The following is a 72089-nucleotide window of genomic DNA, read 5'->3' on the forward strand; positions in this document are numbered from 1 at the left end:
CCATTTCTCCGGATCCAACCAACTCAGGTCTCTTTAGGTCTTCCTCACGTTAAAAAAATAGTTACTCGTCTCCATTTGCAGAGGGATTTAGATACTGAAACGTATTTCAGTTAACACACACTGATGCCTTTTTAAAAACCAAATATTTTAAAACACCCACTGACATTATCTTTCATTTACAGTTGGGCCCTAAAACAGTTCCCCATATATATATTTCTAGAAATCTAAGTCTTTTCCTGGATAGCACAAGCTATTTATATCCCAATCTTTGCAATCTGAAGCACTAGGTGTTTTGAAACGGAAGTATGTTCGAGGGGAAAAATGGCCTAAGTTATGGACTCGCAGTATTACTTTAATTCTGATTAGGAAACACACTGCTGTCAAATTTTATTTCCTGTTGAGAAAAACACATTTGTTGCTGCCAGCAGTTTGAGAGGTTAGAATGCGGATTATATTCTGAAGTCCTATATATATTCCTTCTACTTTAGGTGATTATGTAGAGCTTGCAGTTGAACGTGATGCACCTCTAACTTTCCCAGGATTGGCACCATCTGAGTTTACAGTTAATCTTACTTTGTCGTTCCCTACCGCCATTAAAAGTCAATATGCATAAACGCTAATCGTTTCCCCACATTACTGTATTTCCTAGTTAGGGACAAAGTTTAATACCCAAGGTGGTTAGGAATGTTTCCGTTTTAGAGGAAGAAGAAAAGGGGTGGGTAGGTGTGGAGCGCAGTATATACTCACAGGCACACCCCCCCCCCATGCAAAACGCAACGATTTAGGAAGTGAAGTTTCTTAAAACTAGATTGGTGCGCTAAACACGTTTGCTTTGAGAAGTAACGGAGATTTTCTTATTGAAATTAATACAAAAACAACAACAAAGAAACTATCCTGGTGTTTCTATGGCAGAATGAAACAGGACAAGTGGAAGGGTCCACGTTAGCGCCAGGCTCGTTGGAAAGGCACGAATGCTGCGTTGGAACTCGCGGCGAACTCCAGGCAGGCATTCTCGTAGTGGCGGATGCATTTCATTAGTGATAGATGTTCTTATAAAGCAGATATTACGCATATATTTCAGAACGAAGGCGGCAGATGGGGAGAGGGGGGAAAATGTGACCCAACAGCAATTTGTAACCTGGAAATATATGTGCCAACAGTTTAGGGGTAAATGAAGGCCATAAATAACAGGCACCACACCCTACCGGAACATCTAGGCATTCCTATTACTGAAGCAAAAGAGAATGAATGAGGGGATTTAATGGATGCAAAACCAATAAGAAAATGGAAGTTCATTCTTCAAGCACAGTTTATCAAGCGGCCTGGTCTCTCCAATCTTGATACAATATAATGGGACATTGCATCTCAGGCTGAAATCGTATCTACGCTAAGTGTTAGCTCCGTTGAACGCAGTGGGGTTTACTTCCGAGTACACACATACATTTATAAATAAACGTGTTGCGGGTCTCATTGTAATCCAGTATACGATCATTGATTGTGAGGACAAGGCAGAGCAAGGTGGGATTGTTATTAGGCTTGAGCTGGACCCAGTCCACTGAACCTACAGTAGCAGGATTTAGCCCCATTTCCCACCTAAGGCTGAGATCCTAAAAAACAGTGACCGGGGAGTCATATCTCTTGCAAGCATTTGGAATTACTCCCAAGTCAATGTTTTTAGAGCCACGGTGTAAATCTGAGTAAGTCTAAGCAGCCTATTTAAATGGGCGGTGGATTTGTGCAAAACGAACCATTTCCCCTTGGCCTGAATTTCATGGTATGTCTGAGAAATCGCTGGAGATTATACACATCAGAATATGATTTCCTTAACAAATACGCGCGTGAAATGTTAAGTTGAAGCACTAATAAAACCTAGCCCTGAAATCGGAAGCTTCTTGAGCTATTTTAATCAAGCGAGAAACCCGGGGAAGTTCATGGAAGAACACCAGAATCCTAAATATTTCATATGGAAATTAAGCACGTTTGGAATAACAGAATTTGCTCCTTAACAAACAATTTTAGGATCGGGGTGTGTAAATCTGCTAATATCCCATATATGCGTTTTAGGAGGCTCAGAATTTAAACTATATTGCGACAAGTTATTCCGAGGAACTTAAATTTCGAAATTCAGGGTCCGCATCCGAAGGGTTCTGATTTGTTATCGTGACCTTTTGTAGAGAATTCACCATGCACCGCACAGCCTGCGTCCGATTTTATTCCCCTGCATTTCTCAGGGATGAGGTTGACAATGACCGCAGCCGAGAAGAGGAGAAAATATCACATGGGCTGCGTTTCCTTAAAAAAAAAAAGTCATTTTGCGAGATGAGGCAGAAAAGGATAACAAACCCTCTTTATTTGCCCATGGCTGAATTTCCAGGGTGTCGCAGACTCGCAGTCAAACTGAGAAAACGTGATGACCAGAGACCAGCTGGCTGACTGAGCTTCTTACGCATTTTACTTCCCATGGAGGCATTTTGCAATGGCTTCCCAACGGGCCCAGGAGCGGACAAGCCTTCTTGGGATTGTTAGTTGGGGCGCGGGAGGGAAGAACAATACTTAGTTGGATGCAAATACCCTTTTGGCACGCAATTGCTCATGCTGCAGCTACTACTACTACTACTGCCATTCCCAATATTACTGCAACATTTGTCTATATTTAGAATTAAGGCCGAAGGAGTCCTGGTTTGGGACTAGAAATGCACACGGATATCTTTAAAAATAATTTTAAAAATACTCAGCCTGCAATTAACAGGAATGCCGTGCTTTCAAAACAGGAGAACTCATTTTCAGTCTGCACTCGTCTTGGTTAATCAGAGGAGATTTCACACGAAGTAGATGTAAAAAGAGGTTTTGTCTCACTCCATCCCTCTTGCTGATATTTTTAAGAAAACTGGAGTTACCTCTGTGTGTAGGTGCCAACCTACAATGGGAATGTTTAGAGTATACGATGGCTCCTGCTTGGGTGCAGAATTGGAAGGATTTTTACTGTTGTGGTTGCTTCAGTTATATATATCGCTCTCTGTGTATATCACATTAAAGAGCATTGCATTTATTGGTTTAACGTGGCATGGGTAAACTTTAAAAGCAAAGTGCCAAAGTATGTAGCAGATGGATTCTCAACTCAGTTATCTCCAACGAGGTCGTGTAGCACTCCCACTGAACTCCTAAGGATTAAATCTGGGTTCCTTGTCTTGATTTGGAAGACGATATTGGTTATATAGTTGTTAAGAATGTACTCAGACGTGCACGACTGCACCTCTTGAGTATATCCACAGGCACAGCTTTATGCATATTTTGGCATTTTCGTTCCATACAATGCACATATATTCCCATACCTGAAATAAGTGTTTTGAATAATAGTTTGTGCATTTCCATACATGATATACAAGCTGCATTAACAAAAGATGCTCACATTGGTTTGCGTATTGCAGAACGCACGGGATCCACCTGTAATCCAAGTATACGTTAACATACTTTTATGTGCCACTAAATACCATACACTCACACGCCAAATTACACACGTGTAAACTAATAATATGTGCCATCATGCTCTCCAATTGCCTAGTCACATTTTTTGGTGAGGCTTTAACCACTTATTTGAAAACACTCAGAATTGTACCTAACGCCACAGCATATACAATAAATAGTAAAGAGTAAGATCAGTAGCGAAAGCAACTTAGAAACTAGGGTCCAGAATTTAAGAGAGGTAACTGGGTGATATTGTATTATCCAACCCACTCTGTGCCCTCGGTGTCCTCGGGCAGTGGTAGATCATCTGAACTCCTACACTGGGATTCTTTCCAAGAGGATATGGACAGTGGGGCAGCTAGCCCCGCGAAGGTCAGGCAGTTTGACCACAGACTTCAAGGGAAGCCAAAATCCCTATTTGCATTGTTCAAGGAAGATTAGTTCTGACGTGCAGCGGGCAAGCTGAGACTGAGGCGCACTTTCCAAGGTCACAGCTCTTAACATGCAATTAGTATGCAGGAAACAAGTAGCGAATTACTTTTCCAGCAGCGCCGCAAAGTTCGGAACTCTTACCCTTACCCTATCCTGGATAGTTTCAGGTGTGCAGAGCCCTCAAGGCGCCTAGAATCCATCGCTAAAGTCACCCAGAAGCCCCCTAAGTCCTCACTAACGCCATATAAACACTCTCTGTAAAAGCAAAAAAAATGCTCTGTATGTTTCTAAGCATTAGGACACAAATTCCGGTTGCTGTTTTGAAAATGCCCTTCCACAGAACCAAAACATCAGTTTATTTATACTTGCATTCCCCTTGTTCTCAGTTTAAAGATAGCCGGTCTTCGCTTGCATAAGATCTCTGTTGTCTGAGAGTTTTAGCTCCGTCCGTCTTCAAAGTAAAGCAGTGAACTTGGACCTCATTGGGAAGGAAAGGACCAACCAATCTGAGCATCTCAGTCTCAGTAGCTTGAGAACTGAAGTGGCAGGAGGCCTTAAGAAAAGATTTTTGGAGAGGCTCATTATTGGATTGCCAGGCATTTCTGCCAGATACAGTAAAATAGCCTTTCAATTCATTCGTTCGTTCATTCATTCATTCATTCATTCATTCATTCTATATTTCACCGAGCCCACAATAAAATTCTTTAAACAGTTCCTTTTTCTAGGAGATCATTTCGCGTTCTGAAATACTACCTGAAGGTATTAACAACTTATACTGTATTAAGAAGACCATTTTACTGGGTTGTTGGCAGTGCTCAGTTGTCCCATTAAAATTAAGGGCCATGAATAACTTAGGCACATTAATTTCAATGGATTTACTCTTAGTAAAACTTATTGGGTACCACCCACTGTCCCAGAGAGTCACTTTAAATAGCTAAAAAATAAAAAAATAATGAAAGAAAGAAAAGGTCATGTGACATCTTAAAGACTAATACATTTATTGTGACTTGAGCCTTGGAAGACCCCCTGAAGATGAGCAAAAGTGAAATATACATTGGTAGTAATCTCCTACAGGACATGTATGCGTATGTGTATATGTGCACACCTATGCGAACATACGCGCATGGATGTACATGCACACAGGAGCATAGCCAATAAAATTCAATAAAAATACATAGCAAACTAAGGTTCTGCCCCCCCCAAAGGACTCCCCCCTAACAAAAGGCCTGCCCCCCATCAAAAATACGCCCAAGCATGCACAAACATTTCCCCCTGCCTATCACAGAAAGAGAGTCCTTCCTCTGTAGCACCTTAAAGGCGAACGGATTTATGGCGGCATACATATGCACACTCGTGCACATCCATATATCTCGACTGGTGGCGGAGAGATAGACCTATGAGTCCCTGACGTTTCTGAAAAGATCGAAGACGTAGCCAATACCTCAGGGTCGCCTGTGACAAGTTACGATCAGTAGGCAAAGTATTAGCGTTTATTTATTATGTCTTTATATATGTAGGGAGCCGCCCAGAGTGGCTGGAGCAACCCAGTCAGATGGGCGGGGTACAAATAATAAATTATTATTATTATTTTTATTATTCGCCTTAAAAGTTGCCTGAGCGCTCTAATTAGGGTGGCGAACAGGCAGCAAAGAGCTCTTGGAGATATATATATAAACAAAATGCAAGGCGCTCTCAGGAGCCAACGCCCAGTCAAGGAAGAAGCGTCTTAATATGTACTGGTCTCCGAGACAAGCCCAAGAGACGGGGATGTGAAATGAGCCATAGACTACAGCCGCCCGCTGTGCTTTCTTGCATCCTGGCTAGTTCGGCTGACGCCCGCCTGGTGAAGCAGGCGCCAGGTGACAGGCCTCGCTGGGTTTCCATCCTTCGCAGCAGTGCCGACAAAGCCGAAGTCGAGACACGAGGTGGCGCTCTTCATCTACTAATCCAGAAGAAGGCTATTCATGAGCTGTCAAAAGTCAAGGTCACAAATTGTCTTTTCTCCACCCCCCCCCCATCAAGGTCAAGGTTTAAGGCCTTCCTAGTCCTGTCATTTCAACAAATACCAAAACCTCTCTCTCTCTCTCTCTCTGTCTCTCTCTCTCTCTCTCCTCTTGCTCCCCCCCCACCCCCCAAAAAACTCTTAACCGGTCCTGCCAATAAACCTTAAATACGACACTCTTGCATTTGTGGTCTCTAACAACTGTTTTTCATTCGGGAAGGGGTGATCCGGCTCAACGTTTATATCTCCTCCCCCCACCCCCCCGCTTCAGAATACCTGACTCTTTAACCTTACTGAAACATTTATAGTTTAGTTATCACGCATTCGCTTTCTGGACTAGGTAATTTACGGGGGAAATATGGACCATATCAGCAATTTAGGAGAAAACATTAGGCCTGAAGGATAAGTACATTCGTCCTGAAATTCACGTATATGTATCTATCAGAGGGAGCGAAATAAAGGAGGGTTTAAGCAGGCTTTATTACAGTGACTATTTTTTATTAACAGTATTAACACTAGTATCTATCTACAGCTCTTAGATTTTCATTTTCAGTAAAAATATAAAAAAAACAAAAAACAAACCAAGGGTGCACCAATACATTTTCACAGTGTGCTGATTAAAAAAAAAATATTTACAAGATAGCCTCTCCTTGTGAAGGGAGGGGGGATAATAATGTGCTGGTTGAAGTTGCAGACTGATTTGTTTCAAGGGGTGAAAGTGCTGTAAAATGAATTCCTATACTTACTAATGCAGCCTGATAACTGAAAACGAAGAAGGAAAAATGTCTACTTACTCATAGTTCAAACTATAGAATATAGAAATCAAGATATCTCTGGGAAGCAAAATATATTTTCATTATCAGGTCCTTTGAGATTGTTTCTCTTAGAAAGGGATTTCTGTTACATCACAATTATAACTCTCATGTCTCTGTTTCTCCCCAAGTTTGGAAAACAGTCATTTATGGGATTTACACCATTTGTTACTTGATTAATGTCGCTGATACTGAAAAGCTATAGAGTCCCTTTACAAATCTCTGGAGTATTCTATTATCACTGAGTTTAGGGATCAAGAAATGAGCGATTGGAAAGTAAATCATTTTTTTTTGTAAGGTTCCCCTTTTTACACCCGGTAGTTTAGACTGGTTTTAATTTCTTTTCAAGGTTCATCCTTCGCAGAGTTTCCTTCATTACTGCTGTCTTTGGTACTTAGTACCTTCCTCCAGAAAGAAAATAAAACAGAAAACACAAAAGGCATTGCTTTAACATACAGTAATTGTACAACCCAACCCACCCCCGTGTTTACCTGAGCAACCATTCAAACATGCTTTTGGGAAGTAAGGCAAGAAATTGGATCGCAAAGTGTGTGCGTGTGTGTGCGCGCGCGCGCCTGTGTTTTTTTAAAAAGCCATATTTCAAATTACAGTCCTAAATAGTGTCCTACAACAGTCACAGTAATACTTACACGCTTTTCTCGACAAAATGTTTATCTTTCTTAACTGAAATATTTCTGGATTGGGCATTTGGGCTCTCAGACTCAGTCACTGAAATGGCCTCTTCTGGATTTCGGGAGCACTGACAAGTCTTAAAGCATTTCTCAAGAACCCATACTTTCTCTCTCTCTTTCTCGCTCTCTCCAAAAGCCATAATTCCAAAGAGACAGAGAGTTCTGGTGAAAGAAGAGGTTCATTGTCTTTTCTTATTTTCTTTCTTACTTATTATTTACTTATTATTATTATTATTTACTTATTATTATTATCTGGACCAAAAAATATATAGAGAAAGTGAGTTGGTTTTTAGGCCTCTTGGCAGCTGCGCTTTCATTTAATCCGTTAACTCGTCGTCTTCAATTTGTTGATGACTTTTTTTTCTTTCACCCTTCTGTTTTGGAACCAGATTGTGACCTGCCTCTCTGAGAGGTTCGTAGTTGCTGATATCCTTCTGCGCTTGTCCTTGGTAATGAATTTATTTGTAGCATATTCCCTTTCCAGTTCCTTTAACTGAACTTTGGTGTAAGGCACTCTCTTCTTTCGCCCACGCCGGTAGGAGTTGGCATCCGAAGGGTGCGAAACCACGTCTAGAATAATAATAATAAAAAGAAAAGAAAAACATCAAAACAGGAAGGCGGGCATTAGCATTATTACGATCATCAACTGATATCAATTTATTACTCTTCACCATGCCTTTCCCCCTTCACGCAGTGACAAGCTAAAATGGACTGTAATCAACAGGCCTGCATTGGCTCCTAAGTCATCACCCAGAAATGCGGGCTTTGCTTTTCTGCTGCTAGCAAGCGCTTCGCTGCAAGCTCTTTCCCCTGTAACACCGAAAGACTGTAGGAAAATTATACGCAGTTATAATAACCGATGAAGCGTGCGAGCTGAAGCCTCGGTGGAAAATTCTTGTTAACCGGGAAGACTTCATGCCCCTTGGCAGACTTGTTCAAGCCGATTCGCTCCTCGGAAATAAATATATAAACAAACAAATCGTGCATATGTTCTAGAATCTAGATCCAGCAGAGCTGAGGTACCCGAAACTTAGTTCTGGTACCGCTGAAGAAGGGGAGGCGGAGCGGAGAATCGGAGACTGATGGTCGAAATAATTTGGAAGCAGAGCAGTCAGAACGGGTAACAATCTCCTGACTTGAAGCTAGACAGCTACCAGTACAGTACTGCAGCTTCTAGTACTTTTCTGGTGCAGTAGCAATGTATATATATACACACACACACATATATATATTGCTAAAGCCGCTGATCGTAGAGGAATAATCTGACTAAGGGAGTTCATGCTTCACCAGGAAGGCTTTATGTTAATCAGAAGGCTAGTAATTGAGCAAGTAAAAAACAACAACACTCTAAGTTTTATTATATAGCCCAAACCGAGGAACTAAACTGGGTGATAGTGGCGTAAGGAATGGCAGTAGTGATATTAAGGAAGAGGGGACTTAATCATCATAATCAAATTATTTATGAGAGGCTTGATCTGACGAGTATTGGGAGAGTGTGAATAAGAGGACAGACGCTACAATATTATAAGTATTATTATAATTGCTGCTAGTTGGGTTGGTGATGTTGCAAAAGAGGTAAATATTAATATACCAGTAAACCAGGCATCTTCCCTATTTTGGCTGGAGAGACGGAGAAAGAAGCAGGAACGCGCTTGGTGAAAGAGATGATAGCGAAGCAACAATCGGATCTTTCATGCATTACTCGCAAGTAAACCCTACTGTTTTCTATTGATTCAAGCACACGCACTCTCTCCCTATGAAAGTTAATAACAAATGGCTCATATATAGGTAACCACGTTGTAGAAGGTAAGACACTGGCATTAAAAACAACTCTCACTTCTACCACGATGATTGGTGGGACAGCCAAGTAAATCGCTAGTCTTCTCAGAGCAAGGGGTTGACCCTGCTGTGAGCGAAATAACCAAGAGGGCTGCAGTTGCACTACGAGAAGTACGGATAGGTGCAGAGCCATCCTGGGCGCGTCTGCTCGGACCGAAACCCTCCTGAGCTGAATGGGACTCACTCCCAGATCAGTGTGGATTAGGTTTGCAGCCTAACTGGGGCGAATTCTCTCTCTGTCTCTTAAGGGAAACGACCATATTGTTGCTAATAAGTGAGGGGTGATGGTGGAGGCTTAGGAGGAGAACGGGCGTTGTTAATTCTACCGGGGCAAGGCAGACAGTGAGGCACTAAGTAAGCATACTCCGGAGTAGAAAAGAAGGGTCATGCAGGTGCATTACCCGGGAGAGTGGATTTCCAGAGGTGGGGCGGCTGGTTCTGTTCCTTGGGGCAGTAGACTTGCCCATTCCAGCCATTGGTGATAGCCCAGGGCTGGTAGCCTTCCATGGGCAGCATCGAGTCGTGCCTGGGCTCCCCGGGGCCTCCGATGGTGGGCACCACGGGCATATCCAGGTAGCCCGGCACCGGCTGGTAGGGTCCGGCGGCGTAGCCCTGGTAGAAGGCGAATTCCTTGGCCCGGGAGGTGAAGTCCTCTCCGGCGGCGCCTACCGACGTGTCCATGTACTTGTCGGCGAAGGAGGCGGCGGGCTGCGCGCACGACTTGAGCGCGGCGTTGTGGTGGCTCATGCGGCACGGGAAGTAGCCGCTGCCGAAGTAGCCGTAGGGCAGCGCGGCCGGCCCCGACGAGCTCTGCACGGCGGCCGAGCAGGGGCTGCACTGCTTGACAGATGCCCCGGGCTCAGCCATGCCCGCGGCGGCGGCGGGCGCCTCGCTCGACGTGTAGGCGGCGGCGCTGCCCGGGGCGGCGAGCGAGGCTGGGTGAGCCATCAGGTTCCGGCACTGGTTGGCCGCGGCGAAGTTGGTGCCTGCGGCCGCCGCCGCCGCCGCGTGGAAACCGGCTTCCATGTTCTTGTTGATCTCCTCCAGGCTGTTGTCGTAGAGGAACATGACGGGCTCGATCCAGCGGGGATGGAGGAGCACGGAGGCTGTCATAGCCCGATCCGCATTGAGACTAGTGGCTCTTTTTTAAAAGCCCCAAAGACTGAAAAAAGAGATACTAAATCTCCCAGACTTGACCAGGGCTGACGCGCCAGTGTCGCGCCACGACGGCGCTCATTGGACCGCCCTCCCCCACGTGATATGCAAAGCAGCTGATAAACATCTGAGGAATAAAGGGCAGATAATTAAATAATGGCCTAATCGCGCCACGGCTTGGAATGCCAGCGGCGGACGGCACTCGCCCGCGCGCGCGGCCGCCCCTTCCACTCACGACTTTGCGTGGCGAGGGAGGCGCCAACGCGGGTGCAAAGGAAGAGCAGGTATTTCGCCTCCCTCCCCACCCCCCGCTCTGCAAAGTGTGGATTTCTTCCCTCCCCCCCTCCCCTTCCACTCCCTCTAGCACATTGCCTCTAGGAAATTATTTCAACAGGCTCTCACTCCACGGTCTTAATGTCAAAGCCTTCTGACTTTCTGTATTTTTCTTGCTCATCAACTGGTGGTTGGTGGTGTGTGTGTGTGTGGGTTTTTTTTTTTTTTTGGTTTTGGTTTTTCCTGGGGAACGTCCCGCCCTCCCCTCCCCCCTCCCCCCCTCCCCCCCTCCCTCCCTCCCTCCCTAGACTTAAACTCGTATTTTCTCGTGTTATAGGACTGCAAACTGCTTGTACCATTACGAGGTCAAAACACCTCTTTCTAAAACCACAACGCCTGTCAACGCCGGGTATTTCACATCTTCTCCTGACCTGTCCAGATACACGCACACAAACAAACAAACAAACAAACAAACAAACAAACAAACATATATGTGCGTTTTGAATGATATCACTCCTCCTTTGGACAAATACATTTGAAAAAGAGGAGCAATATCCAGAACGTAGGCAGCAGATTTGCCACGGCAGGGTGTGGAAGAGAAAGAGTTAAGCAGAACTCAGAAATGAATCAGCCTCCCTGTATTATTTGTTATTGCAACAATAAAAAGCGCAGCCTACAATTTTTTGCTTGAATCATCCCCGACCATAAAAATATTGCGTGGGATTATTTATTGTCTAAGAGTGACCATAGGGACTCCCCCCTTATCATCGTTAATAACAAACCCTTTGCACCGAAACGCTCTGCTTAAGCACATGCACCAACACGGAAAGCCACTATGTCAATAAAAGGGCACTTCCTTGGAGTATTTTCTATTAATTAATTAATTATTAATTTATTGTTATTATCATTGGCACATACTCTATTACGAGTATATGTTATGCAGACACGACTGCTTAAGGATTTATATGCATCCTGCAAAATGCAAGTAGAAGTTAATTCATGGTAATATAATCACGCGAGAGAGTGGGGATTCGAGAGTTACTGACCTCCGACCACAATGAAGGGAGCAAACTTGTCTTTGTAAACAAAAGCAAAAGCAAGGAAAAACAAAACAAAACAAAACAAAAAACCCACCACACCCAAACCTCTGTCTGCTTGTTTGATGCACGCTTGACAGGTATTTATGAACTATTGTGCGAGCGGTTGGGGCTTGCAACATTGTTTTCGCTGCAGTGCTACAAGGATGGAATTCTAAATCGTGCATTGTTTGGAGAGACTCCCAGTCCCTTGTATGTAGGAAGGAACAGATCTGTCAGTTCGCCTGCCTGTCCCCTAGTCTGCCCTGCCCTGGCCCTTTTCGCTGAGAATGGCATGCGACAGAGGGGACTCTTGTCACCGGACAATATTTCAGCGAATTCTCTTAATTGTAACCAATAAAGGGCTCCTTTCCTCTCCAACCCCAGCCTCCTTCTCCTCCTGGATGGTCTTTTCCGCATTCCTCCTCATGGCCAAAGGCAAATATTTATTCCTGGCATATTTTCATATCCCCACCCCCCACCCCGCTTTCCGGGCTTCAGCCGTTAGGAAAAATGTAGGCTTCGAAATCTTTCCATTATTTGGCAGGGAGGGGAGGGGAGGGGAGGGGAGGGGAGGGGAGGGGAGGGGGAGCTTCCCTTCGCCTTCCCTTTCCTTTTGGGGAATCTCATTCTTTCAAAACGCCTTGCAGCGGAGCCAAAACACAGCACACTCAGCCTTCCCCAGCTCATTCAATTCATTAACCTACCCCAGCAAAAGGCTAACAGGGCAGCGCTCTTTTAGGGAGGGAGGGGAGACACGACTAGAGGCCAAGGTCAAGTTGAAAGCGGCAACCTAGCCAATGCCAGGATGGTCATTTAGAGCCGGAGGAGACTTGTCTGATTTGCTGCAAAGAAGAAGAAGAGGGGGCAGCCAATTACTCCTTTCCAACCCCCCCCCCGTGTGTGTCCTTTTCGGCCTTTCTGTCTGTCACTTTCCAGACAAACCCTTCCCTCTTCTGGTTACGGAGAACTTTGCGTGCAACTGTGGCTCTTTGAGGGTGAAGCACGATGCTAAACAAAAAAACAAACAAGCAAATAAATCAAAAGATGTACCAGTAGAGGTGGGGATCCTATATGCTGTTCGTTTGTTTCCTTGCTTGGCTTTGACCAGTTCTGATGATAAAAAACAAACAAACACAGGGTATGAGAGAGAGAGAGATGAGGCTATATTCACATCATTGCTCTGGCTCCCAAGAAAGGCCGAGTTTTGCTGGACATTGATCAGAACAGAAGCTTCTTCAAACTCAGCCTGACCTGCTGCGCGGATAAAAGAATGAGCATTTCTCGGGGCGTTTCCATTTGTCTGGTTCAGAAATGGATTTCTGAGGAATAAAAACATGGGGCGGTTATCGCCGTCGGTCCAATGCACAGTTTTTTGCTTCTCCGGTCATTGGGATGAAGAGAGGCGTCCAAAGAGTTCGGCTGGAGGTCCACACTGAAAGCCAACAGATAGGTGCTAGAGAAAGAAGCATGCACAAAAAAGCGAGGTTGGATGTGGACGTTGCTTTTTGCATGGTCTAAAAACTACCTGGCGATGAGCCGAGCAAACAGGAAAACCGTAGGGCTTGACCATGAATATTAGATGAGTGCGTATAATACGGGCGAAATCTGTTCTCTTCTGGACGAGGGCAAAATAAAGTAAGATAAAAAATGTAAAACCTCTTTGCTTTCCTAAATGCAAGTAGAGCGACTGGTCTAGGTAGCCAAAATGAAGCTTTTGGTGGGTTGACGTGTGTTTGTAGGTTTTAAATTGATCTGTTCACTTCAAAGATCGTGTAATCGCTTCTGTGTATATGTAGCAAAAGGGACAAGAGTCCACGTAAAAACTCTTGCAGAATTCCACCATCCCGCTTTTGTTGATTTGTCTGTGACAACCCCAAGAAAGACCCGCTATAGCAGACGGACCCACACCTATGGCGTGTGGGTCCTCTCCGCTTTTGTGGTGTGTATAGGATTGCGGACACCAAGGATGATAGAAAGTTTGGGTGCTCTGTTCTCTGATGATGGGTCTTCCTTCCGCAGGAGACAGAAACCCAAACTGTACTCCCTTCCTAGTAGGCGGGATTCTTCCACTCCTGTGGAATGCTTAATCAAAATTATGAGATGCTCGCGACATCGCCCTCAACCTGCGGCCTAACGGATTATTCCTTATGCGCCTTATAACTGCTAATGACGACGGTCTTCTAAGATCGCCGCATGAAGTAGGAGTGACCCTTCCAGTTGTACTGAGAACTGCGGCCTTTTAAATCATGAATTTGGACTCCATTCTTTAACCGGACCAGAAATTCAGCTGAACACAATGGAAATTGGCCGCTGAATGACGCTTGAGAGGTATTGACCTCACAGAACGATATCTGGTGGAAGAAGAGAGGGGCACTTCTAATGTAAAACCAAACCCTTGGAACGCATTAGAAAAGAAAACAAGGAATGATGTGGTTGTATTTATTCAGGAGAACCCGAGATGGTTAAAAGTGTTGAGAGAAAAATGTCATCCCCCTTTGCAACCTCTGTTTATGTATTAATGGAAGGAGGTTTGCAACCGTGAGTGGATGACCATAAGAGGCGTCTCTCTTCTCCCTGTGGCTCTAGAGCGTTCCTCAATGGCAAATACATTTTTCGCAGACTTAGGTCGGGGTGAAGACAAAGTTCATAGAAAAACGAAAAAGCTGGCATTCTTGCCCCGCCCCGTCTCTCCCCTCCTCAATAGATGCTACCACTTAGGAAATACTTTAACGTTATATAAAAGCACTGCTAGGGAAATCCTTCCTTAACACCAAAACAAAACACCCAAAGAACCCATGGAATCAACTGTGTTCCATGGAATCAGAGGGGGCTCCCTTCCAAATGAGTCTGCAGTGGAACTCAGAGTTCGGCCCTGATTCACTTCAGACCCACTGAAATCAACAATACTTGAGTTAGCCAGCAACTAACTTGAATTATTGATTTCAATGGGACAGGCCGGAGTAAGAGTGCTACCCAGCTCCATTATTGTTTTGAAAATGGAGCTTTGCCATTTCAGGAGAAAGAGAATACACCCAACATTTCTCTGGATTATGAAATTTCTCTGATTGTAATCAGTAGCATAACTTAGGTCCATTTTAATTCATGTGGCCCTTGCTACCTAATATTCACATTACTACTACTATTAGTAGTATGAGTATGAGGAGGAGGAGTAAAAGCAGCAGCAGACATAGTAGTAGTAATAGAAGTATACTGAATGGTGTCCAGTATTTTTTATTAAACACAAATATTGCTTTTGGTCTAATCCATGGAAGGATGTTGATTTCTAATAACTCAGTTTCCAGGAGTGAAGAAAACCTTTAAAAGATGATGGTGGAAGTCTTTTAATCGGATTTGATTTTCATGAGCAAATGCAATTTACCTGCCATCACATTATTTTGGAGGAAAACTGTCAAGGCCTCTTCCTCCTCCTCCCATCATTTTCTCTGAAAACATTCCTGAGCCAGTTTTAAGGACACTTTGCATTCAAGGATATTCATGTGTTTCTAATGTAATTAAACAGCTTTACGAGCAGCATTTGCTGGACATCCTAACTCCTTCCCTCCCACTGAGTGCTCTTTTCCCCCCTTGGAGATAATTGGGAAATAAGAAAGATTTTCAAAAGCAAATGCTAAAGGGGGGAGAAACGTTCAGGAAGACTTGTGCAGAGATTACACACAGAGAAAGTGCATTCCTGTTTAAAATCAGGGTAGGTAGATTACAACACACAGAGAGAGAGGAGTGCAAAATTTTATTTCATCTAGTGTGTTTTTTCTCTCCCTCTCGGTGATTTAAAAACCGGCCATTTTCTGAAACCTCTATTTAGAACACAAGAGAGATTTAAAACGTCCAGGAAACATAAAACGAATCAAAGTCAGACTTGGGATGACTCAGTGCCTATTGTTTGAGTACAGTATATATTTACAGTATACACTTCTGTCAAACCTTTTATCGTTTTCCCACAATTTCTAATGGATCCTCTGAGGAATTTGAGAATTTAAGAACTGGCGGGGCGACGGTGTGTGTATGTGTGAGTGTGTGTGTGAACACAAATATAGGACTCCCCGCATTGAAGTAGGCGAGAGTTCTCTCATTCTCGCCTGTGTAGGTTAGTTTCTGTTTCTATCTGACCTGCTAAAGCGTTATGTTAAAAGTTATTAGGTGAAAAGATTTTATAACATCGTAGTATGGATAGCCTCGTGTTAAGCAGAAATGTGATATTTTAACTATTTATGGGATTAGGAGAGTCGCTAGGAAGTGATAAATTTATCCATCCACTTAATGTAGTCTTATCAGGCAAAGTGAGATAGTTTGTCCTATATCTTAAGGGGTATGGGGAGAAAAGAAAAGTGCGATGAAAATAATAGCCTGATTTTTTTAGAATGGGCCTGGAGTAGTTGTGTTTTATGTTTTGTTCCGGATCGGTTACAATTTACGTTGACCAGGAATGTATACCGATAGAACAATATTTCTAATTTATTTTAAATTTTTGCTAGGGGTTAGCCACTGTTTTTAAGAGAGAGAGAGAAATCAACTCTCTCCCTGGCAATCTTTTTAATTTCTGGCGGGAGTTCAGATAAATTGCTACCACATGATTACAAGCTCCATTGTTATAAAATAATAATTAAAAATATCCCCGAATCTCTTTGTGAGCGCTCATCGTTCTCCCTGAACCCCGGACCCACTGTATTACTTTTTTAGGTATAATCAAATGATTAGGTGAAGCGGGGGGGGGGGCGGGGCGGGGCGGGGCGGGGAGAGGTCGATTTACAGTGTATGAGAACTATTTTCCTAAAACTTTTTTAAACCCCCCCCATCAGTTTCATTTCATTGCTTTGCCTTTACAGAAAGTACCATCCGGATTGCTTAGTCTCAGGAGATTTAACCATCGAAAGCTTACTTGTATTTGGAAGCTGATTTCGAAACCTAAGTATTCATCTTGGGGGGGGGGGTAGGAAGTGCTCTTGACGCTGCAACTCAAATTCCGTTTACTCCGGAGTAAATTTCTTCTGATTCTTAGCACTTGTCTGGAGTAAGTGGGCTTTGTCCTTTTGTAAAAAGTAAGAATAAATCAAGGGGTTGTAGCATATTTCCCCCTGCGATTTTACTAACTTAGCGTGTGTGTGTTCTGACCTTCATTTCCTCCTTTACAGATGAATACACCTCTACTATTTTGACAATATTTCCAATGAAGATGATTTTTTAAAAGGAGTTGGGGGAGCGCTAGGTCCAGACGTCTAATGCTCCCCACGTTGAAGTAGGTGAAAGTTGTCTCCTCCTATAAAATGATGGATAAGAGCCACTTGTGGAAGGCGGATAACTCCTCTTCGGAGAAATGCGAGAATCTAGCTAAACTTACCAGTTTTACTGCAGGCTTCTGGAAAGTGGAGCAACAACCACAACTCCTCTGCCTAGTAGCTGAGGGTGGGGAGAATGCATTATTGGGTAATAATACCATCCCGTAATCTTGACCTCAAAAAAAAAAAAAAAAACTGTACTTAGACTTTTTATAAATATATATATATGCTGAACATAGGTGGGTTGTGTAGAATTCATTTCCCAGACCAAAACCACGATGCTGTTTAATTTATGGTTCTGGAACACCAGGCATTGTGGCCGTTGCTATAACAGAGTTGAATCGACCGGGATTGTCCTTGCAGTCCACGCGGCGGCACATAAACCCGCTATTAAGGCGAAACTTCTCATACACACCAGGTTTTCTCTCTTTGCAACCAACTGGGATCTGGCAGCACAAGAAGTTCAAGGCTTTCCTTAAGAGTGAGACGACCAAAAGCTCATAGTGTTGATGCAGGTAACAGTCGGGAAAATAGCCTCGATTTCATTCATATCCGAGGGCAGGGCTCGGCCCCTGGGATTTTTGTATTGCCTCAGCTTCCTGATCTCCGGATGTAGCTGGACTACAACAACTCTCCACCGGCCAGGGATTATGGGAGCTGTGTAGTCCAAATAATCTGGCGGGCACCAGGTTCATGAAGCATGCCCTAAATAACTTATCTTCTTCTCTGGGATGGTCCATACCCTCTAGTGTTGCCCAATGCAACAAGTTGTTAGAGTCAACTTCTGTTGTACTTTGCTCCCAGACAGTGAGATGTGTTGGTGTGTATGGCACTGGTAGGCAAAATGAACAACCTTTAGTGTAGATGGGGAAACCTGTGGTTCTTCAGCTGTAGTTGGGACTCCAGCTACCATCAGCTGCAGCTGGTATGGCCATTGTTCATGAGGATGGAAGATGCAGTCTAGCAACATCTGGAAGGCCACAGGTTCCACATCCCTGCTCTAGAACAATGCCACAGAATTTAATGGGGCTACTGGAGAGTAAAAATAAAAAACTGTCGCTGGAAGACTTGGACCTGGAAAATCCCTGTACTGTAAATCCTGTCTAAGTAAAAATTTCAGGAGGCCTTGAAGTCTTTTCTTCCTCCCCACCCTGCCTAAGCTTTACTGGGAGTATCAATGAATGAGACTTCTTCCATCCGGTTGTTATGATGGTGCATGAGATCACTGCTATAAAGCACTTTGCAGACTTTTGTAACCTTCCACATCCCCCAAAGTTGGATGGAAATTAGTGGAGGACAAGATCCAAACCATTTGATGGCTGTTTTGCTATAACTTAAAATTCCCCCTTTCTTTGCTCATTCCGTAGTATACTCATCTGAACCCAGAATTACTATTGATGCCATTAGCCATCCATTTATTTATACTCTGTACGCTAAGCACGTTTAGCTGGAAGCAAAACTCAAAGACTTCAGTAGAACTCGCTTCTAAGTATGTATAGTACATGTGCTGTCGATAGGAGCATTGCCGAGTTTATCAGTCCCTCTTGTTCTTAAAGGTTTAAGGTGAATTTAAAAAGCCCGTCGACTGAAACGTTTCCTGCCAAGCCTCATCCAAACAGAACCCATCGCACTAATCTGGGTGGAATTTACGCAGGAGAACTTCTCAACGGATTGCGCTCTGCATAAATTGAAGCTCCCAGATGGAAAGAGTTCTATATTATTAAGGAAGAAGTAGAGATATTGTCAAAGCTGTACTTAAAGCTGTGTAACGAACTGAATGTGTTAAGAGTTACCCTATAAAAAGAAAAATAACTGCTCTCGAGTAAGTGCATTGTGTTTTGCAAGTTGGGCACTCTGCTCCTAAATGCTCTCCTAGACACCCCAAGTAAACCCGACTGGCCACAAATAAATATCAGTGGGATTTATTTTCAGTTAAATGGTTTTGGGTCTGGGAAGGAAGACACCGTCAAATGGATCTGGAGTATTATGGATTTGACTGTAGGACTGTCGCTGTCCCTTTACTGCCGATATTTCTCACCTCAACGAAAATAAATGTGTTTTTCAAACTCCAGATAATCCCTACAAAGAGTTACTGCTTTAATAAACAGGAATTTAAAAATCTGTGACCTTCTGGTGTAACAGCTTGCTGCAGGCGACCATATTTCTATAAAAAAATAATGAGACGGGGTGTGTTCAGAAGTACTGTTACTTAATCCGCACGTTCAGTTCTTGCAATGACAGAGGGCGACTAACAGTTCACAGGAAATATTGTGGAATCTCCATCAAACATGACAAAAAACACACGAAGTAACCAAATCTTCCTTTGGAATGCTTTAAGCGACTATAAACACACTGAAAACGCGATGCAACACAAGATCAACACTGGCAAAGTTGCTAATTCTCATATGACTCAATCTCGTCTGTTGCTTTACCGCTCTCGTATACTGAAATAATTTTTATTTTGAAATAAACTGTAATCAGCATCGGGAAGGATCAGTTTAACAAGTATGGAACATTCTGGAGCTCTGAAAAGGCACAACACATACCTGTCTAAGTACAAGGAGAGTTTATATCTGAAATCCCTATTGGCTGAAAGTCGGGATGTAGTTTTGTCTGCAATCCTGAGTCCAGTTAGATTTCGATCCCTTTACCTTCGCTGCTATTCCAGCAGCCACACTATTACATAATTAATCTTAACTAACACATATTCTGAGTTAAGCAGCACACGATCACATCATATTTTTATATGCCAGACATTTGTATCTATCTAGAAGGTGACACCTTCACTTTTGATAAATGGATGGATTGCTATGGCGTTGTTACAGTTGTGCCCGAGGAACACCAATCTCCATTAATGTACTTATGTAAATAATTATGGCTGGTGCTGCAATGCTTATAAATCCTAAGGGTGCATTTTTTAAAGTGACTGGGGCAGGATGGATGGTTAGATGGTTGGGAGAGCAACCCCATCCCTGGATGAGGATGAGGATGATTAATCCAGCCTTTAACCTGAAAGTTCCCAGGGTAGTGCAGAAACAATTCATTAAAATCAAAGCAACTGAAATCCATAAAACCATATGGCGCCCCTACCTTCCCAGCAGTCATGGAGCCTTTCATATAAGAAAAAGCACTAATTATTTCCTCGCAATATATATATAACACCGCCCTGAGTTGGATCTTATCATAGAAAGGCGGAATATAAAGGTCCACAATAAATATATGCTGCTGTCATATTTGGTCTGCACCACCGTTTTGCCTAGAGAAGCCTGCACGGTTTTTTGGGATGAGTAGGACGATTGTTCCGGAGTAAGGAGACAAAATGAACGCTTTGCAAAGACAAGTGTAGAAACTGTAGTACAAACCTTAGCAGCTGGAAGGAGAAAACAGACCCATACTACTACTACTACTACTTTACTACTACCACTACCACCACCACCACCAAAATAGATTATTTTTGGGTGCCCTCGCTAATAACAGCCCATTCCGCAGCTCAGCTAAGTTCAGTTCTCTGGAGCCAGATCAGTTTAAGTGCCATCGAGGAGGTCAGATTAATGATAACAACATCGATCTGGAGTGCTGCTGGAACCAAGGGGTTAGTTCCTTATTGGGCATTTTCGGGTTTATAGTTTGGGTTTATTATATGCATTTTCCTTCTATTAACTCCAACGTCTAGGAGAGTGCAGTGTCAATCCAGCCCCCTCCCCGCACTGATTAGTTTTCTTGGGAACAGGCCCCCATTCCTTTCGGAGCTGGGAGGCTTGCAGAGCCTTTAATGAAGGGTCTCTGGACTGAGCCCGTTCAGCAGCAACTAGGCAGCCAGATGAAAGCAAAAACCCCGTAGGTGAAAGTGGGGGAGACTTTATGATTGAGATAGCGGGGGGAAGAGCCATTTCAACAACAGGCCTCTTGTTCGCGACCTTCTGTGCCCATGGCTCGGTTCAACATAATAGTCCAAAGGAGTTGACTTCGTGCCAGCATCTCAAGGACTTTCTCTCTCTCCCCTCACGGTTTTTATAACCATGCATAATTATTATTTTTCTTTAAAAAAATCTCAAATGGTTTAGCCTAGAGTTAAATACAGCCATTTATTTCATAGTCAGGTACCGCTTAAAAAACAAAAACAACACACACACACACACACACACACACACACACACACACACACACACACGTCTCCATGTATCCAGCTTAACAGTCTTCTGTCGTGCAGATTCCACTGTTGTTGCAGCGGTGGTTGAATATCCGTGGGGTAGCCCTATGGAGACTGCTAGTAATCCACTTCTCTAAAGCTTTGGGTGGGGGTGGGGGTTAGATATTTTTCTTGTTGGGGGCTGCAGGGGTTATGTCAGGTTATCTGCTATCGCCTGGTGGCTGTCTAAATTGGGGCGCTCGAAGACAAGGGTTCATTTGTCAAGCAGCAAAAAGATATTGGAAGGGCTAAGACTCGAGGCACCAGCTGATCTGGTATGGGCTGCTTATAGCTCAGCAAGCGATTTCCCCCAACTTTAACACGGACTTCGTAGATCAAATCTCACGGGGATTGGGTCTGCTGACCGCTGACGGAGCCTGGGTGTGCTTTTTTGGGGAAGCGTAGTGGAAGCAAGTCAACAAAGGGTCTCCGGGGCATGCGATGGCGTAGGGAAAAGCGATGACTCGAAGGAGGTGCAGGGGTGACATAAGCAAGCAAACAAAACGAACAGGTTTCCTGAGCAGTCATCTCAGACCAAGGGTGGTGGTGGGGGAGAGGATCTGACTTGATGACCAACCCATCTTGACAGCCTTCGACTTGCCCACTGTGAAGTTCTTGCCAAAACAACAGCAGAAGAAACACATGACCTACGCATAAGCTGGCGAAACCGGGACCTCGTATGTCAATATCGCAATGAGTGACGTGGATTGTAAGTCTGGGCGTTGAATGAAATGCAATCTGCTGCTGCTTCTGCGAGAGCAGGATGGGAGGGGCGGGAGGCGGTTTCGTGAAAGAGTAAGAGGGAAGGGTATGTGTGCGGATGTCCTGCTAGCCAATTATTATTATTGCTATTATTGCTTAAGTTAACCCTTCTTCTAACGCGAGTTTTCTACGGGTGGGATAATTTTGGTATGTTCGGAGTCAAGTGGGAGAATAAGGTAAACAGTTTGCTGATGGGGATGCAATGGGGAGGGGGAAGAACGAGAAGGATCAGACCCAAAAAGACCGTGCAAAGGACCAAGGGTGTAGTATTGGAGAAATCCATACAGTATTATGAAAACACTCAGGCACCCTTGGTTTGCTCTAGAATGTCAAATGTTTCCGAAACTTACACACCACGCTTTAGTAGAACGGGAATGATAATTGAGGTAAAATGGATTTCAACGACATGTACTTCCATTTGCTGTGTTTGACATCGGTGTGTTAGAACTCACATCCATTTTTACGATGCACGTTTGAACCAAAGTCCTCTCTTGCAGGGAACGCCTATACATGCCTACTCTAAAGTAAACACCCAGTGAATTTAATAGGACGTACTCCTGTGTAAGAGGGCACAGGATTGCAGCCCTCGCTGAATGGATAGAAATAGGTGGAATCCAGCCATCTTCTATGTGTTCAAAATCCACAAAGCGTTTCTTCCTTTGTTATGCTTTCATTATAATTCCACGTTGGCTTCAGAACTGTTGAGCTCACCTGCCCTCTTTGTAGCTGATGAGGAATCAAGCGTTTCAGCAGGCTAACAATCCAATGGAGCAGTCAAATCAAAATGAGCTGGCAGGAGAATTGTCATACGCAACTAAGTCAGATTTAATATTGCAATTGTTGTGCAAATGTTTCTATGCACAGAGAGGGAGGGAGGGAGGAGAGAGAGAGAGAGAGAGAGAGAGAGAGAGAGAGTTTTTAGGTCTTTTGAAAACTTCTTCAAATTATGGGCATCCACTTAAATGTGAAAACAACATGTATCCGGTCGTGTGAGAAAGTTAAAAGGATATGTGACAGCAGCAACAATTGGAACAAAGAGTCCTGAATCAATACCTGAGTTGGGCATGCATTGGGGGGGGGGGGTGCGTGTGTGCCTGTGCGTGTACAAAACCCCTGTTAGTTACACTTTTAGACATTTGGTTTCCCATGTGTAGATGTGTTTTTCTGCTGGATTTATTATGGATTTGTATTTGGAAATATGGCAATTGATCTAATCTGGTTCATAAACGAACCACTTCCTTTGAGATCCCCAGGGAACAGAAGGATGATTTATTTGCCATGGGGAAGTTCAAGAAGAAAAATAGTGTTGTGTGAATGATGAAATAGCAGTGCCTGAAGATCCTGCGGATTAAAAGGGGGGGGAGCCTTCAGAATTCGTTGCCATGATCTTTGCTTCTGGCTTTCTGCATTTTTAGAAAAACCAAGAAAAGTACCACATTTTAATAGGCAAACAGAGCTGAAATCTATTGGAACAGCACACATTTTAACTCTTTGAGGTGGCAAATGCAATCCCATACACACTTCCCCATTGAACCCAGTTGGACTTCTGAGGAGACATGTACAGTGAGAGGACTGGTACAGTTCATTAGTTGCAGAGGAATCCTTTGTACGTTGAGTCAGAAATAAATTCTATTGAACTAAATGTGACCCACTGATTAGTAAGTGTACTTAGGACTACAACCTGAAATTCCTATCCCATGTGGTCTTCTAGAAGCCAAAGGTGAATAAAGAATAAAACACAATAATAATATATATATGTATATCTATATAGCGTTTTGAGAGAAATAATAATAATAATAATATCGCTTTGGATTAAAAAATAAGGATTGAAAACAGTGATTGAAAAACTATGGAAGATATTCAACAGTTACTTTCCTACAGAAAATAATATAATTCTAGAGAGCCTTTGAATATGGATTAAGGCAAGAAAATAGAAAAAGATGAGGGCATAAAAACCATTTGAAGATATTCAACAGTTATAGGGGGGAAAACACTACTGGAGATATCTTGAAATGGAAGGAAACTTTCAGACAACTCCAGCTAAGATTTGTATCCCAGAAACAATGTTAACAGAGATAAAGTTGAGGAAGTGGGGGGATCCATGATTTGGCTATGCAAATAAATCAAGTAACCTAAAGAGAGAGAGAGTACATAACATACACATTATAGTAATGTGTCTTACAGTGAAATCTTATTCATGTCTCCTCAGAAGTATGAGCTTCACTGGGTTCAAGTGGACTTACCCTGGGATGTATAGAATTGCAGCCTTAATTGCCTTGCATTGTTGTCTAAGTTGCACGTATCTTAATATTTTCTAGGATATCAACCTACCAGATTAATTTACTTGCAGTGTGATGTTAGGGCATGTGGCATCTTCATGTAAGTACATTACAACAGGGGCCACCAACCCTTTTGGGTCAGTGGGAATATTGAAAATGTGTCATGGCTGCCATGAGGGCACAACGTAACGCAAAATGGCTGCCATATCTAAAAGGACATCAAAGGAAAAGAGGAGCACAAAATGGTACTGTCCCATCAAGAGAAAAAGGCCTCGACTACACTTGCTCTTTGAGCCTCTTCTCTGTTCAGAATGGAAGTGAGTGTTGCTGTTCTGCCCCCTGGAATCCAATGAAATCCATGCACGTTTAAGGGGGCATGTGCAATGTAGGAGAGGCTAAGCTAGTGGAACCAGGAACTGAACAAGAAGAGCAAACAATTTTCTGAGCTTTGTGGATTTTTACATAGACCTTTCGTGAGTGCCATAGGAAGTACTGTCAGGCCCCTTGGAACCTGCTGGTACTACCCTGGTGACCTCTGATATGGGCATATCTACAGCTGGACTGGTGCAACATGCTAGAGTGGGGTCTTCCCTAGGGTTATTAAAATAATACATACCCATAACCTTCAAACAGGACAGAATTTGATTACTAGGATTCTGGCTGGTTTACAAAGATGAAGGCATATTATAGTCATTCTGAAGGAGCTATACTGCTTCACTGTTGAGTGCAAATCAAGGTGCTGGTGCTTAACTTTAAAGCCCTAATAGGCTTGGTGCACAGATATGTGAAGGAGCAATTCCTCCTTGTGGGCATGTTAAGGAAGGTAGGGGAGGATATATTGTTTTGATATTATTTCTCCTTGCTCACGCTAGTGAGTAAACAGCAGAGCACGTTCCCTTTGCAACTTATTGGAAGCAAGTTGATGATTCATTAGAATCCTTTAATTAAGCAACCCAGTCTGGATTGTTCCTGGTAGGTTTCCCTTTATTTCCCCTCTTAAAATAATAACAACACAACACAGTCTTCTTTAAAAGGAAGAATAAAGTTTTACTCACATTCAGTTCACAGCAATAATCCGAAGGCAGGCTTTATCTTGGGGTTCTACTTGTGGGCGCCATCCTATGTGAAGGTTGAGCCATGTGCTGGTAAGAGGCAGTAGAGAGCTAGAGTCCAAGAGTCCAAGAGAGAGCTGGTTGCATGGCCAGCCCTTTTACCTGGTCACACACAGGGGGAGGAAGCTCCAGAGCAGGTATGACAAGAAGTCTTCTCTGTTTGGAGCCACATTGCCCTGTGTGTCCATTCTAGGCAACAGGAAAATGTTGTACTTGACTGCTCTATGAATAATACACCCCAGACTCCTTCATCAACTTGCCCATGCATTAAAATGGTCAAAAGTGGTCCTTAGGAGAAGATCATTCCACATAAGCAAAAGAGATGGCCTTCTCTGTGGTGGCACCTTAACTGCAGAAGGCCCTCCAGAGCAAGGTACATGACACCAGGGACATTGTAAGCAGGTGGCTCATTGTAAGCAAAGCTGGCCCTTTGTCCCTTTAAACAAACAAAGAAGGAAGGAAGGAAGGAAGGAAGGAAGGAAGGAAGGAAGGAAGGAAGGAAGGAAGGGGAAGGGCTGCAGATCCTAGATTCTTCTTCCTCCTCCTCCTCCTCCTCCTCCTCCTCCTCCTCCTCCTCCTCCTCCTCTTCTTCTTCTTCTTCTTCTTCTTCTTCTTCTTCGCCTGCTTCTCCTCCTCCTCCTCCCATCTCATCATAATCACTATTACTATTCTTTGGCTTTGCTTACAGGGTGACTGGGTGTACTTCAAAGCATAGTGCCAGTGAAACACCATCAACCCACCATCTCAGTTTGGCTAGATGCACTTCTTTTACTTTCAGCATGTACATGAACGTCTGTTCTTACTAATAAATTGTGAGTGTGGCAGAGGGTTCAATTCACATGCAGCGCACCGGGCCCACAAAATCCTCTTGGCACTCCATATCTCAGAGTAAGCCTTGACAGGCAGCCACAATTTGCATCTGTAAAACATGAGTTAGCATCTGTAGAATTTATGAACCTTTGTGTCATGGACCTGTTGAATGAATTTTTTCAGTACCTTGCAACACCCTTGCCCAGGCGCTGACATTGTACTCTTTCCGGGGCTGGGTCAAAGCTTATATACGGTACTTACCTAGGTATACATAATTAAAGTATTTTTAGCCAACTGATCTGTTTTACACCTCTCAAATTTTGGTATTGTTGGTTATGTTTCCTATTGATATGCGCAGTTTAAATTCATATGTATACAAAGGTTACCAGATTTTTTTTCAAAGAATCCAGGGACACTTTTAAATAAAGAGAGAGAGCAAAGGTTATTTTTTATTTTTATTTTAAAAATAAGAGGTAATATCTTTTCTTCTATGGTCTCCTCTGTTGCATGGCCTTGCATGGCCTTCCTCTGGGCCCTGGCCTGTTCTCTTGGAGTGGTAGCCACCGTGGAGTAGGCTCAGACTGGGCCTGGGCTCAGCCACCTGTCCTTGCACTCCTGGTGCTCTCCTACCTCTCCTTCTCAGCGGCAGTGGCAGCGGTGCGGCAAGGTCAGGGCTCCCCTTTTTCTCCTTCCTTTTTCTCTCTCTTCCTTCTCCTCCTCCTCTCCTCCTTCTCCCTGCACTGGCTCCGGGGTTTTCCTGGCCCCAGAGCTCCACTGGGCAGTCGGCCAGGTGGCCGGGTGCTCTTGCTCCCGGCTCGGTTTGTGTGTCAGTGGTTCCCCTAGTTGATGCGCCAGGAGTCCCTAGTCCCCCCTCAGCAGTGGCAGCAGCAGCGGCAGTCTCAGCAGCCTGGAACCAGCCTGGTAGCGCAGTTGGCTCTGGCTGGCTTCAGGAGCTGCACACTGCTGTGATGCCCGCCATTTTGCCTCAGTGGAAGTCCCCATATGATGTGTCTTCTGCCGTTGAACCAATCATGCAACATTCATTCCCTACTAATAAATCTACAACACTTAAAATATAAATCTGGGGACATTCCAAGGATGGATTTTGTCTGGGGACAAATTTGTAAATCTGGGGACTGTCCCTGGGAAACAGGGACGCCTGGTAACCATAATGTATACTGGCCCTAAAATCCATTTTTTTGGATGAAGGTGTCATTTATAGATAAATAGGTACCTTTGCGGTGGGAAGGCAAACAGCATTTCCGTGCGCTGCTCTGGTTTTGCCAGAAGCGGCTTAGTCATGCTGGCCACATAACCTGGAAAAACTGTCTGCGGACAAACGTCGGCTCCCTTGGCCAGTAAAGCGAGATGAGCACCGCAACCCCAGAGTCGTCTGCACTGGACTTAACTGTCAGGGGTCCCTTACCTTTACCTTTACCCATGTTATACAACCCCCCTCAGGAAAGGGCAGGCACCCGAGTATCAGGTGAGTATCAAAGATGGTTGCCGAGCATTTTGATGGGTTAAAATTCAGTTTCCCTGGTTTTATCCTGAATTGTGCTATCCTTCACTTGGTTCTAATGTACAAAATTGGTTTTGGTAAATTGAATAGGGTTTCTTCTATTGTAACTTTAACTATTTTGTTGGATTTTTTAATTTTTTCTAAGCTGCTTTGAGCTTATTGTATAAACAAAAGTGTGGTATACATTTTAAACATAAGCAACCTTCTTTAAACGTCACAGCAGGCACCATCATGGAAGCTAAGAGACCCTGTTTGCTTCCATTTCCATGAAGAGGTTATGTGTGAATCACTGGATGGTTTTATTTCTGTTTACCTTCTTGTGCGTTTGCCTTGTTTGTAGATCTGTCATTCATTTGAAGAAATGTGAGTTGACTATTCGATGAATCAATCTGTGAAACTTGCATAAAATTGCATAGAGAGAGCCACTATGGTGTAGCACCTGGAGTGCTGGATTAAGGCTTGGGAGACCAAAGTTCAGATTCTTGCTCAGCCATGAAATATAATGGTGTCTTTGTGCCAGTCACAATCTCTGAGCCTAACCAACCCAAGAGAGTTGTCATGATGAAATCAGGAGCAGGAACGTAGGAAACTGCCTTGAACAGATTCAGACAATTGGTCCATCTAGCTCAATATTATGGGATATTTATTGCAGTCAAACTAACAGTTCATGTTTTGCCAGTTAGACGCATGAAGGGGTTGAGGCTTACAGAGCTTTCCTGTAAACTTGCTAGAGAGAACTCTGTGAGATCACTTCCCTATTGTGTCCTGACAGGAAGAGAGTGCTCCTCCCTGCCTGGGCACACACTGTATTCCACCATGTCTGTAATGTGAGAGCATCTGTAACTGAGCTTTACCTCACACTCCATTTTTAAATAGACTTTTGAATGTCTCAGGAACTCAATTAGCATTTTAAGCCTGCCTGCACCTAGCTGCTGTATCACTTATATAGGGATATGTATAGATGCTATACATCTGAGTCTGAGTGGTAGCTCAGGCAGTAAAAAGGTAAAGGGACCACTGACCATTAGGTCCAGTCGCAGATGACTCTGGGGTTGTGGCGCTCATCTCGCTTTATTGACTGAGGGAGCTGGTGTACAGCTTCCGGGTCATGTGGCCAGCATGACTAAGCCACTTCTGGCGAACCAGAGCAGAGCACAGAAATGCCGTTTACCATCCCGCCGGAGTGGTACCTATTTATCTACTTGAACTTTGATGTGCTTTCGAACTGCTAGGTTGGCAGGAGCAGGGACCGAGCAACAGGAGCTCACCCCGTCGCGGGGATTCAAACCACCGACCTTCTGATCGGCAAGCCCTAGACTCTGTGGTTTAACCCACAGACAGTAGCAGTTCTCATATTTTTGGTGTGGTGATGAAATGAAGAGTAACAGAGGGAAAAGAAGATGTGCCCGGGCAGGCAAGCAGAATATATATGGTTACGTCCTCCCTCTCCCAGGGTACAGTGGGAGTGTCTCTCTCAGAGTCCTCTCTAGCAAACTTACAGGAAAACTCTGTGAGCTTCAGCTCCTATCATGTGCCTATCCAGCAAACATGCATTGCTGGTTTGAACACATTGTAAATATCCCCACATTTTATTCCTCAAGATGTAAACTGAGTGAGTAAATGTTATTTTCACCTTTTACAAGACTGTTTGGGTATGATTATTATTTTAAGGGCAAGAAAAGGGGGTAATGCTAGGGGATGGCACTCTGCTGCACTCACAAACGTGAGAAAGTAAGGATCATATCTAATAGGTAAAAGTAAGGTAAAGGACCCCTGGATGGTTAAGTCCATTCAAAGGCGTCTATGGGGTGTGGCACTCATCTCGCTTTCAGGCCAAGGGGGCCTGCGTTCGTCCACAGACAGCTTTCTGGGTCATGTGGCCAGCATGACTAAACCACTTATGGCACAACGGGACACCTTGATGGAAGCCAGAGCGCACAGAAACACCGTTTAGGAGAGAATTTAGCTAATAGATGCATCCTCTCCTAGCAACTAATCACATCCCAACATGTCAAAGTGGTGTGATGTGCCTTAAATGTATGGTGTGTATGTGACCTTAAGCTGATGAAACTAAGAAAGTGCAAGGGGAAACCAGGAGTGGATTTTAGTATTGCCTATACTGACTGCCAGGAGCTCTCCAGGATTTCATACTCTCCAACATTTCTCTGATGAAAATAGGGACGTTCCATTCCATAATGATAATTTTACTACAGTGGTACCTCAAGTTAAGAACTTAATTTGTTCTGGAGGTCCGTTCTTAACCTGAAACTGTTCTTACCCTGAGGTACCACTTTAGCTAATGGGGCCTCCCGCCACTGCCACGCTGCTGCCGTGCGATTTCTGTTCTCATCCTGAAGCAAAGTTCTTAACCTTAGGTACTATTTCTGGGTTAGTGGAGTCTGTAACCTGAAGCATCTGTAACCTGAAGCATCTGTAACCCAAGGTACCACACATGTTACTGGGTTGCCCCAGCCACTCTTGGTGGTTTCCAACTTATAGAAAAAACATAAGAAAATATTAAGCTTCCTATACTGCCTTCAGACAGCTCAGAGGTCAGATAATTCCATACCTTCCAACATTTCTCCATTGAAAATAAGGATACCCTAAGGAAAAGCCGGACATTCTGGGATCAGATCAGAAACTGGGACAGCTTCTGTAAATCCAGGACTGTCCCTGGAAAATAGGGATACTTGGAGGGTCTGGGATTTCATGCAAGGCATATTCCCAGCTCTGTTTGCAGATGCTGGGGACTGAACCTAACACCTCCAGCCTGCAAAGCAGATGTTTTGTTACTTAGCCACAGCCCTTGCTAGGAAGAACCATTTGGGTCACCCTGAGTTCCTTGGGGGAAGAGTAGGATATCAATGTAAAGAATGAGTGACTAAATAAATGTGGGGGAAAGCAATTGTTCTGAAGGTGGAAGCATGCTTCTTTTGTTTTTAGATGACACAGGTTTGTGCCATAGGAGGCATAATCTTAGAAGTGCAATTCCTTCTAATGGAGCAGAAAAAAGAGGGAATGCCTTAAAAAAAAATAGTGCTTTCCATCTGCAAGTCCTCATATAAAAATAATAGATGTTTTTAATCTGTTGGGTGAGTCACAGGAGAATCTTTAAAACTAAACATTTTAAGATCAATTAATCTTACATTAAAATGTTACTGCCTTAGTTATTTGATATCATTGCAGTTACTTCTCTAATGAGGTCACTTCCATGTGTAAGGCCAGGGGGAGTCTGTGGTGCCATCTGGGTAGGTCTTTGGGGCAGATGTCAACAGAATGAGTAGGAGGACCCCTCCAAATACAGCGTAGATGATATTTTCAAGGAAGCAAAGTACAGCAACAGCCAATTTAGGCGTGTCCAAATGATGCATGATTGCACACATGGTGCAGAACCTGGAAGTAGCCCCAAAACTTCATAAAGACATCATGGAAGGGGGGAAGAATGGGATGGAATGGGGGCAGGGCAGGGCAGAATGGGGTGGAGGAGGGCCCCCCCCCAACAAAATGAGAATTGCCTGTAATCTGAATTACCATTGGAAGAGCAGGTAGGGTTGTCTGTAATACCATTAAGTCCGGAGTATAACATTACCTAACTTCACCACTGAGGACAGTTACTCTATCTCCTCCAAGAAAGGCAGATATTTAAGAATAATAAAGAAGATACATACTTCATCTGACCCTTAAAGGTAAAGGGATCCCTTACTCTGGGGTTGCAACGCTCATCTCGCTTTATTGGCTGAGGGAGCTGGTGTACAGCTTCCAGGTCATGTAGCCAGCATGACTAAGCTGCTTCTGGTGAACCAGAGCAGCACACAGAAACACTGTTTACCTTCCCACCAGAGCAGTACCTATTTATCTACTTGCACTTTGATGTGCTTTCAAACTGCTAGGTTGGCAAGAGCAGGGACTGAGCATCCTGTTGCGGGGATTCGAACCACGAACCTTCTGATGAGCAAGCCCTAGGCCCTGTGGTTTAACCCACAGTGCCACCCATGCCCCTCATCTGACCCTTAGGTGCATACATATTCCTAGCTAAACTAATCTATTAGTAAGATTAGTTGTTAATTATTAGATAAGATGGTGGCGCGTGTAGATGCAGCGGCTGGTTGCTCCTCAACTCAGAACAAGGGGGCTTGTGAAGAAGGCGCAGCAGAGACTGTACTTTTTGAGAATTCTAAGGAAAAACCATCTTCCGCAGAAACTGCTGCTTGCCTTCTATCACTGTGCCATTGAGAGCGTGCTCACTTATGGCTTATGTGTGTTGTACAGAAGCTGTACTACCCAGGACAGGATGGGGTTGTGCAGAGTTGTTAAGGCAGCAGAGAGCATTGTTGGCTGCCCACTCTCCACCTTAGAGCAGATTTATGCCACAAGGTGCCATAGGAAGGCGCTGGACATAGTAAAAGATCCATCGCATCCTGGTCACTGTCTCTTCGAGCTCCTGCCGTCGGGACAGAGATACAGGACGATGAAGACAAGAATGAGCCGTCTTAAGAACAGCTTGTTCTCCAGAGCAATCTCGGCCCTGAATGGGAAGCCTGGACTTTGAAAGTCATCTAATCTTCCTTGCTGTATTATACTGTATTGTTTTAATTTGTGTTTTTATAGTTGTTTTGATTTTGTGTGGAGTACCCTACCTGGGTGGATGGAGCAGCCAAGTAATTTCGTTGTCCCCGATAGGGGGCAATGACAATAAAGATATTATTATTATTATTATTATTATTATTATTATTATTATTATTATTATCTATTAAAATTGTATACAGTCCTTCATCTGGATATCAGGGTGGTTCACACATAAACATACAAAATGAGAAGACAAAATACATAATAAAACAACAACAACCAACCAATAACCCTTCTCATCTATGAATAGACCACCTTTAACATTGCCTAAAATGGGATCTCTCATCTGCGATTGAGGGCACAGACCATTTCAGAGGCTATAGCCCCAGCTGTCTTATAATTTCTCTGCACTTACTAGCACTGGGATAAACAATTTGGAATCCTGTCCCCAGGGGAGAAGGAGGAGCCCATCACTTCCATAATGACAGAAAGTATAGCAGTAATATGGTATATATAGATCCCTCATTGTTCTGCGAAAGGGAACTTACATAAAAGGAGCACAGAGATGCAAGTAATGCTGGATTCAACCTGTGCTTGAATTACTCCCTCACCCCTCCAAAATCTTCTGATTTGTCGCGCTCTCTGCTGCAAGCATTTCGTGAAAGGTCAACGCAAACTCACGCTAAAATATCTATTCCTGAATTCAGAGCTCCCTCTGGGAAAGTGAGTGGCACAACAGTGTCGCCAAGTTGAACTCGATCCTGGGGCGTTGACTGGGTGTTTGTTGGGCTTGGCACGTCCTGGGGGAGGGGTACCGCGCCGGACTGGCATTTGGAGTTGCTGATCTGAGAAGAGGAGGAGCCGAAGAAGTCTCTGGGACGGGCTGCTCATCATTCATGGGATGGCAAGGCCGCAGCTCTCGCGGAGAGGCTTCGTGGCCGAGGCGGGACGCAGTCGTGCCATTAAACGCACAGTCAGAATGCAAAGCCAGAGGAAAGGAAGAGAGAGGTTGCGCAACCCACATTCCCGGGTCCGGGATGATCACTGCTCTCTGGTGGAGCTGCAGTTGCAAGACGTTCCCACTAGATGTCTTCCCAGTTAATGATAGTGAGAGGACTCTTTCCTTTTCCAATGTCGGTGCCCCTCTGCTCGGAGTCCACTATCCCGTTGGGTAACGAAACACGTCTCTTTTGCATTTAGGAAGGGGGAAAATGAGAGATATACACACACCCCTGTCTTCATTCTAAGGAGGATTTCTGCAATTTCAAGCTAGAAATTGAGGCTGGATTTATTTTTATTTTTTTGCTGCTCTCTCTCCCCACCCCCGCACTTTTCCTCCAGGGTGGGGATCGTTCTGCTCACGCAACTGGACTGCTTTTTATTACTTTGTGATTGTGTTTAAATAACACGGGGAAGCTGAGCACACACTCCGGACCACACTTTAATCAGCTGAAGTCAAGGACGCCCAGGTGGTAAATGAGTTTACTTTGCAATTTCTGCTTTGGTACAATATATGGTCCAAAGGTTCATCTTGCTCTTTAGAGACACAGCGTTAACTTAAAGCCGCAAAAGATGAACTCACCTACACCGCTTCTTGAAGCCGGCCGGTTGCTACCTTCGCCTCCTTAAAAGTGAGAATAGTTCTCAGGAGGAAACAGATTTCTAATTAAGAAATATCGCCAATGTACAAACAGACACCTTGCCCATATATCCAAAGGGTTTACTGGCAGTTAAGACACCTTTCGCCTTCCCCTGCGCTCTCGGCAGACACACAGTAGCGGGCAATTAAGTTATCGTGGCACAGATAAAATTTGATATAGCTATGTAGGTGAGACTGGAAAAATAAATAACGATTGTCCTTCACCTCAGTAAATGAACACTCGGGAAGGTTAGCTTCAGTTATATAATATAAATTAATATAGTCTTAAAATTATTTTAATAGACTTCGGGGAGATGGATCTCCACAATAACAGAGATCCATAGATTTTGCATGTGTATATATTATGCGTATATCACAATCCAGTACATATTTAGGAGCAGTTAAATCTTCCTTACCTGGCAGCCTAAGTCTGTGCTGAGTTGCGACGTGTTATCCCAAGGCGGCTGGTTCTGCTGGATGATCCTTCGATGTTTTGTGCATGTGTTTGCTATATTATATTATATTATATTATATTATATTATATTATATTATATTATATTATATTATATTATATTATATTATATTATATTATATTATATTATATTATATTATATTATATTATATTATATTATATTATATTATATTATATTATATTAATATTTATATGGGTTGTCTTTTAATATATGTGTGTAGCATTAAATATTTCTCCAGCCGAGAAATAAAGAATATTTTTCCACTTCACTCTCACAGGCATACATTTGTGCACCTCGCTACAAGGCCGAATATTGATACCGTGTTACAAAGCTATTTAAAAGCTGTGCGAGCACAACAGCAAAAAAGAAATAAAATCAAATGTTTATTTTTCATTTGGATGGATTTAAATTTGAGGTTTGACTAGCAAGGGAAGAAGATTCATTCGCTGTTTTAAGATAGACCTTAATATTATTTCGTATTTAAACGAAAGAGGAGAAGGAAAAGGAAGAGAGGTTTACTTTCTCTGTTTTAATTTTTGAAACTAAGGAGTTAATACAACCCACATTTTCGCATAGATTAAGGTATTAGACCCAAATATACGAAAGGCCTCACTGAATTTCAAAGACCTTCTAACAACAGACGAGAGGGTTGTAGCCAAGTAGGTTCTACTCAAAGTAGACCTATTGAAAGTCATGTACCTAATTGATGTTCACTAGCTTCAATGTGTCTACTGTGAGTAGGACTAGCATCTTTTGTGACACAGAATATTTCTTATTTATTAATTAGTCCCAATCTGGCCACGCTCAGAGAGTCGCATAAAAACTGGAGCTGAACAAAACAAAGGAGAATGCCGAATTTTTGCCTAAGAGTACCGGATAACAGCGAACTCTGGGGGAAGAGGCAGTACAATAAAGTTCAGGGAATGTGTGCAGCCGGTTCCCAGCTTCACCAATAGTTTACCTATCCTAATTCGAAGGCAGTCTGATCGATTTTGGATTATTTTTGCTTCTCGCAATCTAAAGAAAAGTGTGTATGTCAGAAAGAAAGGAGGAATTGTTAATATAAATCTATATCGGGAATGCAAAAGTGAAAACCAAATGTTGTCCTCATTTAGTTTTTGAGCCAAGCCCGTAATTTCTGTTCATCTGTAGACGATTATTGGATCAGATTGTTTTAAGACATACTGCTTTTTATTGTCTAATACAACTGCATACTGCTTCCCAACCGAGAGAAGCAGAAATACAGTCTATTCCTCCCGCCCCTCCACCGTAGCCTGATCCTAAACATTTTTATAGCAAGTTCCATTAAATCCAATTGGGTATACTCTCAAGTCAATGCGCAGGGGGCTATCTTATGCATGTCCACTCAGAAATAAATCCTGTTGAGCCCAGTGGAGCTTATTCCCAGGTAAGTGAATACAGGATTGCAGACTCAATTGAGTATATCTAGGCTGCAATCCTGTACTCACTTATCTGGGAATAAGCTCCACTGGGCTCAATAGAATTTATTTCCGAGTGAACATGTATGGGATTTGCAGGATAAGTCTCACCGACCTTAAGTGAGAGAATGAAGGAAGCGCTTCAAGTGTCCTATTGAAATCAGTGGGGCTTAAATGTGCTTCATTCTGGTCGGGTTGCGAAATAAATAAAATGCTGCCAGTAATGATAATAATGATACTGCTAATAATACTAATAATACTCCTACTAATAATAATACAATTTCAGAGCTCCATCGAGAAGCCACATATACTGTGTATATGCGAGATGTACGGTAGCTTTGTTTCATTTCACTGAATTCAGACGAACTAGAGCGAATATGTTTGGCAACTTAAATGGGGTTGTAGATAAGACTGTAATTTTTTTGAAAAATAAGAGGCTCTGAAGACACAAAACAAAACTATTTTAATTTTTGGAGTGGTGATGGGAGACGTAGCCACGTTGCTTCCAGAATTCATTTTTAAAAAAATGTTAATATGCTAATAAGTTCTTGTTTGTTTGCTGCTCTCTGAAGAAGTTCTGTTGCCAGAGCGGCTTGTTGGCTGCTGTTTTTCGTTTCTCCGGGAAAGGCGAAAAAACACCCCCTTTTTTAAAAAAAAAGTGTCGATTGTTTCAATTCCGCTTTAATTAAGCTACCAGTCTGGAGGTGGCCGGGAGTAAAGGCGGGGGGAAGGAGTTCTCTTTATCCTGCCATTTACAAGTTCTTCTGAAAAACGAAAGCCCTGACATAGGAGCGTCGCATCAGTCTGCCGTTTGCAATTAGGAAGTTTAGGGTTTGCAAAAGGCACGAGTTGTTTGAAACGCAGACACAGCTTCGCCTCGAGAAACCCGCTTCTTCGGACGGGGGCGGCGGCGGGGGCTCTGGAAATCTGGAAATAATTAAGGCGCTGAGCCGAGAACATTACGCTGCTTGTGTTGCGAAGGTGTCCTTACACATTTACAAGGCGCTGCAGAGAGGGAGCTCAACAAACTCGGGACTGTTGTACAGCAAGGTTATGAATTCGACACACTCGTTCCCATGTCAACTTTATGGGAGCTACCACCATTTCTTCAAAATTCCTTTAGTGGGATTGTGTGATAACCGACCCCTCCTCCCTCAGCTTTCCTGCCCAGCGTTAACTCGGCTAGGGGAAGAAGACAAGCGAGTGCCAACAGGGATTCAGAGGCAGGTCTTTGGAAGGCCAGAAGAAGGGACAGGGGGCAGAATCCGTCCCTTGGTCATAGAATTGTAGAGTTGGAAGGGACCCCGAGGATCATAAAGTTTTGCGGTGGTCATATAAATTTTCGGGGTCGTTGCTGCTCCCTATTCCTTGCAGCAGGGCTGGCGCAGAGAGGTAGAGTGGGGAATCCCCAGTGAATTGTGCCCCAGTTTGGAAGGGAATATAAGAGTTGAAGTTTTGAAGAGAGAGAATGCCCGATGCTACCATGCCATGAAACTTTGGCTGCATTCTGGAGTCAAGGAGGCCAGGATAGATATGGTAGAAAAAAATGGTTGCATTGCAATGAGGATGTTGTAGGATATTCCCAGTGGTGTAGCATGGGGGGGGCAGGGGGGGTCATGGCCCCAGGTACAAATTTCTGAAGGAGTGCAACAAGATGCCCTCATGACAGGCTCCCTTACTGAGGTCAGATCTGCAGGGAGGCAAGCCACACCAGGGCTGGGTCAGTGTGGTGTAGTGGTTAAGAGCGGTGGACTTGTAATCTGGTGAACCGGGTTCCCCGCTCCTCCACATGCAGCTGCTGGGTGACCATGGGCCAGTCACACTTCTCTGAAGTCTCTCAGCCTCGCTCACCTCACAGAGTGTTTGTTGTGGGGGAGGAAGGGAAAGGAAATTGTTAGACGTTTTGAGACTCCTTAGGGTAGTGATAAAGCAGGATATGAAATCCAAACTCCTCCTCCTCTTCTTGTTTTTCTTCATCATCATCATCTTCAAGGTTGGCGAGGAGGTGGGGGGGGATTGCCAGCACCACCTACCAAGGAGGGAGGGAGGGAGGGAGGCCGGAAAGCCTTGCTGCAAGGACAAGAGGGTGATGTGACAGTGATACTCTGTCTTATCCCCCAGGTTGGGGCTAGTTTGCAAGGAGAGACTCCCTTGCTTAGAGGCTGGCAGGAAGGGACTGACTGCTTCCCAGACCACCAGGGAGATGCAACACTTGCCCTGCCCCAGGTGCCAGCAACCCACGCTACACTACTGGATATTCCACATATTTAAAGTCCTAAATAATCCACACATTTAAAGCCCTACATGACTCAGGTTCCAAGTATCTGAAAGATTGCCTCCTTCCCCACAGACCGCCTTGGGTGCTGAAATTGACAGATCAGGCCTTCTGGATGGTTCCTCTGTCCTCAGAGGCTGTGGTGGTGGTGGAGGACCCTAAGCTATGGAAGTCCACCACAACAGAGGTGCATCTAGCACCTTCACTAGACAGCTTCTGGAGGATGCTGAATTAGTCCCTCTTTATCATGGCTTCTGGCACTTGAGGTGTATGTTTTCTGGATCCACCTTATTTTTATGATTGTTTTTAGCTATTTTTAATGTTGTGCTTTACTGTTGTATCCTGTCCAAAAACCGTAGGGCAAAGGGTGGGTAATGAATACATAAATGATACTGGAGAACCACTTGGACTGCACAAGGAAACACTGGTTCACATCCTCACTCCAAGGGAAGAAATGAACCCTGTCTTGATGCAACTTTAATTGATCCTAGAGGGGAGCTGTGAGAATAAAACTGAATTGCTACATATAGGCTGGGTTACTGTTAGTATTATTAGTAGCAGCAGTAGTATTATTGACATTATTATTAGTATACTACATAGTGGTCTAAATGCCTGGAATTATTAATTCTAGTTGGCATGATCCAACCAAAGCTGACCCTTCCTTATAGCTGTGCAGCCCAATACATGTCTACCCAGATCCGTTGAGTTCAGTGGAACTTATTCCCAAGTAAGTGTGAGGACCAAATTTATTGCTTAGGTCCAATTGCTTTCAGCTGGGAAGAATTACATTAAATGTTCAACTGCCTGGATCAAGTTCAATATCTCATATGAGACAGTCCATATCTTGCTCAGAGAGGTGTATGAAGAAGTTGTCCTAGGCTTCTACTGGACCAAATAATAAAAAGCAAGCCCGATAACCGCAGTGACGTAAAAGAAAGTCACATTGTGCTCAGTGAGGCTTAAAAGGTGAAGGTAAAGGGACCCCTGACCATTAGGTCCAGTTGTGGCCGACTCTGGGGTTGCGGCACTCATCTCGCTTTATTGGCCGAGGGAGCTGGTGTACAGCTTCCGGGTCATGTGGCTAGCATGACTAAGCCACTTCTGGCAAACCAGAGCAGTGCATGGAAACGCCGTTTACCTTCCCGCTGGAGCGGTTCCTATTTATCTACTTGCACTTTGACGTGCTTTTGAACTGCTAGGTTGACAGGAGCAGGGACTGAACAATGGGAGCTCATCCTGTCGCGGGGATTCGAACCACCGACCTTCTGATCAGCAAGTTCTAGGCTCTGTGGTTTAACCCTTAGCGCCATCCGTGTCCCCAATGATGCTTACTGACTACTAATTAACATGCAGACATTTTTTATACCATTGTTAGTTGTTTAAAAATTCGTGCTAATACTAAGGGGAAACACTGCGTTGTATCCAACTAAATTTAAATTACCCTAAGTTAGTTTGGCTATTAATTTCAGTGAGTCTACTCTGAGTAGGGCTTACATAAAATGCAACCCAATATGCCAGTGAAGACCAGTAGGGCTCAATAAACATGCATTGGATTGGGCTGTAAGGGTCTCTAAGGTAGGTGTGGGTAAACCTTTGGCTCTCAAATGTTGCTGAACTCCCTTTCCCATAAACCCTGGACACTAGCTATTCTTGCTGGAGCTGGTGGGAGTTGTAGTTCAGCAACACTTGGAGGGCCAAATTTTTCCCCACACCTGCTCTGAAAGGGATGCAAGGAACCCTGGATGACTGCAACATCAAAAGCCACTTATTGCATGTGAGGAATAGCCCTTTTGCAGATAAAATACTATAGACAGAGTTTCATACTTTCCACTATACATGTGTGTTTGTTTAGTTATACTTAGGATTATTTAGCTAACTCCCTCACATCAAAGAAAAGCATTTGTTACTGAGCTATCCATGCTGGTGTCCTTAGATATGTATTGCGTTGAGCTGTTTCCCAATGAAGAATTAAATGTGTATATTTTTAGTATATTTATTGAGTGCAAACAAATAAATATCTCCATATTTAAAACCTGCATGAAGGTAAGTTATGGGGTAAAATTGCCAATATGTGCGATTGCCATTGTCTAAAGAGCCTAATTCATAAGACTCCTCAAACATGTGTATGTGAAATAGATGTCTGCTCAGTGGCGTAGCTAGCCGCTTGAGTGTTTGGTGTGGGGGCGTGTCCTGGAGCTGGGGGCGGGGCGATCCATGCCTGTGGGGGTGGGGTGATCCGTCTGTGGGGGCAGGGCGAGCCTCTCCGACATTTGGAGCCTCTCTGCTGCCTCCCCCTCAGCTGTAGGGCGGTTGAGGGATAGGCAGTAGGCAGACGCAAGTCCCACACTGCCATTTCAGGCAGCGCGGAACATGCAGGCACCTAAGCCACCTCGTCACTCCTAAAAAGTTTTGTGAACCCAATTTTTAATTTTTTTAAAAAACCTCATTTTGTCACCACCCTCTCAGTGATGACACCTGGGGCACACCGCACACCCCCACACTCCCTGTGGGGCTCAGGAGCCCAGTTATGTCACCCCTTGCCTGCAGAACTGGCAGCCTCTCGCCCTTATTCGAACACTCTCCCTTGTGGAGTGTTCAGTCAGCCTCCTTTCCTCTCCCCTCTCCTTGGGAGTCCTCCAGGCAGCTGCTGCCCTCCACCCCACCCCACTCCAAAGAGAGGGGCTTCCTTACACTCAGAGGTGAAGCAACCTGCTCCAGTACCTGGAGTGGCACTTGTCCAAGTACAGTGGTACCTCGGGTTAAGTACTTAATTCGTTCCGGAGGTCCGTTCTTAACCTGAAACTGTTCTTAACCTGAAGCACCACTTTAGCTCATGGGGCCTCCTGCTGCCGCTGCGCCGCTGCTGCACGATTTCTGTTCTCATGCTGAAACAGAGTTCTTAACCCGGGGTACTATTTCTGGGTTAGCGGAGTCTGTAAACTGAAGTGTATGTAACCTGAAGCGTATGTAACCCGAGGTACCACTGTATGGCTAAGCATATTTGGATATAATAATTGTCCTAGAAGGTTATGCAACCTTGACCCAAACATCTTCTAGAGATAAGCTGTGCACAGTGATTACTCTGCTGAAATAGGTATTTGGTGATTACTCTGCTGAAATAGGTATTTGCATTTTCACACGTGTGACAAAAAGGATAATTTAAAAAAAACCCTCTCCTACACATAATAATAATAATATTCCCTAGCCACTCTGGGCGGCTTCCAATTTTTTTTAAAATACTGTAATACATCAAACATTAAAAGCTTCCCTAAACAGGGCTGCTTTCAGATGTCTTCTAAAAGTCTGGTAGTTGTTGTTCTCTTTGACATCTGGTGGGAGGGCGTTCCACAGGACAGGTGCCATTCTGAGAAGGCCCTCTGCCTGGTTCCCTGTAACCTCACCTCTCGCAGTGAGGGAACCGCCAGAAGGCCCTTGGTGCTGGACCTCAGTGTCCGGGTAGAACGATGGGGATGGAGACGCTCCTTCAGATATACTGGACCAAGGCCGTTTAGGGCTTTAAAGGTCAGTACCAACACTTTGAACTGTGCTCGGAAATCCATCCTCCTTTACTCCAAGGATCTCAGAGCAGCATTAAAAACTGGTTCTCTCCTCCACTTTAATCTCACAAGGATGCTTTGAGGTAGATTAGGCTGAGAAAAAGTGAATAGCAGAATATCATCAAGTGAGCCTCATTGTTGAGGGGGGAGTTGAACCTTGATCCCCCCAAGTCCTAATCAAACACTCTAATAACCCAGTCACAAAACAGCATCAAGTCCAAACATGCTAGATACTTATTCAGATGGTGATATTTATTAAATGCTACCCAAGCATACACCCCTAAGGCTGTGCCAAAAGCATATTTGCAAAATCACATTCAAACTATTTGATATGACCTCATTTCTTTTGAACAACTGTTGTTGTTGTTGTTTAGTCATTTAGTCGTGCCCGACTCTTCGTGACCCCATGGACCAGAGCACACCAGGCACTTCTGTCTTCCACTGTCTCCCGCAGTTTGGTCAGACTCATGTTTGTAGCTTCGAGAACACTGTACAGTATTTGAACAACTGTATTTACTTAAAATTGGGGTGCTAGTCTGCTTTCAGGCATTTTGCCAATAGCAGATGGCACTCATTTTGATCGGAAGTAAAGAAGAGGAGTCCCTATGAGACATTATCAACTTAGGTTGTTTTAAAATGGTATGTTTCAATGATTGCTGTAGGGCTGCACTTCCAATATACACTTCCTAGTTCAACAATACACCTAATAAAGTAGCCTTTTGCAGGCCAGGGTTGATGATAACACTGAGACACTGAGTGAGACTGTTCCTTACAAGGAAAGTCAGGGAAAGTAACAGAGATGGGGAATTGTGATCCTTCACATGTTGTTGGACTACAGCTCCAGTCATCTTTGACCATTGGTCATGCTAGCTGAGGCTGATGGCAGTTGGAGTCCATCAGCGTTTGAAGGGCCACATATCCTGGAAAGGCAAATGATATGAAAAACTCTTTGATATGAAAAACTCTTTGAAACTCAGTCTTCGTAGCAAGCAGTTTTTATTCTAACCCTGGAACCTGTTGTGAATACAAGGACAGACCTACACCTGACAAATATTGACAGTGGCCTTGGTGAAGATGGGCAGGCTGTAGCTAATGACCAATTGAAGCATCTGTGTACTAGCGAGCAAACTTTCAATTCTTTCGTCAGGCTGGAAGTAGTTAATTTAATAAAATGTATAAACATACCCCAACCCTAAAGGTTCAATAGGATAAAAGCGTGGGTGTTGGTGAAAGTGTCAGTGGGCCTGGTAGAAAAGCCACTGTAGAAAAGGTACAGAAGAGGTATAAAGCACCTCTCCCACTTAAAAAGAAAGGTTTAAGAGACTCATTTCATTTGGAAGCTTGCTCACTCCTCCCGGATGTTTCAGTAGACGTTATACTATTGTTCTCTGCACCAGCAGCACCCCCTCTTGTCTGTGATTCAGGGTAAGGGATTTTAGGTCAGAGGGCGGGGCTTCCTGGCAGCATTGCATTCCTGTACCTAGAAACAAAAACAAGTACTGTAACAGGCTATGCTCCTGATATTAATTTTCAATCCACATTCATCTGCAGCACTGTTCTGTTGGCTCATCTGTGAACTCACAAGAAGTTTTGTTCCAAACATACCACAGAACTTTGGGCATATTAAAGTCCTTGACCCTCCATCCTAAAAAAAATAAAAATCCAGGGAAAGTTAAGATGGCCCAGTATCAAATTTGATTAACAATTTTGTTGTAAGGACATTGTTGTTGCTGCTGCTAACATTTCTGAGCCACTCTTCCTCCTAAAACAGCCCAGGGCAGATAGAGAGGTGTAGCCCTAACGGAACCATATACAAACTGGTTTAATAAACAATAATGCAGTAATGGGGTGGGGGAGAGAAAAAGCCCATAGCAGTAAATATGCAGGTAAATATGTAAATATGCAGATGGAATCCATAAATGTGCTGACCTTACTGGCTTACCTAGGCATTTAAAAAGTACCTAGGCTTACTTCTGAGTAGAATGTGTTTATACCGTAAGGCCTATATTGTACATGCCTACTTTGAGTATGTGAACTCAGTGGGATTTATTTCTGAGTAGAAATAAATGCTTAGGATCGTTCTGCATGCTCAGTGAAATTGTACAAGCTGGTCTACTCAGAAATAAGTCCCACTAAGGGAGCTGGGACTTCCTTCCTGCAGCAGTCCTGCATTTGGAACCGGAAACCACCTACAGCAAGGGAGATAAGTTAGCAAAAGGCCCCAGAAGGAAATGAAAATATATGTGTCACATTCCAGGGCTGTGATTATCTCCAAAGGCAACCTCCCTCCCTCCCTCCTCCTGCTCCTGGCCAACTTAAGGTCCTGGCCAGACTCCCAGGATGTCTGTGATAGAAAGGATAACATACAGTAGGGGACAATTACTGACAAATGAAATGCCTGGCAAACTCAGGTGCTAATTGCATTTGTAACTATGTGTTTCTTTGCCTGGCTTCACTAAAAGGATTTTTTTAAAACTAAGTCTATTGCCGAAGAATTGATGCTTTTGAATTATGGTGATGGAGGAGACTCTTGAGAGTCCCATGGACTGCAAGAAGATCAAACCTATCCATTCTGAAGGAAATCAGCCCCGAGTGCTCACTGGAAGAACAGATCCTGAAGCTGAGGTTCCAATACTTTGGCCACCTCATGAGAAGAGAAGACTCCCTGGAAAAGACCCTGATGTTGGGAAAGATGGAGGGCATAAGGAGAAGGGGACGACAGAGGGCAAGATGGTTGGACAGTGTTCTCGAAGCTACCAGCATGAGTTTGAGCAAACTGCGGGAGGCAGTGGAAGACAGGAGTGCCTGGCGTGCTCTGGTCCATGGGGTCACGAAGAGCCAGACACGACTAAACGACTAAACAACCACAAGAATCAATCAGAGGGACTTCAGCTCCCTGGCCCCCAGATTAAATTTAACCATCATTTCTTCAACTAAGGACCTGTTTAAATATATATATGCCATACCACAAACTATCCTGTGGTCTTGACTTCTGCTGAAGTCTGATGTTGATGGTCTCATTTGGCACTGAGATGGAAGAGGCAGAGAAGCAAACCTTCTGGCTCAGGTATTGGATTTTCTTCCCTGCCATGTTTTAGACCAATTAATCCCTAGTGGATTAAAAATAGTGGCACTGAAACCAACTTGGTGATGCCTCATAGACTTCAGTAGATCCCAGAGTTTCTTTGCAGTAGGGTCAGAACTATTGTGGAAAACTGTAGAATTATGGTGATCAAAAAGTAGATGGGAACTACTGGTAGGTCTGTGGATTATTTAAATCAGAAGGATTTCTGACTCCCAATTGTATAGCTATGGTAGGAACTCCACTCCAGCAACTTAGGTCACATCTGTACCAGACATACAAAACACATTTAAACCACTTAAAAGAGGAATATAGGAAGCTGTCCTACACCAAGTATGGTCTTGCACAGGGTTCCATATTATGAATGATTACCAAAGTCCACCCTTGACAGTTCTCCCTGATCTCAGTTCCAATGGGAGTACCTCTGCTCCATTTCAGAAAGGATGCTAAAGTTGGTTCCTAGCTCCCACTTAATGAGCATTGTCTAAAAAGGACATTTTAACTGGAAAGACATTTTAACTGGAAAGAAAGTGGAATGAGGCAACTCCTGCATGTCATGGAGCTAAAGGCTATAGGTAAAGGGACCCCTGACCATTAGGTCCAGTCGTGACTGACTCTGGGGTTGTGGCGCTCATCTCACTTTATTGGCCGAGGGAGCCGGCGTACAGCTTCCGGGTCATGTGGCCAGCATGACAAAGCCGCTTCTGGCAAACCAGAGCAGCACACGGAAACACCGTTTACCTTCCTGCTGGAGTGGTACCTATTTATCTATTTGCACTTTGACGTGCTTTTGAACTGCTAGGATGGCAGGAGCAGGGACCAAGCAACGGGAACTCACCCCGTTGTGGGGATTCGAACCGCCGACCTTCTGATCGGCAAGTCCTAGGCTCTGTGGTTTAACCCACAGTGCCACCTGCATCCCAAAGGTTATAGGGTAGTCTAAAAATTATAGAAGAAGAAGATATTATTTATTATTTATATCCCACCCATCTGGCTGGGTTTTCCCCAACATAATATTTAAAAAGGAGCAAATAAAGTTATCAGGGGTGCCAACTTGAATAAAATATTGGGGGGAGGGGGCAGGTAAGCCCCGTCCTGCATAATTTATCACATGACCCATTGAATGCACACCATTTGAATGGCAATGCCCATCAACTTGTGGGTGGATGTGGCCCCCTCAAATATTTTATGAGGCGGTGGGTCCTAGGAGTTGGTTTCTAGGCAAGTTTTTAAACTGAGCTCTGTTAGGAACTCTGGAACAAATGAGGAGCTGGGAACTAATAATCAGCCTTCAGCGTTGTACGCCAGGATACTTGTTTGTTCGAAGTTAGGCTTCTGCTTTTCCCAGAAGCTGTTCACCTCTGAACTGCTGGGGGCAAAGCTCTGAATGCTAATTGCTGGCAAGGGCTGCTGACTTCCTGCCCTGCTTGTGGGTTTCCAGGAAGTATCTGGCAGGCCACTGCTGGGAACAGGATGCTAAGCTCGATGGAAGCCCGGCCTGATACAGGACCAGTGGGGCTCCTCTCTTATTGCCGCTACTGTCACGACTATGATGGCCACCAGCACATTTATTTACTTGGAAACTAAGAAACCAGTACCATCTATTTGGATGAGACGTTATTTTTAGTCCACTCAGCTTTCTCTGGTTTGTGCCTATATATAGCCAGCGTATGAGTACAGCCCCATGGATTTAAAGGCAGCTGACACCCCACTTCTAAATGGCAGCAGATCGTTTAATTCCATGCAATGGCTTTAAGAAGAAGCAAAAAAGATGTTTAAATCCACTTACGAAGTTAAATCCAAATCCTTTGCTAGTGCATTAGGATTACTGTCCCGCTATTATTACCGTCGTCGTCGACGTCGTCGTTGTCACTCGCCTTTCACCAGCGGGTCCCTGGACGGGTTACAACAATTTAAACTTCAGTATTTAAAGCAGCTAAAACAAAATACAGTCACAGGAATAGGGTGGGTCCTGAAAATGCACATCTTAGGTGACACGTGCGTCATTTAGATAGTTTAGGATATGACCAAGCAGTTAGTCGAAGTCAAGCTGTTAAGTACTACTGTATTGATTTCAGTTGGAAGGCTGCGGTCTCATGCCGCACTTTCTTGGAAACAAGTCCTACTGAACCCACAGACTTACCAATAATCACACGTGGGATGGAGCTGTGAATTTCTGCAGTTGAGAGCAGTCAGACACGCGCAACCCGATCCCCAATAAGTATATTGTATTTGGAGGGAAACCTCAAAGTGTTCAAAGGGGTTTAACTGTCAGAATGTGCTTAGGAAAGCAGCCTAACAGCGCGATCCTAGTTCTACTCATAAGCAATCCCCACTAAGTTAAATCGGCCTGAATCCTGGGGAAAGAGTCTAGGACTGCAGCCTAAAAGTGCTTGACTTGGAGTGCATCAGTTCCCTACTTACTCATGAGAAGCCCCACTTCAATAGGATTAAAATAGAAGTGCATTGTGGCTTCATGTAACAGAGAATCATAGATTGTAGAGTTGGAGGGACACCAAGGGTCATCTAGTCCAGCCCCCATGCAGGAATCTTAGCTAAAGCATCTTAGCTAAAGCAGCTCTCAGCATTGCGGCCATTTGAGGAATTGAGGGCACTGGACTTCTCTCTCTCCCCCCCCCTCTCTCGCACACACAGTACAATCTGCGTAGGCACAAGAGCAGACAGAGAAACGCGTTTATCTTGCAGAACTGCAAAGACAGACCAGCGCTGAGCAAAACTGGTGACGCTAAGGGAGCACCAGTTCTGCAGGTTTCTGCAAAAAAAGAAAGAAAACTCACACACACCCTACTTCCCCAAAAGGTTACAGCGGTGCAAAGTAGGGTTAATAGGTCCCCTTGAAGAAATAAAACGTTGAAGCAAGTTTTCCAGGTATGAAATACATACCAGGGAGATATATATAAACTGCAGGATTTATTTGACGAACTGCTAGCTGATAAATCCAGCGCACTTCCAAAAGGGAAATATTTCCTCGTGTTAGGAACAATTCGTTTTCCACCGCTTTTTTCTTTTACACGGTGGATTCACTTCAGTACTTGCCGGTTGCAGGAGAGTCTTAAAAGTATTTTTCTTTCGTCTGTTTAACTCCCCGCCCCACTCTCTCTCCTGAAGCTACGTGAGTTGTCTCTGTGTTAATTGGAACCACGATTTCTTTTAAAACACACACACCAAAAAAGACCCCTTGCCTTTTATTGCCTAATCAGGTTTGCTTTCTGGAAGGCAAAGCAGCAGAGCGCGACGGTCTGACGAAGATTTCTCTGCATTTTCCTCCCTTAAAAAAGAAGAAGAAAGAAGTTCGCTTACTTTTCCCACCGTCTCCTTTAAATATACATTTCTCTTGCCCTGGATGTTTACCTTCAGTCTGTGTGAATGCAAAAGAAGAGAATCAAACGCATATTTGCGGCGGGGGAGGGGCAGCCAGGCTAAGAGCTCTACTGTTAATGTACAGAAATGATCCCGCTTTGATCTCGTTCCTAACAAATCCTCTCTGCTTTGCAAAGGCTGAGCGGCTAATTGCCTCGGGGGGCCGCGCAGCTTTGAAACCCCAACAACGTTTGGAACTTCACCAAAGCGAATTCAAATAAGTCTGATGCAGAAGACGTAAATATGGACTCCTAGTAAAAAATCAAATCACCACCCAAAACCCCTAGCTTGATATCACAGCTTGTGTGTGTCTCTCTTGCTGGGAAGAAAGCTTTGCAAAAAAAATGAACTGTATCCTTCTCTATCTGCTTTGGAGACATTTGATGCTGTGTTGAATTACAGGGGCTAGCCATAAACATTTCATCATTGGTGAAGGTTTTGTTTCTTTTTTTAAACGTCGCTTGTTCAAAATTCCCTTTAAGGGCGAAACATTCCGCTGCTCCTTAGTGGAGGGAAATATGAAAACACCTTTCTTTGGAATATGCAGTAGAGATGGCAGGCGTCTGAAATTATGCATAGTGGCACCGCCAGGACCTGAAATTATCCATAGTGACACCGTCAGAGGGGCCAACTTGAATAAAATATTGGGGTGGGGGGGTAGGTAAGTCTTGCCCTGCACAATCGAACAACAAAAGACGCGCACCACTTGAATCGCACTGCCCATAAACTGTTATGAGGACCCAGCCCCTCAAATATTTTATTGGGGTGCCGAAGGGACGTCGGCCCCAAGGAGCTGGACCCTACGGACACCGTATACAGTGGTACCTCGGGTTAAGTACTCAATTCGTTCCGGAGGTCCGTTCTTAACCTGAAACTGTTCTTAACCTGAAGCACCACTTTAGCTAATGGGGCCTCCCGCTGCCGCTGCGCCGCCAGAGCACAATTTCTGTTCTCGTCCTGAAGCAAAGTTCTTAACCCGAGGTACTATTTATGGGTTAGTGGAGTCTGTAACCTGAAGCGTCTGTAACCTGAAGAGTCTGTAACCCGAGGTACCACTGTAGTTCCTGTTCCTGTGTGCTAGATTTGGGTGGGACTTTTGTTTCCATCAATGTAAATGTATTGCAAAGTGCTCCAAGAGCTTTCGGGACTATAAAGCGGGCTATAAGTATTATAAATAATTATAAGAACAGCAGATAAGTGAAAAGTGGCAGCGGACACCCGCCCCCCTCCCACGGGAAGAAAACAAGCAGGACCACGGCTCCCTCCCCTTCTCGTCTTTTCCACAGCATCTATGCTGAGATCGTTTGACGAAGGATGCTATAAAAACATCTTCTGAATAAACGGCACTCAACCGCCCTCTCTCGTCTAATCTAATTCCTGTTCAGCCTTTCTCCTGTTTGGAACTGTCGCCCCCACCCCAACCCCGCCATATCTTATTGAAACTAAGCCGAAGTAAGTGTAAATGGAAATGATCGCATATTATTTCCCGCACCCAAGCCCCCATTCGCGCCCCCTCCCTTTTTGGAGTCCCTCTGTTTCTGTTTTAGATTGTCAGACCCCTCAGGGCAGGGACCTGTCTTCTTCGTAGAGCGCTGTGTGTGTACTGGTTGGCTATATCTGGTTGCCTCCAGTTCCGACCACGTGGTAGGCAGTGGTACTTCCGCTGTCCACCACCCTCTGATCTTTAAATGTGGAATACACAGCAGCAGGCAACTTTTCAACCAACCCCATAAGTAAGGTTGCTGTGCTTTGGGGACAGAGCTTTTGGACCTTCAACAACTGCAGTAACAGGCAGCCATTCAATGGGTGAAGGTTTTGCACTATTAGCACATTGGAAAAAAGCTTGACCTGTTGAATGCCTGCCTCCCAGCCAGAGGTTACGGGGACGGGACTCCTGAAAGAAGGGGGGGAGTAGCAGCCCTACCAACAAGTGCATATCCTATACTTTCTGGAGTGTGCTGAGATGTGCAAGCTCATCAGGAGATGAAGAGCACAATGTGAAATGCTAAAGGGACATTACCTGTGTAACACCAGCAGAAGTTTCACAGTATGTGTTTCAGTAGAGACTGTTCACACACACAACTGCTAGTTTTTAAGTGGTAAGACATGCATGTGGGAACAGCCCTGAAGTGACCAAAGCCCTCCGAAATGAGAGGCATGTTCACAGCCCACTGTAATATGTGATACTGTACCATGATAGCATAATAATATATCATACACTGAATTCATAAGTGATTTCTAAAAAGAGAGGCTGGCTCAAATCTGAATGGAAATCATATCCTCTGACCCTTTTCTTATTTTTTGAAACAATGTGGGGAGAGGGCTGACTTTGGTTACTCAGTAAGGAAGAAAATTCACTCTGTACTTCTTTCATACAGTCTTTTCCTATTGTATTGTTAGGAGTTTGTGGGTGCAACACATCCCTAATTCCTGGATTTAGTAAGTGTTAGAATTCAATCAATGCTTGGAGTATTAAGATGGGCTCTAGGTGCTGAATTTAGCAGTGTCAAAATACAGGGCAAACCAGTTTTTTCTGCTCAGGAAAGCACCTGGGAGGAAAAAAAATAAAGGAGAAAAGAGGAAGCTGCTGGGCAAGGCAAAGACTCTGTGCCACTTGGCAAATGCAGGGAGTCCCTCCCTGAGCTCTGAGTTCCTTAATCAGGGTTTTTATTAGGATGAAGTTTTAGGAATTCAGCTGACTGTAGTGTGATTGAGGGGAAAGGGGGTCAATTGGTTAAAGGAAGCAAGCAGGCAGTTCCAGATTTACGTATAAGCTAAACAAGCTGTAGCTTAGGGCCCCAATCCCTTGGGCCCCCTCCAAAAAAATAAAGGAAAAAACCTGGATGTTTATTTCCAAAATATCAGATTTTAAAAAATTAAATAAAACCTACATACAGCAACAGTGGCAAATGGCTTTAGATACTTATTAGGTCCATAAATTATCATATAGCATATATTCAACACAAAAAAGATTGACTATTTGTTGTTGACAAAGGACAGCTGGACATATAAAGGGCCCCATTAGCTTCAGTAACGTAGGGCCTCATCAAACCAAAATCCAGCCCTGCAAGCAGGAGTGTGTGTGTGTGTGTGTGTGTAGAACACAATGTGGGCTGCCTGTTTGAATCAGAGGCTGCAGTAATGGGAGAGAGGGGACCTTTTGGGAGTGTAATACTTTGAACCCCTCCATCATAGGCTCAGGTTGTATATGTGTGTAAGCCATGCATCATAAAGACACCACAGTCTACACTGTGCCCCATTTCCAAAGGAAACATGAATCCTGGGTAAGTGCCTGGAGCCCTGGAATCTGGCACCGCTCGAAGATTGGGGTGGTGTGTAACAGTATTATATAGTTTGCAAATAGGCTGGTACCATCTATCAGAGCTTATCTGCCTCCTCTCTGACAGTCAGAAATCATGAAGTTATCACTGTCTCCAGGCCATGGATAATGGGCCATGATGGGAGAACCTTACACATTTGCTTTCACCTCCTTAGAGGAAGAGTGGGGTAGTATCTAATTACCGTATTTTTCGCCCTATAGGACACACTTTTTCCCCTCCAAAAATAAAGGGGAAATGTGTGTGCGTCCTATGGGATGAATGCAGGCTTTTGCTGAAGCCTGGAGAGCGAGAGGGGTCGGTGTGCACCGACCCCTCTCGCTCTCCAGGCTTCAGGAAGCTATCCGCAAGCCTTGGGAGCCCGCGGGAGTTCCCGCCGGGCTCCCTAGGCTTGCGGAGAGCATCCTGAAGCTGAGCACCGCGCCCCAGGCTTCGGGCAGATATCCGCAAGCCTGGGGAGCCTGGCGGGAGTTCCTGCAGGCTCCCCAGGCTTGCGGATAGCAGCCTGTTCTGGGGGCTGGGGAAAAAAAATAATTTCTTTTTCTTTATTTCACCCCCCCCAAACCTAGGTGCGCCCTATGGGCCGACGTGCCCTATAGGGCGAAAAATATGGTAATTCGGCTATGCTATGCTCAGTTCAGAGGCATAACATGGGGAGGCCGGGAGGCCTCCTTCAGGCTCCGGCCCGTGCACACATTTTTGAGGAGGTGCCCCCATGACAGACATGGAGCCTTGGCAGCTGAGGTGCAACGGCAGGTGGGATGATCTAGTGTGCAGGTGGATGGAGGCAGTGGGCAAGGAGCCTGTTGGAGGCAGGCTCTGTTCACCCTCCACGTGGGCTCTGCATGAGCCCCCACCCCAGCTGCCCAGTTCGCTGGTGGTGGGGGGAATACTTGCACTGCCCCGGGCGCCAGTAACCCATGCTATGTTTCTGGCTCTGTTCCTCCAACTGCAAAACGGAGACAATAGCCACCTCCCTCCCAGGACAGGTGGTTCCAAGGATGACTACAGTTAAAAAGAGATTGCAAAGCACTTTGAAAACTGATCATGGAGAAGTCATAAAAGCCCACCACAGAACAAGACAGAGGTGAAACATTCCCTGTTTAATCAAAGGATTTGAGAATATGGGTGGCGCATGTGGCTATTGCAGAAGAAAGAAATATCTAAGCTCCCTCCCACTCCCTTAAGAGGAGGAGGAGGAAGAAGAAGACGACGGGAGGGGTGGGGGGTGGAATCGCCTATGTACTCGAACACCTCCAGAGGTTCTTTGAACAAATATTTAGTTTCCAAGTAATAAATTTAGGTAATGCAAAGAAAAAGCTTTTAGGCGCTCCAGTTGAAACTCGTTCTCGCTGTTCACTGTAGGCGCTCAGAACGGCCGAGCTGGTAAACTTGCCTTTCACAGCAGTGGTAATTTAAACCAGGGACAGGCAGCCAAAACAGATCTGACCCCACAGATCGGTGCTTTCTTTTTTTCCTTAATGTTTAACTTCATTTCGGGAGAAACATTTAGCTCCCCTTTGGTAGGTCTCCTTTGAAGGGAACTCCCTAGCCGTTCAGATAGCCAAGTATGTCTGGAGCAGCCCAAAGGCCTTTCTAAAATCAATTACAGAAAGCAATAAAAGGTCATTTGGACAGCATTTCCCACCCTCCCATTAGGGGAGAGAGGGTTGGGGGGTTTTTTTTGGTATATCATCTCCACAACTCATTACTGTCTGCTCCCAAAATCTTGTCGTTCTATTGCGGTTTATGATCCCTCTGGACAATAATTGTGTAGGTCACCTCAGTGATTCCTTGTGTCACTGGTGCTAGGGAAATGTTTAACTGGATCTGTTGTAATGACATTTTGTGCTTGTGTAGAAAGACACCCTTGCCTTAGTTAAACTCAGACAGCTACGGTATGTCAGTACAGTGGTACCTCGGGTTGCATATGCTTCAGGTTACATACGCTTTAGGATACAGACTCCACAAACCCAGAAATAGTACCCCGGGTTAAGAACTTTGTTTCAGGATGAGAACAGAAATCATGCAGCAGTGGTGCAGTGGCAGCAGGAGGTCCCATTAGGTAAAGTGGTGCTTCAGGTTAAGTACAGTTTCAGGTTAAGAACAGACCTCCAGAACGAATTAAGTTCTTAAGCCGAGGTACCACTGTATATTGGAATATATATTGCTCTCTCTGTCTATCTTCTATCTATCATAATCTACCTATGGGAAAGTACAAAAATACATACATAATTGTATTTGTATGCCATCTTTCCACAGTTCAAAGCATGCTTAAGCTGGCTTACAACACGAAGAAATACTTAACTACAACATAACAAAAGTAGTCATAAGCAAGAAATAAAACATTAAAAAAATACACAACCAAACTGAACAACATATCCCCCACACTCTGCTGGAGTCTTGGGCATTTAATTATGGTGTGACATGGATATATATTTATTGGGTGAAACTTTATCAGCACTTCTACATGGCAGAAAAAGCCTCACATGCTGAATTTCATGTAGCTTTAAAGACAGAAGAACCTTGCCCCCCTCTCTGTGTGTGTGTGTGTTGGCAAACCTACCTACTTAACAATCTAGAGTTGCCTTGACCCGGAGTACAGGTTTGGGTGGGGCCTCAATGCAGAGGGAGCCCTGATTTTGCTCCAGGAAGCTGATTTCTTCCTCTTACAAGGAAAAGAAAGCTGTTGTGAGATTTTGACAGGTAGGTAGAAGAATAGAAAAAGAATGATGGGGGGGGCAAGGGGGCTTCTCAGTCCTTGCATCTCAGAAGGCTGGCTGAAGGGTCCCACAGCTATCCTGCAGTGTTCAGCCAGCCTTTATGAATTGAATGAAGTAGAACATTGGACAGGACTTGCTAGAGGAAGGGACCTTTCAGTGGAGCCATCAAGCTGTCACCACAGTCATAAAGGCATGACACACAAGGAGGGACTAGGAGGGGAAGGAGTTTAATTTCCTGGCTCCAGTCACAAGGCCAGGCTTTCCTCAGCCCCCCCCCCAAATGGCCAGCTCCGCCATCAACACGCTCACATGTTGCTGAATGGCCCATTTGAGGCTGTAGGTGTGGGAATCCAATGATTGAATGCTTCCTTATATGAAAAACAAGTAAGCACCCGCCATGTGTACATAGAAAACCAGCGTGCCAGGAGGACTGTGAGTGCCTGAGCTCTCATCCTAACTAGTGGTACTGATGGAGGAGGACTTTGGGGGCAGAAATTCAGCAGAATGAACAGCAGAGCCCTGAAATACTGCTTTACCACACTTTGAAATAAAGTGGTACCTCGGGTTAAGAACTTAATTCGTTCCGGAGGTCCGTTCTTAACCTGAAACTGTTCTTAACCTGAAGCACCACTTTAGCTAATGGAGCCTCCCGCTGCCGCCGTGCCACTGCCGCACAATTTCTGTTCTCATCCTGAAGCAAAGTTCTTAACCCGAGGTACTATTTCTGGGTTAGGGGAGTCTATAACCTGAAGCGTCTGTAACCTGAAGCGTCTGTAACCTGAGGTACCATTGCAATTGAATGCACATAATCATGTAAACTGTCCCCTGCTCTTGAATATTGTCTAAAGTCTAGCACTCCCGACTGCCCTGATATGTTAGTTTTTTATGTCCATTGAGTTTTTATTTCAGATAGAACAAAGTTATTTCTTCCTTTATTACATTTATACCCCACTTTCCTCCTAGGAGTTCAAAGTGGCCTGCTTGCTTCTCTCCCTCCACACTTAAGCCCCATAACAATCCTGTGAGGTAGGTTCAACTGAGAGGCAGTGACTGGCACAAGGTCACTAAGCGACCTTCATGGCTGAGTGGGGACTTGAACCCTGGTCTCCTAGGTCCTAGTCCAACACTCTAACCACCACACCACGCTGGCTGGTTCTATTGTGAATGCTTTGTGATTGACTAAAAAGAAATGCAAGACGTGTTCCAGCACTTGAGCTTCACTTGCGCCCTTAAGTGGATTATTCCAACTCTAGCTGTATCATGGATACCAATGATGCATCTCCGCTTTTGCACCATTATCATACGACAGAGCTTGGTCTCCACATACTTCAAGGGTGTAGAGAAGTGCAGTAGAAGATGGTACAGCTTGTAAGCATGCAAGTTGTAAGCCAAGAAGTCTCCATTTCTACTCTCCTTTGAGTCAAGTACTCAGCCCTTTGCCCATGTGAAATGCCCTACCTTGCATGGTTGTTGTAAGCATAATTAAGACAATGTATGTGAAACATTCTGAACTCTTGAAATGTACTGCTACTACTGTGGTTTGGATCTTTCTGCTGAACATGGTCCATGATAGCTTAGCTGGTTAGGGCGTGGTGCTGATAACACCAAGGTTGCAGGTTTGATCCCCATATGGGACAACTGCATATTCCTGCCATGCAGGGGGTTGGACTAGATCAGTGGTTCTCAACCTGTGGGTCCCCAGATGTTGCTGGACTACAACTCCCATAATCCCTAAGCTCTGGCCTTGCTAGCTAGGGGTGATGGGAGTTGTAGTTCAACAACATCTGGGGACCCACAGGTTGAGAAAGGCTGGACCAGATGATCCTCGGGGTCTATTCCAATGCTACAATTCTATGATTCTATATTTTTGTATTAATAGCAGCCACATCCCTCTGTAGGTGAGGTTTTGGGTTACCATATTTATCAACTAGTTCAAGAGAGAATGTCTGAAGAACCAGAATGTGAAACGTAACTTCAAGACATGAACTGATTCCTCAATATTCATTGCCCAGTCCTATCACTGTCTATAATATGCCAGTGCCTTTATAGCAGGGATGGGAAATCTGCGGTCTGCCAGATGTTGTTGGATTCCAACTCCCATCAGCCCCAAGCAGCATGACCAATGTCCAGGGATGGTGGGAGTTGTAGTCTAATCACATCTGTATTAGCATTTCCTTCTTGTGAAAAACAGGAGCTTCAAAGCAGAGGTTTGGAATGGAAAATCTGGCTTATGTGAGTTACAACAGGTGCATGGCACACATTTTGATTTCCAAGTTTTTCCTCTTTTAAATAGCGCACAGGGCATAATGCTGAGAAAATGCAGCACATTGTTGTGATGTGGGTGTGGTTAGAAGCCATGTGACTTATGGATAGGAGCAAGGAGGAAATGAGGCAATGAGTTCTAAGACATGAGACCATCAGGCTGTCTGGGGTGGAGTGGAGGTTGTGTGCATGAGCTGAAACAATTCTGTGGGAACATCAGATGTATATGATGGGCAGAAGAGGGGGTTTTCTAACCCTATCTTTTGACCAAACGTATTCCACTCTCAGAGGCAGATTGCTTACTCTGAGCAAACCAGAGGGACTGTTTTCAGCAGAAGCCTGTTTGTGATGAATTTGCTGTGGTTTGTTCCAGACAGACATTTTATCACACAACACTTGGTCTTAGCCAGGATGTGGTCAGCCTTTGTAAGGTGTTTGGGAAAGGTTTTCTATGAACTCCTGCAATAAAACTTATAACAACTGGAGTTATGGGGCCTATTGCAAAGGGTCTTTAATGGTTTTAGGAATTTGAAGTTATTTTAAGGGGTGGGGATGGAGTTGTGTTTTATATTCCCTTAGCATGCTTGTTGAGGCATACTGGTACTTCGGACAAGAAAATGCTTTGCCACATCCAAAAGCAAATCTTTTGGGCCAGCTTGCCCACCGTCCACATTGTCACATATGGTGCTTGATTATGGGGAGAGAAGCAAATGCTCTTTAAGGAGAAGGGGCTGTTTTGCTGCTGTGGCCAATTGCCTACCAGCCCAGCACCAAACAATTTAAAGCATATATCTTCTATACTGTAATCTAGACCAGCTGGTAGAATTTCCCTGAGGCTACTACTGCAGCCAGGAATTGCTGGAGTGTTGGTATGTACTGGCTTCACTTCCTTTTCCATAGACACATCCCCCTCTCCCTTTCTTCTCTCTCCTTGACACACATACAAACACTATGCTATGGTGGGGAGGGTGGTTAGAGGTTTAAGCAACAGCTGTAGCCGCCCAAAGACTTCCTCAGGAAATGTGTGCAAGAGAGAGAGAGAGAGAGAGAGAGAGAGAGAGAGAGAGGTGAGGTGGGATAAATATGTGGGCTTGGGACATGCATCTTCCAGAACTTCTCTGACCAGAAGTACTCCTAGCAGTAGCTTCTCCAATGGAAAAGTAGCTACGGAATTGTGGACTTGTTCAGCCAACTTTTGTCTGTTATAGCAAAACTAACAAACAAACAACGAAAAGGCTACTGTGGATTTTAGCCAAGACTCCTGGCTGGGAGTTCTCAACCTTCACCAGAGGTCTGGAAAAACACTTCTCCTCCACAGGGCTTCTCCCAGGTGTGTTGAAGATAGGTCTTGCCTGCGGGCTGTCTACATAAAACATCAGAACGACTTAGTACTGTTTAGTAATTGTTTTACATGCAACATTTCCAAGATGAAATCTATTGTCTCTATAGATAAGGAAGTAGAGTACTTGGCCTACACCATAAATCTATACACCTTGCATAGAAATAAGTCCCATTGACACATGGGCATACCCAGGATTTAGGTTGGGGTGCGCATGCGCAGGACCACCCACTTGTCATCATACTCTTGTCCACCTCTGTCTAGCAGATTCGGAATGAAATGTCTCAACAACAGTTGTTTTAAATTTCTTTCTTTTGACCCCAAGTGCTCAGAAAAATCTGTCGAGACATTTCAAATATTCTGATTATTTCAACTATTGGTTAAGGATTTTTATTTATTTTCTTACTGGGGGGGAGAGGAGCTGCCCCCCTGCACCTCCAGCTAAGCATTGACATAAAATGGTTGTGGATTACAGCTTACACAACACTGTGCTGAGGTATAGAACTGTGCTTGCATTGCAAATGTACTTGTAGTATTGTATTGCGATAAATTTGTTCACCTGAACTGGTTGCATCACACGAAACCCAGTATTGTTTTCAACTTACCTGCACACTTTTATGAAACTGCTGAGGTTAGCATAGGATTGTGTTTGCCAAAACTGGAATGCTGAGGTTGGAAGTATAGGTGACATAAAATGACTTTGGAAAGCCCTTGTATTTATCTAGTTATCTCTTCAGTTTTTGAGCCTGCTTGAAAACACTGTTGGAAGTGGGTGGGCAAAGACTGCATTGGACTCATTTAGGGTTCACATACACGCCTGTGACAATTTATACACTGAAGTTTGGGCGGGAAACTGTGTGAAGTTTGTGAAGGACATACAATTTTACTGCAGTGTGTGTGAGCTGTTCTGCTAGTACTGTACCAGGCAGAAATTGGAATGTTGTTGGCATCTCAAGAGGCAATGGAGTGCACCTCCAAGGGTGAAGTCAAGCAGTCAAGGAGACACTGCAGCTTGTTTTGTGTGGGATTCCACTTCTGCTCTACTTGCTATCCAGCTACCTATAGCTCCTCTTTCCTTCTGCCCATCCTTTAGGAACTTTAGCACATGAAGCCATTAATAACAGCTGTCCCAAGTTCAGTCATTTGATTTCACCCTGATATTTTATACGCAAGTTTGGATTTCTGAGAGCTGAAAGGGTTTAGGCATGGCAATTATTAGTCAAGGATTTTACACTTGCCAAGTCTCATTATTTTCCTTTATTTAAAGCTGTAGGGGGTAAGAAAAACAAATTGAACCAAATAATATTTCTGGAGTTTCCCCTTGGAAAACTCAAGGGGAAAAGAATGAATGTGATTGGCTAATGTCCACCTCTTGCTCTCTTCTCAGTTGCAGAACAACAGAAATCCCTGTGTCTGCCTTTATTATTATTTTGTAATTTATGTTATACTATGTTTTAAATGGGTGCAAGAGACCTATAAATCTCAGACTTCCCCAAACATCGAAGTGGTCCTAACTGCAGATTTGGTGAAAAGAGTGAATTGTGAAATCAGGCAGGATTTGTGCAAAGCAGATTTGGTGGTGTTAACAAATCAAAACATGCAGAATACATACAGTGGTACCTTGGTTCTCAAACACCTTGGTACTCAAATGCCTTGGTTCCCAAATGCCGAAAACCCAGAAGTTTAATGTTCTGGTTTTTTAACGCTTTTCAGAAGCCGAACTTCTGATGTGGCTGTCAGCTATTGTTTCTGGGGCGCCTGCACCAATCAGAAGCTGTGCCTTGGTTTTCGAACATTTCAGAAGTCAAACAGACTTCCGGAATGAATTAAGTTTAGTGCTTTTGTTTTTGCTATTTATGTTGTGTTTTTGTTTTTGAGGATTTTTTGTTAATTTTTTTTGTGATTGTGTGGAACCCAGTTCAGCTACTGATTGATTGATTGTGTGACTGCAGAAATGGATAAAAGCCCCCCATTCAAATAATGACTATCATCAGTGCAGGTAAGGAAAAAATAATAATTTTATCATCTACAATACTGTCTTATTTATTGTATAGTACAGTACATTGATTATTGCTTTAATTTTATGGATCAATGGTCTCGTTAGATAGTAACATTCATGTTAAATTACTGTTTTAGGGTTGTTTTTAAAAGTCTGGAATGGATTAATCTGTTTTGCATCACTTTCTATGGGAAAGCGCACCTTGGTTTTGGAACGCTTTGGTTTCGGAACAGACTTCCAGAACAGATTAAGTTTAAGAACAAAGATGCCACTGTATTTGATTTTCAAAACACTTCATTTTGCTATCTTTGTAGTTTCCCCTGTGAAATAACACTTCAGGTTCTCTTGAGACAAGCGGCAATAGGTTGCCCAATGTGTGCTTTCTGAAGGCCAAAATTTTCCATGGGACACGAACCCTCCTCTTCAATTTTCAGAAATAAGTCCATTTGGAATGGTATAAGTTGTCTTCTTTCTAAACTGCAGTTTATGCCACCTCTCTGCATGCTTCATGCTGTCCACTCACTAATCCTTTCCTTGGAAATGCTTGGATCTCTTGCCTGCACTTTTTGGAGGCAATATACGCTGGGGAATGATATTCAAGGACAAAAGAGGCAAAGAAGCTCCACTATAATAAGGAACTTGTAGCCAGTCAGTCTAGCATATGAAAAATGAAAGTTCCGCCTCCCCAATCTGGTTTGATGGCTTTGCAAGGTTTCGATGTAGTATAAGATATCCATCATTTTGAGCATGACTCTGTTCAGTTAATAATAATAATAATAATAATAATAATAATAATAATAATAATAATAATAATTTATTTATACCCCGCCCATCTGGATGAGTTTCCCCAGCCACTCTGGGCGGCTCCCAATCAAATATTAAAAACAGTACAGCATTAAATATTAAAAACTTCCCTAAACAGGGCTGCCTTCAGATGTCTTTTATAGATAGGATAGCTGCTTATTTCCTTCACATCTGAAGGGAGGGCGTTCCACAGGGCGGGTGCCACTACCGAGAAGGCCCTCTGTCTGGTTCCCTGTAACCTCACTTCTCGCAACGAGGGAACCACCAGAAGGCCCTTGGCACTGGATCTCAGTGTCTGGGCTGAACGATGGGTGGGAGCAGGCCAATTTCCCACAAAACCAATGAGCAGAATCATGCCTGTAGATTTTGCCCTGTATCTTGGGTTCTACAAGGACTAAAGACTTGTTCCACAAAAGCAAAGCAAAGCAAAGCTGGGAATGCAGGGAAAATGAATTGTACGGAGGGGGGAGGACGACTGCCCCCTGCCCTCCTATCTTATACATGTCCATTCCATGTGAGCATTAACCCAACCATGCATTCTCCCCATGCACCCAAAAAACTGCTGCAGCAATGAAATGCAGCAATTATTATCTTTCATGAAACCTGCTTTAATAAAAGGTCTGATATATGTACTGTGATGACAATTTCCAAAGAAAACCTCCATGTTTACTGAGTGGAGATTGGGGAGGAATAGCTCTGCCGAACCGTACTGTTGAAACTGGGATGTGCCGTCACCATGCAGCAATCATAGTTTGATTGGAATTGGGTGCCATCAGAGTAATAAAATGGCTAGATTGTGCTCAGGTGACTAGCAAATGGATGTAACAGTGTGATGATCAAGACCACCCACACAGGTCCCAAACCATTCATCCCTTCAACATGGGTTCACAAGCTTCCATGCCAGTGGTGATGGTGGATGTATAATGGGTTGTTTTGATTCATTTGATTAAATCAACAACAACAACAAGTCTGGCATTTCAATGGTGACAATGTCGTTTGGACACTGTGATAAACTTGTGCGCATGAGCAGTACTGGTTCCACAATTAACTCCCACCTGGAAGCATCTGTTGTTGTTGTTGTTGTTGTTGTTGTTGTTGTTGTTGTTGTTTTAAAGGCCTGGGCTCCTCCTTGTCTACAGTCCTGTAATCCATACTGCTGTGTGAATAACCCACAACTGTATTGATTGCAGCTACTTGGTGATTTAGAGACAGAAGCTGGTGCTGAGAGAGTTTGAAAATTGCCTGTTGATCATGTACCAAGTGACAACCAGTTGGTTTCCGTGACTCGTCAGGCTGCAAAACCAGGGGGTATTGTTTCCCTGGGAGGTCTTTTGAGCGCCATGGGTGGTTAAGCCAGACAGCTGGGTTCTCGCTTTAGCAGGGCCGATTCAGAAGTGAAACTGCAGAAATTCTAAAAGGGAACAGTCGCGGTGCAGAAAATTAAACTAATTCCTTTACCACCAACAGCAGCCACACCACGAGTTTAAAGCTGATGAAAGACAATCTTAGCGAAAGCAAAGGCCGAGCTTACCTACCGAAGCTCAGTTCCGCATTGGTCTCTGGGGCTCTGCTGGACGCTTGCAGCAGGAGCGGGGTTACTCTAACCAGGAAGTGAACGCCAAGCAGGGGGCTGGCTGTAGGCTGCGCTCTGGGACTTTACTGGAGAGTATTGTGTTTGCGCTGGGGCTCTTCAGATCTCACCCGGATCAAAACACAGCAGCGCTTCCTTTGACATAAAACAGAGAGAAGCTGAAAGTTCCTGACTGTTGTAAAATACCAAGTGTACAGCAGAAACATGTATCAGGATCAGGGAGGATATGTGTTGTGTTGTGTTTGTGTTAATCTTTAGATCAGAGAAGGGATCCCCATCCTGTCCTTTCATGATCCACCCGTGCCCAACACTTAGACCAAGGGAAGTTTTACTGCCCTCTGGGGCTCTTAAATGGCACGATCCCCACCCTGCAACACACGTTAAGCAGCAATTCCAAATTGCCTTCCTACTGGGCTTACTTGGACACAAGGGTGTTTGTTGTTTAGTCGTTTAGTCGTGTCCGACTCTTCGTGACCCCATGGACCACAGCACGCCAGGCACTTCTGTCTTCCACTGCCTCCCGCAGTTTAGTCAAACTCATATTGGTAGCTTCGAGGACACAAGGGTACCAGCTTGAATAAAATATTGGGGAATCCAGGTAAGCCCCGCCCTGCATAATCCATCAGAAGACACGTGGCACGCACACCATTTGAATGACAAGGCCCATTAACTTTGGGGGGGGCTCCCCCTCAAAAAAAAATTTAGGGGGAGGGGCATCGGCCCCTAGGAGTTGGCTCCTATGCTTGGGCAAGAGAACTTCCAGATGGATTGTGTTTTCATGGGAGTTTGTAATGAAATAACAATTACACACTCTGGTTCTGAGCTAGCCAAGCGGTGCCCTCCAGATGTTCTCCACTCCAACGCCCATCAGCTCCAGCCAGTATGACCAATGGCCAGGGATGAGGGGAGCTGCAACTCCTAGAGAGCACCACGTTGACTATCCCTCTGCCCTAGTTTTTCAACCGGTGGAAAAAGTTGGTGCGGGACAGCTGGAAGAGAGGTTGGGCATCACGTCCTCTTCTTCCAAAGAAGAGGCAAGACAGGCAGCCCCATCGTGGGTCACGTGGCGGGCAGGGCATTCAGTTCCAAAGGAGGGGGCAGAAGAACATTGGGGGGGCTCTCGTAGCTGGTTGATGGGGACAAAGGGACACTGAACGTCTGTGGGGCGAGGGGAAAAGATGAAACTCAGAAGGATTGACAAACATTGGACTACCACGAATGAAAAATTATAGAGTAGCTGGGGAAACCCAGCCAAATGAGTGGGGTAGAAATAATAATAATAATAATTATTATTATTATTATAATAATACAGGAAAATATGACTATGTTGCAAGCACCCCCGCCCCTGGAGTGTTGATATTCCTGAGCAAATCTGTAACGTAGTAGCAGCTTTTATAAACTGTCTCCAAACTGCAGATGCATATTGTACCTACTGTCTCAGACCACATTCTGTACCCTATGCCTTTCATGGCCTTTGGGGCCTACTGTTTATATGTAATTATACCTGCAGATTTTTTATTTTATTTTTTTACATTCATGCCACCACTCCTTTCTTTCATCATAGAATTGAGGACAAAGTACACATGGTTCTCAGGTAGTCTAGGCACTGACCACCAGAGCCAGACTTGTTTGCTTATATATTTATTTACTTCGGAAATTGTTTAGAAACAGCTTAATCGGAACGCTCGCTAAACCATAAGACTGTAGATAAAACGCAGCTAAGATCGACATTTTTAAAATAAAAAATAGACATAAAATAATCATTGAGACACGGATAAAAATGAATGAAATTTTGAAAACCAATATAGGCGACTCATTTGTTACGTATAAGGAATCATAAGAACTTTAAAAAGCGAATATGGGTAACTAATTCGTATCGGTGGGCTTGCTGGAGGTCCCTTGTAAATCGGTGGGGGTTTTTTAATCAGCAAGACTTGAACTTGGTGTCAGTCGGAAGGTCCAAAGGACAAGTGCCGCCATAACTAAAAGACTGACCTAGCTTCAGTAAGGTGGCGGCTTCATGTATTTTCAGACCATGACCATACCCTGGGATAACCTTCCATTAAGTGGCTTCCATACCAGGAAAGTATATGCCAACAACAACTTTGTTCGTCTCCAGGTGCTGGGAGACTCTCGGTTGCAATGGCTGGAACAGACTGACTTCAGGTACTGCTTCTGAGGAGAGAAAAACCTGGCGCAAGAAGCCAAAGAAGTTCTGAGGAAAAGAGCGTCGCCTTATCTGTGACTGGGCGAAAGAGACGCCTCCTGCAGCCTCAGAGCATCCGAGGTGCATTGTTTCTTTCGGAGATGTGGGCTGAGCAGCCATTCTGGTGGCCTTCAAGCCAGCTTGGTCGCAACACCGAAGACCCTGGTTTCTTGAAACAGATTGCTTAAAAAAAAGTCAGTGCGACTTACATCTGAGTAAGGAGCTTGCACGACAGGGCTCTCCTGGCCTCCCCCCCCCCCCACCAGCAACCAAAAATACTAACAGTATAGTAATACTAGTACAGTGGTACCTCGGGTTAAGTATTTAATTCGTTCTGGAGGTCCGTTCTTAACCTGAAACTGTTCTTAACCTGAAGCACCACTTTAGCTAATGGGACCTCCTGCTGCTGCCGCGCCGCCGGAGCACAATTTCTGTTCTCATCCTGAAGCAAAGTTCTTAACCCGAGGTAATATTTCTGGGTTAGCGGAGTCTGTAACCTGAAGCGTATGTAACCCGAAGTACCACTGTAGTACTTAGTGGAAGGCGTTGTAGTAATCTGGGAGGATTTTATTTTTGCTTAACTATATTTCCTATTTCCTTGCGGAGAAGACAAATAGTGCCCTTGGTGTCTTTGTCTCTGTCTGTCTGTCTGTCTGTCTGTCTGTCTGTCTGTCTGTCTGTCTGCCCCCCCCCTCACCTCTTCTTTAAAAAAATAATTAAGGAAAGGGCAGTGAGAAATGTCCCCATCCACACATTTAACTGTTGTGGGAGGCTAAGGGGCATTTTTGAAACAATTCAGAAGATCTCGGAAAGGCGTTTTGAGACTCGGTGAAAAGCCTTTCTGTGGAAGTCAGGTTTTTTTAAAAAAAATGAACATCTGGCCTCCAGAATGCAAGGAACGGGGGAGGGCGGTTGATCCACCTTCCCCGGTGCCAGCCAGCTGAGGCAGGCAGAAAGAAAGACACACACACACACACACACACACAGCGTCCCTGCTCTCTGGCTCCTCCTCTTGCTCCTGCGAAAGTTATCTCTGCTTGTCTCTTCACTTCCCCAACTCCAGGCAGCTGTGGACGAACCAGCTGTTTTCCCTCTTCCTTTATACAGGGGTTCATCTTTGCCTCTCCTTTAACCCGCTGCCATCTGATGCCCCCAGCTGCTTTCCCTACAGCTCAGGGCGAAGCAGATCCAAGTTCGCGCGTGTTTATTCCGCGCCAGAAGATCAGACCAATCCATGGGTTCGGTATATACGGTTACTAAAGCGGTTTAAAACCACCCCTCCGAACCACAAGTGGGGCAACGGGACAAGGCTCCGCCCCTGCACATTGCTTTTCAGCCTCCCTCCCCCCAATCGTGGACAGCATGATAACGCGAAGCAATCAAATGGGAAATATTTTGGACTGAAACCTGCAATACTTCGGCCCTCGTTCTATTGACGTAACTGAGATAATACCTGAGTAAATGCCCGGTGGACTGTAGTTCTTGTCTTTTCCAAATTTCAACGCAACATTCTGTTTCTTCCTTCCATGGATGGTATTTCAGTAAACATAGTTTTTCAAGAAGGCATTTGTTCTGGCTACAAATGCACGATTTCAAACAAACTAAACGCTATTTTGTTAAGATAGGAAGGCCTTCTCCATGTAAAAAGACGGTGACCTGTTTTATGGGATGGTAAACTATAGTACAAAATTATTCTAGGGTGGCGACCTGCGTCCTTCTCTGTCTATGAAATTACAAGGGATTCCTCAGGGGTTTGAAATAAACTCTGTTGCAAGAATGAGGATTCCTCGTGCCTCTATTTCATTTATCGAGTATAAATATATTGACTTCTCCGATTACCTTCCTGGTTTGGAATCGGTTTTCTGATGGGCTCGTGGACCCTGATCGATCCTTGTCTAATTTTTTTTTGGAAGACATTTTCGAAACAAGAACTGGTTGAGCAAAGCTCAGTATTACTTTATTCGAATCCAGGTGGGCGACCGGAGGCATCCATTGGTTCATTTATGCAAGGTGATCGGTGAAACGATTTATACTTGGTTAATTCTGCCTCAGAATTCTCCCCGATTCTTTTATTTGGGAAGCAAAAACAACTTCAGGAAACTTGTGGTTATAAACAACCTCATTCAAACAAGTAGGATTTCTCCTAACATTTTTTTGGCGCGGGGAGATAGTAACAACAACAACAACAAATTATTATTTATACCCCGCCCATCTGGCTGGGTTTCCCCAGCCACTCTGGGCGGCTTCCAACAAACTATTAAAATACAGTCGTCCATCAAACATTAAAAGCTTTCATATTCAAGAAAAAAAAGTGGACATTAAATATCAGTGTGACTCTCCACACACCTTTGGTATTGGTAGATATTTCTAGTTCCACCAACTGCAACCAGGAAAATGCCTTTCTATCGTCCTACTGTAGTATAAACGTGGTATCCTGGGATTTTTGGGGTTGTTTTTTTAAGGGGAGGGATTTTATTCCAGGCTGGAGCTATTCATTTCCTTCAGAGTTCTTCACACACCCCGCAGAAGCCACCTAGAAAAGTAGAAAGGAGCGAGGTTCGGATATACACTTATGCAAGAGGGAAAAGCCAGATGCAATTAGTTTCGAAGTTTGTTTGCTTTAATAAATTACCCTAATTACCAACAGTAAAACAATAAAGGAATGATTAAAATTGGACTCGGGGCTTTGAACGAGCAAACACGCACGCACGCGCGTAATAAAAAAACACCTTTCAAATAAACAGTTTAAAATGAATGGAAAAGCAGATTTTATTACCATGCCGTTACAGCACGTCCATTCAAATACGCGGAAGTGTGTTGGATATATTTCTGCTTCAGGGCGGGTAGCCATGTTAGTCGGTTGCACCAAAACAAAAGAAGGGTCCCGCGGCACCTGAGAGACTAGCAAATGCCATCCAAAATGTGCTGGTCTTTCAGGGACCGCCGGACTCTTTGTTACTGATATCTGACGTCCACCGTCCATCTCTCAGTCAGATGAGCCCGGAATTAAACTGGGCGCGAAAGCCCAGGCCAAGTTAAGTCCTTTAAGTCCCACTGGCTTCAATGCAACAGTTCTTTTAATTCTGCCACTGGGATTCTGCTACAACACTAAACACGCCTGCTAGCCAGGAAACCTCATTGAAAACAGTGGGATTGACTTCCGAGTTCCTCAAGCGTTGAGCTTTGACCGAGCGTTTAGCTAGGTTTTGTTTTGCGCAGGCCATACAACGCGCCTCGCAGTTTGCATCTTACTCTCGAGGCAATCCGGCAATCCTAGACGATTAACATTCCCATTTCAGAGAAGACAAACCGAGGCAGAGGCAGAGAAAGGTAGACAGACTGGCCCAAAAGCGTTCAAGGGTCTCCAGGCTGCGCGACCTGTGAATCGCTGACGGTTCCGTGTCCACCGTACGCCGCCCAGAAGACTCAGCTGCTCTAAACGGTGAAGTCCAGTGCTTCGGCCTTACTGGTTTGTGGGTAGGACTGAAGAACAGGATTAGACAGGAAAATAACATTGGGATAGATAGATCAGCATCTTACACCACATACCTTAATGCTTTGTGTGAATGGGGACTGGGGCTTCACAGTCGCTAAAGCGAGTCAGAGTTCCCCTTTGCCAATAATCCTTCATTAAAAGGGCAGCGACTTAAGAAGAGTCCGGCTGGATCAGGCCACAGAGCCATCTAGTCAGCATCTTGTTCTTACAGTGGCCAGCAAGATGCCCCAAATCAGGTCCTGAGCGGAGTAATACTCTCCTGGTTTGTGAAGCCCAGCAACTGATATTAAGAGGCATGCTGGTTCTGACAGTGGAAATAGAATATAGCCACAATAGCTGGAGAAAACCCCCTCTTTTTACCACTGCAATGGTGAGTAATGCAGGCTGATCGAGGGGAGTCTTAAGGGATCCCTTCTATGCTCTCTTACTGGCTGAGTATAATTTTGCTGACATCAGACTTTGGTCCCTTGACTGTGCTGCGACAAGTTTTGCATTTACACAGAATACTTCTCCTATGCCATAGTACAGAGATGATGATGATGATAGGTAATGATTGAGTGTAAGGGCTCAGATACTCTTAAAAACAAAGGACCAGCAGAGTCTGCATTAATTCGGTTCCTGAAAATCTGACCTTTCTGCAGGTTAGTGAGAACAATGCCGAGTTCCTGAAATATAAAAGAAGCAATCGTCCATTGCTGAAGTCACCTCTCTAAGTCAGGGATGGCGAACTTGTGGCCCTCCAGACAGGTGGACTGCAGCTCCCATGACCCTTGACCCTTGCCCATACATGGGTGTTGGAGTTAAACAAATATCTTGGGTGGGGGCAAACGGGTTCCTGCCCTAGATCTTCACCATTATTACTTTCCTGCTACTTTTAAAACACCCGCCACCCCCCAAGAAACAGAAACAAAGAAACCCCCGTTTCTCACCTTTCCTCCAAGGAAATGGGCTAAGCGTGGAAATTCGGGCAAAGTTTCAGACTTTGCTTGGCAATCGGACCCGTTAGACTAGCCCAAATTTCGCTCGCGGGGGTCGTCCAGGAATCGGTCCCCACCTGGAAAGGCTCCGTTGCCAAGCTCTGCAGTCCAGGAAGGACTCGGAATGTCTTTGCGCCGTCGTCCTTTCCTCTTCTCTCCTCCTTGGCAAAGTTGCAGGAGGTTTCTTTTGCTGGGGAAAGAGAAGTCGCTCCGGGGAGAGGCAGCAAACGCGCGCACAAAAGCAAAGCCTGGCCGCCAAACGGAGCCCTCAGTGCCGGGAGGGAGAGAGGGAAGGAAAGGGAAGAGAGAAATGGGCTGTGTGGCTCCTTTTGATCTCTGCGGCTCGTCAGCAGTGGGGGGCGCAAGAAGACAGCAGTTTGGACGAGCCTTTGTGATAAATGAGAGGAGGCGGAGGAGGAGATGTGGAATTTACACAGATGGAAATGGTGGGGAGGGCGACTGAGGGGAGGGGCCGCACCCATACTGCCCATGCGCTATATTTAGCATCATCATCACTATTAATAATAATAATAATCAAACTCATCCATCCCGTTTCCACTCCCTCCAGGCGCCCTACTTAAGACAAGAAAGCTTGGGTTTACTTTCCTTCTGATATCCGGCCATCCACGTGAAACAGGTATTTTATTTTACTTTATTTTTGTCGCTGGTCGCTGACCATGAAGAGCAACTCTACCTTTCCGGGCTGCGATGACAGACTCTTGCACACAACCCACCAAACCAAAGGACGAGAAGTGCCCGCCTAAAGAGAATGAGGTCGTGCAGAAGTGTTTGGATTTTCCACGGGCGGCCCGAGAAGCCAAAAAATTCAGTTTAGTGGAAAGGGCTGCTGGTGTCCGTAACACTCTCCGGATGAACTGCACTTAATTTCTGAAAGGAGAGCAGCCAGGGGCTCCCCAAACCCACAACTGTAGAGGTGGGTTGTGGCGACTCAGGAGTGCTGGAGCTAGAGGACTTTGCACATGTGCAGAGGCACTTCCTTCTGCAAATGATCAGCATGCTGATAATAAAATCGCCCCCAACTGATTCCAGTCCACGTGTTCTGGAATTAGGCGCTGAAGTGGCTCCAGAGTTGAATTTCGCTCAAATTAAGCGCTGTAGACAAGCCAGCTCACCTGGATTCCCCATGCATGTAGTGGCAATGATGAGCACGCTCACATTTGATACTAAAGTACCTTGGGGTGGGGTATCTGCAGCAGAGGTGTTGCTAAGTACTCAAAGGATTGTGGCACAGACCTATGACACAAACTTGCATACCGCTTGCATATGTTACTTTACATGTAAAATCTGCACCTGGGAAATTATGGTGGTGGATGTGGTTCTCATCAGCACCCAGCCACCCACTAAACAAAGTTGTTTTTGAAAAGGAGGGATAGGAGAGCCCATCACACAAGATCCAGGGCTCGGCTCCTCTGAACCACTGCCTGACAGGACCCCCTATTTCCAGCTCATCATTGCAATACCAAATTTGCAAAGGGCTTTGCAAAGAGAATACAAGAGGTGGGCTCATACTATATTTGTCTAATCCCTTTATAAAAACCAGTAGGCACAGTTCATTATTGGCATACTTCATTATTATAAAATTCATTTTTAGCCCAACCTTCTTCCATGGCTGAAGTAGCCTAGGTTGTTGAGATAGCTATTGGCCCCCGGTCACCCAGTGTGAGCTCTGTGGCTGAAACATGATTTGAACCTGCACCCCCAAAATTCAAACCCAACACTGCACACATTGAACCCCACAAGTTAATTATGCATGGTGTGAACAAGTCTTGCCTTTCATTTGTTTCAAGTTTATTGCAAATCAAGTTCACTTGGGGGGGGGGGATTAAGAGAATTAAAAAATATATATTTCCCTTTCCAAGAGGCGTCTCGTTTATTTCAGTTTTACCGATGATACTTTGAATTGATCAAGGTCAACAAGAAGTCTGTGATGAAAGTGATGCTTGGACTTCATTCTCCAGGTTACCCAAACCCAAGCCAATGGTATAATTTTGCTCTAGTTGTCTGTGGTGGAGACTGAGGACAATGTACTTGAGTAATTCCAACCTGTTTGGACAACCATTTCTGGAAGATGGTGCAGGGCAACTATTGCTCTGCCCCTTATCAGTATGGTTTTGGTATGCCATGGGACTCTGTTTCATCTTGTTTGACCTCTGTTTGACCTCTACATGAAACCAATGAGCGAGCTCACCACAGCTCAGCATTAGAGCATCTGCATTATATGCAGCGGGTCCAAGGTGTGGGAATGTTCAGGGTGACAGGAGAGGTATATTGTTTATTAATATCCTTCCTAACTTGTGCTAGCAAGTTCCTTTACTTAGCAGAGTTTACATTCCCCTTTTACATGCACAGCAGATAGCTGGTTGCAGGCTTGTGTAAGCTTCTCACTAATATACAATTCAGTCTGTCTTCAGATTGAATTGTACGTTCCTGGTAAGTTCCCTTGAATCCCTCTTAAAAGAATAAAGACGCCACAACCTTATTCAAAGTCAATAAAAGAAGTTTACTTACATCAGTTCACAGTTGGATCCCTGAAGGCAGACGTAGTTACAAATATGTACTTGTGGATCTAGCCCATATGGAGTGCTTCTGCTAGCTGAGAACTAGCAGAGCAGTCCTAGCTAAAACCTGCTCAAATGACAAAGGAAGTGAAAGAGAGAGAGGTGTGCTGTGTGACTCGTCCTTTTTGTTACCTGGACACCCACACCCACCTTCTATCAATGTAAAAGGAAGGATGCTCCAGCCAGGAGGGACCAGAAGTTTCGACTGGCTGGACCAAACATTCCCTCGCATGTCTTCTCTAACATTACAAGGAATGTTGTACTTGACTGCTCCCAGTGGATTAGATCCCACACAAAGTTCACTCCCTGGTATCTTCAGGGATTATTCTCCCCAAAGTGTGATTCAGACATTATGTATTAGCACCACTGACTCCTCACCACAAATCACAGCCTCTGCTCACAAGACAGACTTGAGTAGAGGAGTCAGGGGTACCAACCTGAATAAAATATTGGGGGGGGCAGGTAAGCTCCACCCCACATAATCAATTACATGACATGGCGTACACACACCGTTTGAATGGCAATGCCTATCAATTTTGTGGGGGCCCAGACCCCACAAATATTTTATTGTGGGGGCCAAAGCCCTCACAGCTCCTAGGAGTTGGCTCCTATAAGAGGAGTCATGATTAGGAACTATGGGACTTTG

At 44.4% G+C, this 72089-nt stretch overlaps 1 protein-coding gene and 1 long non-coding RNA gene across 2 annotated transcripts; one reads left to right on the forward strand and one right to left on the reverse strand.

Annotated features, from left to right (window-relative positions):
- Positions 1-6360: 6360 nt before the first annotated feature.
- On the reverse strand, positions 6361-10393 carry HOXA13 (homeobox A13). Its single transcript, XM_083706197.1, has 2 exons — positions 9644-10393; positions 6361-7973 (listed from the first exon to the last, which is right to left on the reverse strand). The coding sequence occupies exons 1-2, from the start codon at positions 10353-10355 to the stop codon at positions 7729-7731; spliced, it is 957 nt and encodes a 318-aa protein (XP_083562323.1). The 5' UTR covers positions 10356-10393; the 3' UTR covers positions 6361-7728.
- A 6976-nt stretch (positions 10394-17369) lies between these two features.
- On the forward strand, positions 17370-19854 carry LOC310828550. The gene is made up of 2 exons (XR_014557020.1): positions 17370-17558; positions 18600-19854. It is a non-coding gene; the product is annotated as an uncharacterized lncRNA (long non-coding RNA).
- The last annotated feature ends 52235 nt before the right edge of the window (positions 19855-72089 follow it).

The sequence above is a fragment of the Podarcis gaigeae genome, assembly GCF_964106915.1.
Source record: "Podarcis gaigeae genome assembly, chromosome: 12".
Lineage (NCBI taxonomy): Eukaryota > Metazoa > Chordata > Lepidosauria > Squamata > Lacertidae > Podarcis > Podarcis gaigeae.

Excerpts from the sequence above, each read along its gene's own strand:
- HOXA13 (XM_083706197.1), bottom strand. The coding sequence starts at position 10,355 with ATGACAGCCTCCGTGCTCCTCCATCCCCGCTGGATCGAGCCCGTCATG. Across the intron at positions 7,974-9,643 it reads CTGGAAATCCACTCTCCCGG|ACGTGGTTTCGCACCCTTCG; the intron begins GTAATGCACCTG and ends TTATTATTCTAG.